The 72,089-nt window shown below is 41.7% G+C and overlaps 1 non-coding gene across 1 annotated transcript; it reads left to right on the top strand.

Moving 5' to 3' along the window:
- Window positions 1–44,717: 44,717 nt before the first annotated feature.
- On the top strand, window positions 44,718–44,789 carry TRNAC-ACA (transfer RNA cysteine (anticodon ACA)). Its single transcript has one exon. It is a non-coding gene; the product is annotated as a tRNA-Cys (tRNA).
- Window positions 44,790–72,089: the final 27,300 nt, after the last annotated feature.

Below are 72,089 nucleotides of genomic sequence, written 5' to 3'. Positions count from 1 at the left end.
ATCTCTTAAAGTTCTCTTAATATTTCAATATTTTTGGTTTCTTTTTAATTTCATGCATTATGTTTTAAGTACTGAAACTATCATTCTGACAAGGATTTTTAAACTTCAGCAGATTCCCAAAAGGGCCCATTGCACCAAAAAAAGGTAAAACTCTTTATCAGTGGATTCAAACCTATCTGGGGGTGTCAAGCAAAATCAACTACTTTGAAAAGTGCATCATCTCACCTATTCACCATTTACACCTCTGAAAAATCCTTGACATTTCTCATTAGTGGGCACTGTTTCTGAATCAAGTGAAAGAGGTTCAGGAAACCAAGTTCACTTACTGGGTTTTTATTTGATGTTTTGAGACATTTCTTATAAAACTAGCTTTCTCTCAAACAGCATTTGACCCCAAAACAGATCACTGGATGATCAAAACCTCTTTCATCAGCTTTATTACAAAGTGTTGATCATCCCATCATTTAAGAAAAAAACATTTCCAGCTTTTCTTCCCTCTCCATGTTTCCACTTTAAAGGGGTATGGATTAGGATGAATACTTGAAGGTACTAATTATTTGTTATTCCTTAATCCATCTATATCATTGGTAAAAATGAGGCAATATATTTTGTTAATGAAAACATGGCTTTAAAATATTTAACTGGAGAGAATAGATGCATTCATGCCTTATAAGGTTGCTCTCAGCTTGTCATTAAAAAGTCATTTTCAATCTCACACATATCTTAACAAATCACATTATTTGGATGTAGATGCAACCTATCTTTAAGCCCAAATTCAAGGGCTCCTCAACCATGCTGTCCTTATCACTGAATTAACCAATCACTTAACAACTGAGGTGTTTCATTCAATTCCCACAGAATAATGGGTATATCCATCGAACAACATGGTGATAGGGTGATTAAATACACAAATATATAAAGATACAAGACCAAATCCCTTGCATGGGTCATTGTGAATATTTAGAAAGATTATTCAACACCATGTGAAATTATCTTAGGTATTGTTTTTGTTTCTTCTCTTCATTACTTAATACACTTAATACAAGTGTACTTAATACACTTAAATACAAGCTATGTGAGAAATGGGAACGTATTATCTTGCTCATTCACTACTGTATCCCAAACATCTAAAACACCACCTAGCACACGCCGAACCTTTGTCTCTGCAACTAGGTGGGTCAAAGAGCCTCTTCTAATATAGATCATTTAAAGAAAGGGATAAAATATTTTTTAATCTGTTTTAAAGTACAGCTAAAGTTGCAATAAAGTTAGGGAAAGAGTTGGAAGTCAGAAATTAGAAGGCAGTGTAATTTTACTATGGAAAGCAGAGCTGTTGTCCTTTGCTCCATAAGCCTACATTTTTACACACTGCTTAGTATGGGGACCTGAGGACAAAGCCTGGGCCTGATCCTGGTCACTGACCAGATCAAACACCCCTTTCCAAAATGCCACAGTACTTACATGGAAATAAGATCAGATTGAGACACAGGAAAAAAACAAAAAAAAAAACTGTCCTTTAGAATAAGATATATCTATCCTGGCCTCAGCTCTTAGAGAGGCAGAAAAAAAAAGCCTCTCTTAAGAGTCTATATATAGCCAAAAGCCCACACTTACATAGGTTCAGGGCCAGAATTTACACTACCAAAGTGACCTGGAAGAATAACAACTATCTCTAACCAGGTGAAAATGTGATTAAAGCTGGCTGGAACAAATTCAGATCCTTTCTCTCTAGAGGACTCTTCAAACACAGGGCTCTAATAATTCCTGCAGAAAAAGTTTTGAGGAACATGAGCTCACAATGCAAAAAAAAAAATCACTAAAAATATGAGTGGGCAAGTCACTGTGAACGAAAGTGATCAGAAAACTGGAGATACTGCAATGATCAGATATAGAATATAAAATAAGTAATTTTAATATGTGTAAAGAAATAATAGAGGGGATTAAAGATATGACGATGACAACTGAGTTAACAATTTTTTTAAAGTCAAGTAAAATTTTTGAAATATAAAATATAATCATGAAAGCAAAACAAACAAATCAGGTAAGTAGCATACTGGACGTAGCCAAAGACAGAATTGATGAGCCTTCAGATGGACTTGAAGAAATTACACGGAATGCAGCACAGAGAGACAAAAGTTGAAATACATGGAAGAAGACAAGTGATAGGCAGCACAGAATGAAAAGGTTTAACATATATCTAATCAAATTTTCAGAAAGGAAAAAAAAAATAAGGAGAAAATGTTCAAAGAAATAGGGGCTAAGAATTTTTTTAAATTAATATGTCCTGAATTCTCAGGTTAAAAAGTGCACTAAATCCCAGGCAGAATCAATAAAAAGAATTCAATAGCTAGACATGAAAAATTTTCAACATTTAGTGAAACAGAAAAAAGAAAAACCAAGAAGAAAATAAAAGCAGACAGAGAGAAAAGAAAGATCACTGACAAAGACTGAGCTGATTTCTCAGCATCCAAAATGAAAATAAAATGGCACCTTCAAAGAGCTGAGGGAAAATAACTGTCAATACAGAAAAAGCAAAACTCTCTCTTCAGACATGCGTGAAGACATTTTTAGGCAAAAAAAAAATGGATAGAAGTCAGAGGATATATATATACACAGATAGCTGGTTATTTCATTGTACAGCAGAAACTAACACAACATTGTAAAGCAATTATACTCAAATAAAAAATGTATTTCAACACCAAAAAAGAAAAATGGATAGAGGTCAGTACTAACAGATTCTTAATAAAGAAATTTTAAACAATGTACTCAGAAAGATTTAAAAGCAAGTGATCTAAAAGGAAGACTTGAGATGTCAGAAGGAATATTTAAGCAGCTAAGCATCAATACTTACAGTTGGACAAGTCATCTCTCTTTGAGTCCACCCAGCTGAGTTTTGAGATGGGTCCAATCCATACCAGAAAGGGGAGGCCAGCGAGGGGCTTATTACTCACGAAAGTGATAAACTGGACAGACCAACCATGAATTGCTCAACTAAGGAATGTTGGACATAGCTTATTCTTTCATTTTCATATAAACTATAATTGCTATAACTTAATATAAACTCCACAGGGTAAGAGAATTCTGCATGTAATTGAAATCAAATTTTCCAGGGTAGAACACTGAAATTTAAGATTTTCAAGCGAATGGTAATTTTGCCAAATCCTTTGTGAGAGATTACCAATTATTAGCCTCCATTCGATAAATGACTTGTTCAGTAGTTTCTACCTTCTGAGTCTCTTCTATCTGAAACTGTTCTCTCAAAAATGAATGGCACATGATGGGTTGGATGTCCTAGGCCCACAGTCTAAATCATGAAGACTTTCCTTCTCAGGATTAGGGTCCATTTCAGATATGAGGAAGAGAAATCAAAAGAGTCAGAAACTGTCAGTTCAGAGGACTGCGTGGAGATTCTGTTCAGCCCTAAGTCACTAACCGACCAGAACATGGTCAGAAATGACCAGCATATGATGGATCTGATGGGACTGGACAAACAAGAATCTGAGTGCTCTAAGCGAAGTGAAGTGAAAGGCGCTCAGTTGTGTCCGACTCTTTGAGACCCTATGGACTATAGCCTGTTTGGTCCATTGGAATTCTCCAAGGAAGAATACTGAAGTGGGTTACCATTTCCTTCTCCAGGGGATCTTCTAGACTCAGGGATCACACCCCAGCCTCCTGCATTGCAGGCAGATTCTTCACCATCTGAGCCATCAAGGAAGCCAAGGTTACATCTTAAAGGACCTTCAGATCTCTACCCTTTGATCACAAAGGAGCTGAAAGGGGAAAAATTAACAGAAGAGCAACACTTCTGACCCCATAAATGATGATTTATGGAGTCCAAGTGAAGTACTGGCTGCCTTGACTCCAGGTGGAGATTCATGCACCTGGGGCCTGCAGTGATCTCTCTGGAACTGAATCCAGTGGAAAATTTCAAATGATAGAAAGTTACATGGAATCAAACGACTCATGTCACGGGTTCCACTTTCATAAACTACCTTTTTTTTGGCTTGGTAAATGGTGGTGGCCCCTGTACCTTGCTTTTTCTGGACCTGGGCACGCTGGCCAGCATGACCTCTGGTCCAGCACTCGGACCACCAGCCCTCTCTCACCTGTCACCCCCCAGCACCACTGAGATCCCTTCAGCCTTGGCTCCTGGAAACTGAAGCTCCCAGGTCCTTTCTAGTTCCAGCCAAAGCAAAGCAAAGATCGAGGCTCAGCAGAGTTCTGCTATTATACTCCAGGCACAAGGTAAGGTGAAACTGGGGTAAAAGTCAGGAGGAATGGGACATTATGCCTGTGCCTAATCTGGCCACCAACTTGACCATTTTGATTAAACAGACCACTCAGTTTAATGAAGACACCAACCAGTGGGGTCAGTAAGCCGCCAGATTAGTTAATTTTTTTTTTCCCCTAGAAATGACTTGGAACTTGACTCGATGAACCAAATATACTATCTCTCTTTAAATAGTGTAGCTCCTTCTAAAAAGATCCATGTGAAACAACTTTTTTTTTTTTAATTTTAAAATCTTAAATTCTTACATGTGTTCCCAAACATGAACCCCCCTCCCACCTCCCTCCCCATAACATCTCAGTGGGTCATCCCCATGCACCAACCCCAAGCATGACACAACAACTTTTTGTCCAAAAGAAAATTAAGAACGGAAAAGAACTCTGCCCAGTTTGACACTAATAGTTAGCCAAATGTGGTAAAACAGGGACTAAATCAGTTCTGGGGAAAGAGACCAGGACAGGGCTGGATGTGGGTAGGCAGGTAGTAGTGGGCCAGGCAGGCAGGCTGGGCTCGGAAGGGATGCAGAATGCAAACTGGGAACAAGGGAAGAGCCCCCTTTATCCAGTCTGAACACACACAACGGGTGTGAAGGACAGGCGATCTTAGCTACACCTGGCTAAAGCAGCAGGCTGACACCACAGCTGCCCACTGGCAGGTACTCAGATGTGGCCACTATAGATGGGAAAGAGCAGGCAGACTGAAGGTCTTCTCAGGGTGGATAAAGGTGGGCCTTACCAGTACAGATGGGGGGATTTGTAACAGCTCTCTATTTATTAAGGGCTTACTATGTGCCAGCTTCCCAGGTGGCTCAGTGGCAAAGAATCCACCTCTCAATCCATCTCTCGAGGAGATGCAGGAGACGCAAGTTCAATCCATGGGTTGGGAGGATCTCCTGGAGGAGGAAATGGCAACCCACTCCAGTATTCTTGCCTGGAAAATCCCATTGACAGAAAAGCCTGACGAGTTACCGCCCATGGGGTCATAAAGAGTTGGACAGGACTGAGTGACTGGAAAGTAAAAGAAAGTGAAGTAGCTCAAGTCTTATCCGACTCTTTGCTGGACCCCATGGACTGTATAGCCTACCAGGGTCCTCCATCTGGAATTTTCCAGGCAAGAGTACTGCAGTGGGTTGCCATTTCCTTCTTCAAGAGATCTTCCCAACCCAGGGAGCACACACATTATTATCTGCCATGCACAGAACAAGCACTTCTCATCCTTACAACCATCTGGTAAGGTAGAAAGCATCATTCCCATCCTACAAAGGAAGAAAGGTCCAGATAAGTGGCACGATGTGTAGGCAGCAGATCCAATATTTGAACCCAGAACTGTCTGGATTCAATGCCCATAGTTCCCGGTCCAGGGCTCTTCAATCTCCATCAGAGCTGCCTGCCAATGATCACGCTGCTTGAATAAACACTCTTTTCTCTTCCAGCATCTTCTCATAACTCATTTTTTTTTTCTAATCTTGGCTAAGGGGAAGTAAAAGCCTTTTCTCCATTCACATCTACAAAAGGCCATAACCCCAGAGTAAATCTATTTTGTCAAGCTAATCCATTTTTTAAATAATGTGTATACATGAGAGTACTCTAAAAAGTTTGAAGTGCTTTAAAATGGAAGTGTTTTAAACATAATTACCATACTCATCCATGTAGGCCAACTCATCTGAGGGCATTTTAGGACTGGAATATTATAGACACAAATTATAAAGCTGATAAGGTGAGCTAACTGGAACTACTGCACAAAATGCTTGAATTAACAATTCAGAGGTATAACTAAGTTAACTTTTTGCCTTTCACAAGCAAAATGTCCATTACACAGAGGGTACGCCATATTGAAGCTGAAGAACCTAGGGGCTGGGTCATGTGTCAGGAGACCTAGGTTCAAACTCCAGCCCTGCCTCTAACCAGTTGGCTGTGCTTCAGTATGTATGTACCTAATATGGACCTAGACCCCTTCCCTTCCCCCATTTCCATCCTTCTTTCCCCACTGCAGTTTCCTCTTCTGAAAGGTACTTTGTTGTACTAATTAAAGTGAGAATTTGAGGAGCCAGACTGCCTGAGTTTGTTCTGTCTCCACTATTAGCAGCCTGTGACCTTGGTCTAGTTACCTAACCATTCTGTACCTCCATCTCCTCACCACCACAAAGGGTGAAAACAGTACCTATCTGTGATGGTTAATTGTAGGTGTCAACTTGACTGGGCCACGGGGTGCCCAGATATTTGGCTAAACATTATTCTGAGTGTGACTTTTGAGGTGTTTCTGGATGATAGAACATTTGAAGTGACAGACTAGGTTAAGAAGATTGCCCTCTCCAATGTGGGTGTGCCTCATCCTGTTAGTTGAAGGCTTGAATAGTATGAAAGGCTGAGTAAGAAAGAACGCACTCTCTCTGCCCGACTGTCTGCCTGGAACATCGGTCTTCTCCTGCCTTCAGACTCAGACTCAGACTGGAACTTCTACCCTTAGCTCTTCTGGGCCTCCAGCTTGCCAATCTGCCAGATCTTGGACTTCTCGCAAGGAGATGTAAGAGATGCATTCAAGTTCATTCAAGCCTCCATAACTGGGTGGGCCATGTCCCTCCAGCTACAGAGATATAGGGGACTTGCCTGGTGGCTCAGGCTGTAAAGAATCTGCTCACAGTGCAGGAGACCTGGGTTTGATCCCTGGGTGGGGAAGGTCCCCTGGAGGAGGGCATAGCAACCCACTCCAGTATTCTTGCCTGGAGAATCCTCATAGACAGAGGAGACTGGAGGGCTGCAGAGGGCTGCAGTCCATGGGTTCGCAAAGAGTTGCACACACCTAAGCAACTAAGCATAGCACATAGAGATAGATTTAGATGGAACCTATACATAGAGGATAGATATAGTGTAGTATAGTATAGGTACACATCCTATTGGCTCTGTTCCTCTGGAGAGTCCAGACTAAGACACCACCCCAGGGCTACATTAGAATTAAGACAATAATCTTAGACAGAGACTGCCACATCGTAAGACCTCAATCAATATTATATTTTACCAGTAGACATTTACTATCCCAGTCCTCTAAGCCTTTTTTAAAGAACCATAAAATGTGTAAAAGCAAAAGGTTTTTTAAAAAGCTACAGCATTGTAAAGATTCAGGTTACTTCATCTGCAACCCTGAGTCTCTTCATTTTCCTTGTTGGAATATACATACGATTTCCAGAGACACTGTAACTATGGTGACATTTATGAAAAGCTATCAAAAAATAACTGATGCCAGGGCCTAAATCACAGTTCCATTGGCTTCCTCACCTTTGGTTTTATTGCTTCTTTCTAAAGCAAATGTCCATCCCATCCCTATTCAGATGGCCTTTGTATTTGCCGAACTTAATTAGAACAAGTTAAGACACTAATACTCAGACATTAGCACTCAGAGTTAATTAGCCAGACACAATGCAATTCTTCTTACTGTGCAAATCAGAGAATACCCTTGGCAAAGCTAAAAGGGAAGGGCATGTCATTCTGTGCCTAAGAGAGAAGGCTGAAAGACAAAAATCTTGGGCTTTTCCAAGTAACCTTTTATTTTTCCAATTTCCAGAAACAGTACAGCTTATTTGTTGACCATTTCTAAGAAATAAAGTACCAACCCACCATCTATATCGTGGGCTGACATCATTCCTTTTATCTTGTCAAAATCAAAAGATGACACGGGCAGTTCCTCAGAGCAACTTTCCTCTGAGAATGCCAATCGCACAAGCCTCTTTTTATATTATGGTGGCTTTCAAATTAAATACCCAAACATAATCTTTTTTTCAAATCTATTCACTAAAACTATTCAAATAACCTAGAGAATCTTTCTAAGAATGTCCATATTGCTGTGTTTGAGGTGAGATCACAGAACTAGGAGGGAAAAGTACTTGGATTTCCATTCAGAATCTCAGCAGTTTTACAGAGGACAAAATCCTCACTGTGCCCAGAAAGAATGACACAAAGTCTTTCTATTTATGAAACCCATAGGGATAGCATCCTTAAGCATATTTTCAAAGAAAATTCACTGAAGCTGAGTCCTAAAAATGAGTCACCATGAGGCCGGGTCAAGTGAATGTGCTACTTCAAAGGTTCATTCAGCAAATGCTAATTGGCCACCTATTATGAAAACAGCATGGTGTCAGGTATTAGAATCTACAGTGCAAACAAAACCGAAATACCCTCTGTCCTCTCAGAGCTGCTTCTGACAGGGTCAAGGTAATTCTGGTGCTAGAATATGACAGAGACCACCCAGGGGACTCTGTAGGATTCTGACATCCCAAGGGGCACAGCAGCGATCATCTGGGGAATTGAGACAGAAGCAGAGAAAGGACAAGTCTGAACTGGGTGAACAGCTCCAGGAGAAACTCCTTGCAAGTTACGCACACTTTGCTTATAAACACGAAACTGTGCAAAAACACGCAAAGGTAAAACCACTTTTCAAAATCAAAGAAGAAATAATTAGCCAGATCATACTTAATGAGTTATCAAAGCACACCCTCAGGATAAACTCGGGCCTTTTGGAAACACAGTTTTCCTACACACTATGAAGCTTTATTAGTCAAGGGAAAAATACTCAGGTTATATAACATTCACCCTACCTATATCGCCCCCAAACATGACCTAGCACAAAGAAGAGTCTGTTCCAGCATTTCCCAAAAATATTTTGCAAAAAATAGGCCCTATGAGTAAATAAATAAATAAGAAAGAAAGGAGGTAAGGATAATATTGCAAAAATATCCTCTCCTTGTTAATTTTAATTGTTAAAAATTAAATTGTAGATTGTTAATGAATATCAGCATATTACAAACTCAGAGAGGTCCCAGCTATCGATGTTGCTGTATTGGGCATAAACATTGGGACAAAAGCAGTGGATAAAAAACAAAGTCCTTAATTCCATGGAATTGACATTCTAATAAAGGCTATGGAGCAATAAATAAATGAAAAGGAGAAAAACAGAGCAGGGTAAGGAAGACCAGAAGAGGGAGAAGCCCATCAGGAGGCTTACACAAACCTCTCAGACTCATCCACTAGAAGGCCGACAGAAGATGCAAGGAGAACCACAATCCCACAGAAGCTAGCACAAAAATCACATTACAGAAAGTTAATCAGGATGAAAAAGCAGAGAGTTCTGCCCAGATGAAAGGACAAGATAAAACCCCAGAAAAGCAACTAAATGAAGTGGAGATGGACAACCTTCCAGAAAATGAAATCAGAATAATGATAGTGAAGATGATCCAGGATCTCAGAAACAGAATGGAGATAATGCAAGAAATGTTTACCAAAGACCTTGAAGAACTAAAGAACAAACAAACAGAGATAAACAATACACTAGAAGGAATCGACAGCAGAATAACTGAGGCAGAAGAATGGACAAGGGACCCGGAAGACAGAATGGTGGAAATCACTGCCACAGAACATAATATAGAAAAAAGAATGAAAAAAAATGAAGACAGACAGACCTCCGAAACAACATTAAATCCACCAACATTCACATTACAGGGGTCCCAGAAGGAGAAGAGAGAGAAAAAAGGGACCCGAGAAAATATTTGAAGAGATAATAGCTGAAAACTTCCCTAACATGGGAAAGAAAATAGTCAATCAAGTCCAGGAAGCACAGAGAGTCCCAGGCATGATGAACCCAAGGAGGAGCACACTGAGACACAAAGTAATCAAACTGACAAAAATAAAGACAAAGATAAAATATTAAAAACAACAAGGGAAAAACAACAAATAACATACAAGGGAACTCCCATATGGTTATCATCTGAGTTCTCAACAGAAACTCTACAAGCCAGAAGGGAATGGCATGACATATTTAAAATGATGAAAGGGAAGAACCTATTAATATAACTGAAAATATTCCACCCAGCAAAACTCTCATTCACATTTGATGGAGAAATAAAAGCTTTCCAGACAAGCAAATTTAAGAGAGTTTAGCACCACCAAGCGAAGGCGATGGCACCCCACTCCAGTACTCTTGCCTGGAAAATCCCATGGACGGAGGAGCCTGGTAGGCTGCAGTCCACAGGGTCGCAAAGAGTCGGACACAACTGAGCGACTTCACTTTCACTTTTCACTTTCATGCATTGGAGAAGGAAATGGCAACCCACTCCAGTGTTCTTGCCTGGAGAATCCCAGGGACGGGGGAGCCTGGTGGGCTGCCGTCTATGGGGTCACACAGAGTCGGAAGTGACTTAGCAGCAGCAGCAGCACCACCACCAAACCAGCTTTACAACAAATGCTAAAGGAACTTCTCTAGACCGGAAACACAAGAGAGGGAAAAGACCTACAGAAAATAAACCCAAAACAATTAAGAAAATGGTAATATGATCATACATGTTGATAATCACCTTAAATGTAAATAGATTAAATGCACTAACCAAAAGATGTAGATTGGTTAGGTGAATGAAAATATGTTCATGTATGCACTTCCACTTCCTATATCACTCTGCTTGACCCCCTACACTATATGTAATTACTTTATATTGTTAAGTAATATAATCATGTTTCCATTATGGCTTGCAATGTTAATTATCCTTTTTTTTTTCAGTCTGGCTATTGATTGTGAAAACTGATAAACATCTTTTACTATTGTAAAAAAACAGACAAATAATAAGGACCTACTACATAACGCAGGAAACTACATTCGATATCTTGTAATAACCTACAATGAAAAAGAATCTGAAAAAGAATATATGTATAAATAAAACTGAATCATGTGGCTGTATCCCTGATTTACACCAGCATTGTAAATCAACTATACCTCAGCTGAAAAAAATATGAAAGGGGAAAATTTTTTTTTAATTTTTTTTAAAGCCTAAGGTGTGCAGTGGTAAAGAATCCACCTGCCAATGCAGGAGATGCAAGAGACGCTCCCAAATTCATACGCCACAAATGAAGCCTCCTCCACTTCCTACAAAATGGCACATTTCACAAAAGCTGCCAGGGATCCCACTATCATGTTTTTAACTTCTGAAAAAAATGTTAGACTTACAGAAAATTACCAAAATAGTACAGAGAGCTCAATACCCTTCAGCCAGCTCCCTTTTATGTTACCTCTTACATAACCGTAATACAACTACCCAAACCTGGAAAATAACATTGATCAAAGTACTATTAGCTACTCCACAGACCTTATTTGAATGTTCTAGCTCTACCACTAATGTTTTTTTTTCTCCTGCAAGATTCAATCCTTGACTTTACATTGAATTTAGTTCTCAAGTCTCTTCAGCCTCCACTGACCTGTGATGGTTCCTCCGTTTCTGCCTTTCAGGACCTTGACATCTGCAAAGAGAACTGATCAGGTACTGTATTTTGTACAATGTCCTTTGATTTGGGTTTGTCTGCTGCTTTCTCCTGATTAGAGTGAGCTTGTACATTTTTTAGTAAAAAAGTCTCCCAGAAGGGCTGTTTTACCCATCGCAGTTCATCAAAAGAGGGGTGCATGTCCATATACCTCATTATCAGCACTATCACCTATGATCATTTCATTCAGGTGGTGTTGGCCTGGTTTCTCCACCCAGATCACCTTTGATTCAGGGAAAAACAGAATTCCAGCCTTTCCATGATCATAATGGAAATAAGTAGATGTTTCTAGTATCTGTTTATTTTTGTTTCTTCTAACCATATTCTAAATTTTTTATCCCCAGACATGCTTGGAAGAAGAAAATAATTTTAGTTACAGTTTTAGTTCAATCGCTTCAGTCATGTCTGACTCTTTGTGACCCCATGGACTATAGCCTGCCAGGCTCCTCTGTCCATAGGATTCTCCAGGCAAGAGTACTGGAGTGGGTTGCCATTTCCTCCTCCAAGGGATCTTCCCAACCCAGGGATCAAACCCACATCTCCTGCATCTCTTGCATTGGCCAGCAGATTCTTTACCACTGAGGCACCTGAGAAGCCCCTAGAGTTTACTTATTAATACATCCCCAGGTTACAACACCTGCCCCTTGCTCATTCAGTCCCATTCAGAATACCTCTACCACCTAAGTCCCATCTGAGAACTCACATATCAAAAGAACCAGTGACAAAGAGCATCAACCCTATGGTGACTGATGCTTTCAAGGCCCTTGACATACATCATCTCTATTCCTCACAACTTTGAAGATAAATGTTATTAATCCCATTGGAGAGAATGAGGAAAGCTCAGCGATTTTAAGTACTTTGGCCCATATCTTAAAACTAATAAATGGTAGAGCAGGAATTAACCCAACCATGGCCATCTGATGCTCAGCCTCCTGACACAGCAAAATTAAGTCTGATCAATGTGGGAGGAAAACAGCTTCCCTGGGGCTGAACCCCCTCCCCAGTACTAACAAAAAAGTGTAATCCTATTATAATATTAGCTACTTTTTACACAGCATGTATGTGGTCCTTCCCTGGATGTTCTCTTTTTAAATTTCACAATATCTATAAGATGGGTAGTACGTACCTCATTTCACAGAAAGATCAGAAGGAAACAACTACCATGCCCAAGACCACACATCCTGCAAATGAGGGGCAGAGTCACCACTTGAACTTGATCTGAGTTCAAATGCTCTCTTCTTTCCACTCTCACTGATAAACCTGCATGACTCTCCTACATACCTATCTCATTTTGAAGCTTATGTTCCAAAAGGAAAGACCACAACAAATCACTCTTCTAAGCCCAGAGTTTCTTCAGTGAAATCTATAGTACAAAGTACAAAACGTATCTGTCAGAGAAACAAGGGCTAGAAGAAGATTCCTTGATATACAGGATGACACAGAAACACTTGCAACGCCTGCCGTTTAGTGTCAGACTTTGTTTTTGGGGGCTCCAAAATCACTGCAGATGGTGACTGCAGCCATGAAACTAAAAGATGCTTACTCCTTGGAAGAAAAGTTATGACCAACCTAGATAGCATATTCAAAAGCAGAGACATTACTTTGCCGACTAAGGTCCGTCTAGTCAAGGCTATGGGTTTTCCTGTGGTCATGTATGGATGTGAGAGTTGGACTGTGATGAAGGCTGAGCGCCGAAGAATTGATGCTTTTGAACTGTGGTGTTGGAGGAGACTCTTGAGAGTCCCTTGGACTGCAAGGAGATCCAACCAATCTATTCTGAAGGAGATCAGCCCTGGGATTTCTTTGGAAGGAATGATGCTAAAGCTGAAACTCCAGTACTTTGGACACCTCATGCGAAGAGTTGACTCATTGGAAAAGACTCTGATGCTGGGAGGGATTGGGGGCAGGAGGAGAAGGGAACGACAGAGGATGAGATGGCTGGGTGGCATCACTGACTTGATGGATGTGAGTCTGAGTGAACTCCAGGAGTTGGTGATGGACAGGGAGGCCTGGCGTGCTGTGATTCATGGGGTCGCAAAGAGTCGGACACGACTGAGCGACTGAACTGAACTGAACTGATCAGAGAATGAGGTCTCCCTGGTGGCTCAGTGGTAAAGAATCCACCTGCCATGTAGGAGAGGTGGGTTCAACCCCTGGATCAGGAAGATCCCCTGGAGGAGGAAATGGCAACCCACCCCAGTATTCTTGCCCAGAGAATCCCATGGACAGAGGAGCCTGGTGGGCAACAGTAAATAGGGTCTCAAAGAGTCAGACATACCTAAGCATGCACGCACACATCAGAGGATGAGCCAACCAAGAAAACCAAGAGTCCTCTAGTTGACAAATTTTTAAAACAGACCTTGAGGACCAAGAAGAAGAGCTGTTCATAGAAGCAGAGAAGGTGAAGGTTCTCTTCTTTTCTAGGTAATAGCACATATGTAACTCTTTAAAAGTGCCCTCAGGTCAATTAATTCTTCCTGGACTCCCAAAAGTTCCTTGAGATAGAACTGAATCACATAGTAACATCCCTACTCCACAAATAAAGCAAATGAGGTCAACATTTGATGCCTGCCCAGAGACTCAAAGTGAAGATTTCATGAATTCTTTCATTCATTAAACAAGCTCTGATCCCCTGCCTGCTTTCTATTCTAAGAGCTGGGGATACAGAGACTGGAGGCCCATCTCTAGCCTGGAGGAGTTCCGGCTTTCCCCATGCCCTGCGTACATAGGGTCCAGAAGGGCAGCACTTACAGTGCCCAGTGGGGCATCCACTTCCCACCCAAGCCCCACAAACACACAGGGTTCTACAGAAGTATGCTGGCTCTGGGTAGTTCAGGGGAGGGAGGGACTGTGTATTTAAAGCCTGAATGAAGATCATCATTTAAATGCTGGAGAGGGTGTGGAGAAAAAGGAACCATCGTACACTGTTGGTAGGAATGGAAACTAGTACAGCCACTATGGACAACAGTGTGGAGATTCCTTAAAAAATTGGAAATAGAACTGCCATATGACCCAGAAATCCCACTGCTGGCCATACACACTGAGGAAACCAGAATTGAAAGAGACACGTGTACCCCAGTGTTCATCATAGCACTGTTTACAACAGCCAGGACATGGAAGCAACCTAGATGTCCATCAGCAGATGAATGGATAAGAAAGCTGTGGTATATATACACAATGGAGTATTACTCAGCCATTAAAAAGAATACATTTGAATCCATTCTAATGAGGTGGATGAAACTGGAGCCGATTATACAGAGTGAAGTAAGCCAGAAAGAAAACACCAATACAGTATACTAACGCATATATATGGAATTTAGAAAGATGGTAACGATAACCCTGTATGCAAGACAGCAAAAAAGACATAGATGTATAGAACAGTTTTTTGGACTCTGTGGGAGAGGGCGACGGTGGGATGATTTGGGAGAATGGCATTCAAACATGTATAATATCATATGTGAAATGAATCGCCAGTCCAGGTTCAATGCATGATACAGGATGCTCGGGGCTGGTGCACTGGGATGACCCAGAGGGATGGGATGGGGAGGGAGGTGGGAGGGGGGTTCAGGATGGGGAACACATGTACACCCGTGGCAGATTCATGTTGATGTATTGCAAAACCAATACAATATTGTAAAGTAATTAGCCTCCAATTAAAATAAATTTATATTAAAAAATAAAAGATCATCATTATCCCGGTTAAATCTCTTGTTTGACCTTCTCATCAGCATCCAGAGCAGAGGACATATTTCTACACAAAATAAAAGGCCAAACCATAAAAGGAAGTTGTCAACTTCACCCACAGATAAATGAATCACACTTCATTCACTAACATTCACTGCTGTTGTTCAGTCACTGAATCATATCTGACTCTTTGAGACCCCATGGACTGCTGCACATCAGGCTTCCCTGTCCTTCACTATCTCCCAGAGTTCATCCCAACTCATGGCCATTGTGTCGATGATACCACCCAACCATCTCATCCTCTGTTGCCCCCTTGTACTTTTGCCTTCAATCTTTCCCAGCATTGGAGTCGTCTTTAATGAGTTAGCTCTTCACATCAGGTGATCAAAGCATTTGAACTTCAGTTTCAGCATCAAAGCATCCAATGAATATTTAGGGTTGACTTCCTTTAGGATTGACTGGTTTGATCTCCTTGCAGTCCAAGGGGCTCTCAAGAGTCTTCTTCAGCACACAATTTGAAAGCATCTATTCTTCAGTGCTCAGCTTTCTTTATGGTGCAACTCTCACATCCGTACATATTCACTGAGCTCTTACTAAAAGTCGGGTATGTGGGTAACCAAATCAGTGAATACAATCCAGTTTCAGCTGTCCAGGAGCCTACAACTGGTAGGAACTATAATCATATACTTAACAGTCAGTGCTATTTTGTGTAATGTACCATTGGGTTTTTGACACTCAATTTTGAAAAGTCATAAGCTTTTTGTATTCTTTTCCTTGTTTTTCATGGTAACGTCCACTGACTTACACCTCACAATAAGCCACATGTGCCATATGTTAAAAGTTCAAGTCAAAAAAGAAGGGGGATATGGGGAGGGGTGAAAAGGGCATCTTACAATTGACCAAAATATGAAGATTGGCATCTGATTTTTAAAAGCTAATTTTAACGTCAGCTTTAAAGTTACACGTTCCGTGATGTAGGGATCACATCCAACTAGAAGGGTCATAACTCTCAAGGAGGATGTAGCTCCTGAGGAAGACCTGGAAGCAGGAGACAATCCCAGCAGGCAAGCAGGTGTCAGAGGCATTCCTCATGCAATGGTGGTCCAAGCAAAGTGACAAAAGGGCCAAGAAAAGGGCGAAACACACTTTAGAAACTAAGAATGTAATGCTTAGGGAAGGAACACACAGGGCCACTGTTTCTTATTGTATATGTGCCTATCAGTCACCCTGAGATGCTAATAAGCCATCCTGTGTTCCTCCAGGGATTCTGATTCAGAAGGTTCTGGGAGTCTGCAGGTACAGGTACATCATGATGACACTCTGAGAAGCAGTCACAAAGAGGCATGGTAAGAGGACTGGCAGGAGAGGAAGCCAAGCACAGCTCCAAAACACAGACTTCCTGGAAGAGGGATCACACAGACAAGCACCATGCAGTTGCCATGATCAGACTATACCTGAGGAGTGTGATTCTCAAATTGCAGACCCCAGACCAGAGGCAGCAGCGTCACCTGGAAACTTGTTAGAAACACAAATTCTCAAAGTCCACCTCAAATCTACCAAAGCAGAAACTTAAGGTGGATCCAGCAATGGATGTTTTCACAAGCCCTCCACTGATTGGAGTGCGTGCTCAAGTCTAAAGAGCTCTGCTCTGAGTTCATGGGAGCAATGATATGTTGCTGAAACCAAATCCCCACCACCTCCAGTCCAAGCCAAATTCATATTATTGCTGTTATTGCTATTATTGTTTGTTATTCAGCCCTTTCTTCCTCCATCACATTGGGGATGGGCTGCAAACCAGCATGTATTTGAAAAAGTCCTTCATCTGCTTTATAAGTCACTAACATCGACTGCTTGACCACAAACCTATAAAGGTGCTATAATGAAAGTGTTCAGTCAGTACTTCTCAAAGTTTAACGTGCATACAAATCACCTGGAGATCTTGTTAAATTGCAGAATCTGGAAGTCTAGATAGGGCCTAGGATTCTACATTTCAAGCAAGTGAAATATGGTGATCATATTGGTACTTGCTACTGGTCCATCACTTCATGGGAAATAGATGGGGAAACAGTGTCAGACTCTATTTTTGGGGGCTCCAAAATCACTGCAGATGGTGACTGCAGCCATGAAATTAAAAGACACTTACTCCTTGGAAGAAAAGTTATGGCCAACCTAGATAGCATATTCAAAAGCAGAGACATTACTTTGCCGACTAAGGTCCATCTAGTCAAGGCTGTGGTTTTTCCTGTGGTCATGTATGGATGTGAGAGTTGGACTGTGAAGAAAGCTGAGTGCCGAAGAATTGATGCTTTTGAACTGTGGTGTTGGAGAAGACTCTTGAGAGTCCCTTGGACTGTAAGGAGATCCAACCAGTCCATTCTGAAGGAGATCAGCCCTGGGATTTCTTTGGAAGGAATGATGCTAAAGCTGAAGCTCCAGTACTTTGGCCACCTCGTGCGAAGAGTTGACTCATTGGAAAAGACTTTGACGCTGGGAGGGATTGGGGGCAGGAGGAGAAGGGGACGACAGAGGATGAAATGGCTGATGGCATCACTGACTTGATGGACGTTAGTCTGAGTGAACTCTGGGAGTTGGTGATGGACAGGGAGGCCTGGCGTGCTGCGATTCATGGGGTTGCAAAGAATCGGACACAACTGAGCGACTGGACTGAACTGAACTGAACTGAACTGGTCCATAGTCCACATTGCGAGTAGTGAGAAATCTCATGATTCCAGAAATCTTAAAGCCTATAGAGGAAGACATCATGGACTTTGTGCTCAGACCCCATGATCCACTGCAGCAGCCCCCTGCTCAAGCTCCCCACACTCCCCGTGTCTTCCCTCCCTCCTAGTCAGCCAGTGGGTCAACACTTCCATACATTCATACAGTCTCCTGAGTGACAAGAGGGACTTTGGGCTCATAGAGCCAGTGCGGGGAGTGAATGCACCTCCCAAGCGCTTCCAGGCACCTCCAAAGGGCCTTGGCAGGGGACAGGGTCCGGCTCCATTAGCTCTCCATTATTTCAAATATAAGCCATCAGTTTTGGCTTCATTTGAGGCTCCAGACAACAGTCATTCCTCAGGGCCAGAGAGGCCCTTGTGGTCCTCCCATGAGCTCCATCAGTCAAGAGTCAAAACCCCAGCTGGGATCACTGCATTAACTCAGTGAACAGCATCATGCTTGCAGACAAGCACCTCCCTAACAAGAGGGAGCCTGGTTTCCTCTGCGTTCACTGCACCAGCTGCCTGCCCCACGAGCTCATCAAATATTCTGTGGTTATGGAACATTTATGCTAACAAAGCTGCAGAGCTGCAGCTCAAGACTTTGCTGTAAATATTTATTAACCACGACCATCAAGACATCACTTCTCTTTTACTTCAGGGTCCATTTTCTGGTTTTTCCTACTAGGTAGTTCCAACCCAACTCACTCCATCCCTCCCTGGAAAGGTACTTCTTATATAAAACTATTTTGTGAAAATTCACATGACTTCTTTAGAACAGCCCAACTAAAATTAATAAAAAGATTTCTGAGATTACGAAACCAGGATTCTTAACACTGGAGCTAGAGGAATGGGGAGTAAATAGCTTTGTGGATGCTCTTTCTGTGCACAGATCACAAAATGATGACTTAATCACTGGGGGATCTTTTCACAAATAGTGTCAGATGATGTACTGTAAAATTTATGTAGCTAAAATCTCATATATACCCAGTAAAGAGATTGCTCAGATGTTTTTGACTTATTGGCCCAGGTCTACTGTTTATTACATGAAGGCTTATTATTATAATAGATTCTCTTGAAAAAAAAAGAAAGCCTTGTAACAAATTATATTTAATGTGTATACTCAATAGAGGAGGAAAAAATGGCACCATCCTGATGACTCTCTTATAAAGAACAGTGGAAAAGACTAAGGAATAATAAATCTGACTATAAGGAAAAGATGAGGGAAAACAGACTGAGAATAGAAACACTTTGTGCCTTCAAAATGAATTCAAGAACCACCAGCATATCTGTAGTATAAGCAGAAACCATCAAGGATAAAGACTAGCTGATAAAAATTTCAAGGTATGATTATAATTAGATAGCTATCCACCAAGCCCATTACTCAGTTCTCATAAAGCTTGCCACGCAGCACTGAAGCAATAATAGTTTTTTTAGTCTGGCCATTTTTAATCCTATGTTGAGAGGAAAACATACGAGAAAACCATAAAGAGATGCAGGGAGAGCTTCTAGCAAAGAAGATAAGAGACATGAATTCTAGTCTCAGATTTTCAGAGTCCACAACATACTAAAACAGGGCACTTCACCAGGCCCCTGGTGTTTCCACGTAAAATTCTATTTGTGGTTAGTTTCCTAGACCTCCATGTACTGCCATCCCCATCTCTCAGAAGCCCTAGGGCTGCTTGTACTTTGAAAGATACAAAGTCTTTACTTGACTCCTCTGATTGCCCAGTGCATATCCAGACAACCTCCAGCGTAACATTCCTGGACCCATACACACCAAAGGCCCAAGAGCCAAACAAAATTTCCAAGAGGACAGAGACTTGTCTCCCTCCTTCTCCAGCATATCTATTCCCAGCACCCATAACACAAGCCAGCCCACTGGTGTGAACTCAATATTGCCAAAGGAATGAATGAATGATTCCATAAACCTCTGATCATATCAAGCCATAAGGAAAGTCTGAGTAAGATCACAGGGCCATGTCTGTTCATCTGTTCCACTAACAGCTTTTTTGAAAGCCTCTTTGGGATGCTGGGATACACCAGCAAACAAAACAATCCCTGCTTTTGTGGAGCTGATATTCTAGCTGGGAAGGAAGACAATAAACAAATGATGTACATGGCAGGTGATGAGCACTGTGACAGAGAAAAGCAGGTCAGCATAAGAGGGATGGGGAGTTTCCCAGAGTAGGGTGGTTATAAGAGGAAATCTCTAGTGAGCATCTGAGCAGAAATCTGAGGATGTAAGGCATGCAATCATGAGATGAAACAGAGAAAATCACACCAGGCAGAGGAAACAGCAAACACACAAAGACCCTGCAAGGGGGCCAGATGCAGAGACAGGAGTTGAGACAGAGGAAATGGCTAGAGGTAGGGGGTGGATAATGTAAGGCAATGTTCTTTGCACGGAGACTCACAATTCTCTTGTGAGTCACAAAGTCAATTGACGAAGTCATACCAGCACCTTTAAAATGAGATAGAACAGAATAAAACAGAAAATACCACTGTGCACTGCCTGTAGTACGGCCAAATTTCATCTGGTGAAATTTTGGTGATGGGAGCAGGGGCAGGGGGGCACCAGCAAGGGCCGTGTGTGTGTTCACACATGTGTTTGTGCTGCAGTACAATATAAAAGGTGCTTCTTATAGTGAATTACAAACAGTTTGAAAACCGTGAATATAGTATTTATAAATCTGTGCTGTCCAATACACTATCCACCAGCCATATGTGGCTATTTAAATTTAACAAAAATTATACAAAATTAAAATTCAGATCCTCAAACTAGCCACATTTCAAGCGCTCAGTAGACACAGGTGGCTCATGACTACTGTCCAGGACAGAGCAGAGATAAAACGTTTCCATCAGAACACAGGAAGTTCTCTTAGCAAGCAGAGTTCTAGATCATTCTGAGTTTGCATAACCCCTCTAATGTCACCTGATAGAATTACAAGTGTGTCCAGGGTGATCAGATGAATGCGTTTCCTGAATAGAAAGCTCTGATTTTATATTGTCTCATAATCCAGCTGGCATCAAGCTGGAGATAAAACCAAAATATCCTGAAAATCACCCTGACACCTTCCAGCCATATGCATGGCTGCCTCAATTTTCTTCTCCATAAAGTCACTATTAATAAATAACCACCCATTGTTTGTTTTGAATTACAAGGACTTTCGGGGTAGGGGGAAGTAAAAAGTCCCAAAGGAGAGCGCTTCAGGAATGGGCAGCTGACCAACTGTAACACAACAGTGTGATTTTTAAAAATTCATTTCCTGGCTCTGAGTGAGGGCTGAAACCAAATCCAATGAAGGCATAATATTCCCACGTGGGACTCTAATGATTATCAGTTAGTGTTATCATCGGAAGCCCTGCAGCCTGAGAGGACGGTGATATATCACATGAAGGGTTTTGGGGCACCTCATTCAGGAGTGGTCACCCCACCCCAGGACAGGTCCTCACCTTGTCGTATCTGGGGCTGGTTGCTGTGTAGGGGGCCTTTTACATGCTGGGGAATCATCAGTGTTTTCAGCTCCTTCACCTCGGCTCTCTCCATAGCAATGACGTTAAGAAAGAAGCCTAAGGATGTGAGAGCCCGTCCCAAGCTTTGACTTGCTCTGTAGCTTAGAAAGGCAAAACGACTGTGCCAGAAATGTGGGCCAAAAAGCGAGGACAGGATCTTGTCTGTTCCACTGGGTATCCCAGTGGAGGATACTCCCTCTGAGAACCAGAAGGAACAATACTCTCCTTGCGTACACACCTTCTACTGTAGCAGGACCTTGACCCCCTTCCAGTTGCAGCCTGGATGATATGCTTGCCTTCTGGGTCCAGGTGTAGGCAGACAAAGAAGGATCCCCAGTGAGCATGTTACTCAAGGACAGTATATCCATACATATGAAAGCCAAATTCAGAAATGACCTAAAACTGGCAGTAAGTTGAGATTGAGAATCCATAATGCATGGGCATCTATTCATGTAACCCAGTTGTATATTGTGCAATCTAGTGTCTAATACAGTGGCTAGAACATGGTAGGCACTCAATAAATATTTTTGAATGAGTGAATGAATAATTGAATATGAAATGTATGATGCCCTGCGCTAACCTAATATGGTTAGAACTTCATTTGTCTTTCTGAACTGGAGCAGGAAGCAGGGGAAAGTACACTTGCTTCACCTAATATTTCACCAGTCTTATCAATAATGTACAGAGGAAAGAAATCATAAAGGAAAAGATTCATTATTTGGCTATATTAAATATCAGGTGTTAAAATCACTATAAAATTTAAAAGAAATGATATAAAATTGGGTAGAATACCTGCAACATATGATAAAGACAATACCATGACTCTATAAAGAGATCTTAAAATACATAGGAAAAGATACACAGTACCATAATAGAAAAATGAACAAAAGATGTGAACAGACACACACACACATACACTAATAGCTTATAAACACATGAAAAAAAAAGTTCAACCTCTCTGCTGGTAATCAAAAATATGCATATTAAAACCACAATAGGATACCATTTTCAATTATCAAATTGGTAAAGGTATTCTGTTGTTTTGCTTTTTAATGACAATACTCAGCATTGGCAATGTGTGAAAAAATGGGATCCCTCCTCCACTGTTCAAACACTTATGAAAGATAATTGGATAACTTGTGCCAAAAACCTTAAAATGTACACCCAGTTTGATCCATAACTCTATTCCAGGAGCTTAAGGAAATAATCAGAGATGTAACTAATGATTTATGAGAAAGAGGTTTCAGTTTAGTTCAGTTCAGTTCAGTTCAGTCGCTCAGTCGTGTCTGACTCTTTGCGACCCCATGAATTGCAGCACACCAGGCCTCCCTGTCCATCACCAACTCCCAGAGTTCACCCAAACCCATGTCCATTGTGTTGGTGATGCCATCAAGCCATCTCATCCTCTGTCGTCCCCTTCTCCTCCTGCCCCCAATCCCTCCCAGCATCAGAGTCTTTTCCAATGAGTCAACTCTTCGCATGAGGTGGCCAAAGTACTGGAGTTTCAGCTTCAGCATCATTCCTTCCAAAGAAATCCCAGGGCTGATCTCCTTCAGAATGGACTGGTTGGATCTCCTTGCAGCCCAAGGGACTCTCAAGAGTCTTCTCCAACACCACAGTTCAAAAGCATCAATTCTTTGGCGCTCAGCTTTCTTCACAGTCCAACTCTCACATCCATACATGACTACTGGAAAAACCATAGTCTTGACTAGATGGACCTTTGTTGGCAAAGTAATATCTCTGCTTTTGAATATGCTATCTAGGTTGGTCATAACTTTCCTTATGGCAGGGCAAAACTGAAGTCACCTATAAATCCATCAATAGAAGGGTTATTAAGTGATTTTCCCAGCCTAGTATATAGAGACAATGCATAATTTTGAAAGTCCCTTTACAATATTCACAATAGTCAAGAATTAGAAGCAACCTAAACGTTCATCAACTGATGAATGAATAAAGAAAATGTCATATGTAGACTTCAATACAATGGAATGTCAGTCAGTCTTTAAAAGGAAAGAAATCCTGTTATATACTGCAACATAGATGAACCTTGAGGATATTATGCTAAGAGAAATGTAAGTCACAAGAAGACAACTATTGTAGAAACCCACTTATATGAGGTATCCAAAGCAGTCAAACTCATAGAAACAATAAGTAGAATAGTGTTTCACAGCCTGGAGCTATGAGCTGTGCTGTTCAGGGCCACCCAAGACAAACGGGTCATAGTGGAGAGTTCTAACAAAACGTGGTCCACTGGAGGAGGGAATGGCAAACCATTCCCGTATTCTTGCTGTGAGAACCCCATGAACAGTATGAAAAGGCAAAAAGATATGACACCAGAAGATGAGCCCCCCCGCTCCAGGTCAGAAGGTGTCCAATATGCTACCAGGGAAGAGCAGAGGGCAATTACTAATAGCACCAGAAAGAATGAAGCGGCTGGGCCAAAGGAGTAATGACACTCAGTTGAGGATGTGTCTGGTGGTGAAAGTAAAATCTGATGCTGTAAATAACAGTATTGCATAGGAACCTGAAATGTTAGGCCCACGAATCAAGGTAAGTTGAATGTGGTAAACCAGGAGATGAACATCAATGCCTTAGGAATCAGTGAACTAAAATGGACAGAAATGAGCGAATTTAATTCAGATGACCATTATATGTACTGTTGTGGGCAAGAATCCCTTAGAAGAAATGGAGTAGCCCTCACAGTGGACAAGAGAGTCTGAAAGCAGTTCTTGGATCCAATCTCAAAACAACAGAATGATCTGGTTCATTTCCAAGGCAAGCCATTCAACATCACAATAATCCGAGTCTATGCCCCAAACTGATACCTAAAAAGCTGAACTTGGCTGGTTCTATGAAGATCTACAAGACCTTCTAGAAATAACACCAAAAAAAGAAAAGATATCCTTTTCATCATAGGGGATTGGAATGCAAAAGTAGGAAGTCAAGAGATACTAACAAGCAAGTTTGGCCTTGGAGGACAAAATGAAGCAGGTCGAAGGCTAATAGAGTTTTGTCAAGAAAACACACTGGTCAGAGCAGTCTTTTCCTACAACACAAGAGACAGCTCTATGCATGGACATCACCAGATGGTCAATACCCAAATCAGACTGATTATATTCTTTGCAGCCGAAGATGGAGAAGCTCTACATGGTCAGCAAAAACAAGACCAGGAGCTGACTGTGGCTCAGATCATGAGCTTCTTCTTGCAAAATTTAGGCTTAAATTGAAGAAAGTAGGGAAAACCATCCAGGTATGACCTAAGTCAAATCCCTTATGATTATAGAGTGGAGGGAATCTATTTGATTCAAGGGATTAGATCTGGTAGACAGAGTGCCTGAAGAACATGACACTGCACAGGAAGCAGTGTCAAAACCATCTCAAAGAAAAAGAAATGCAAGAAGGCAGAGTGGTATCTGCAGAAGCTTTACAAATGGCTGAAAAAGAAGAGAAGCAAAAAGCAAGGGAGAAAGGGAACGATATACCCAACTGAATGCACAGTTCCAGAGAACAGCAAGGAAAGATTAAAAAAAGGCTAAATGAACAATGCAAAGAAATAGAAAAGAATAGAAAAGAATAGAGATCTCTTCAACAAAATTGGAGGTATCAAGGGAACATTTCATGCAAAGATGGGCAAGAAAAGGACAGAAATGGAATGGACCTAACAGAAGCAGAAGAGATTAAGAAAAGCTGGTAAGAATACACAGAAGAAATATACGAAAAAAGGTCTTAATGACCACGATAATCATGATGCTGTGGTCACTCATCTAAGCCAGACATCCTGGAGTGTGAAGTCAAGTGGGCCTTAGGAAGCATTTCTACAAACAAAGCTAGTGGAGGTGATGGAATTTCAGCTGAACTATTTCAAATCCTAAAAGATGATGCTGTTGAAGGGCTACACTCAACATGCCAGCAAATTTGGAAAACTCAGCAGTGGCCACAGCACTGGAAAAGGTCAGTTTTCATTCCAATCCCAAAGAAGGGCAATGCCAATGAATGTTCAAGGTACAAACAATGGCATTCATTTCGTATGCTATGTTCAAAAGGTTATACTCAAAATCCTTCAACCTAGGCTTCAGCAGTACATGAACCAAGAATTTCCAGATAACAGCTGGGTTTAGAAAAGGAAGAGGAACCAGAGATCAAATTGCCAACATTCACTGGATCATAGAGAAAGAAAGGGAATTCTAGAAAAACATCTATTTTGCTTCATTGACTATGCTAAAGCCTTTGACTGTGTGGATCACAAAAAAAAAACTGGAAAATTCTTTTTTTTTTTAATTTTACTTTACAATATTGTATTGGTTTTGCCATACATTGACATGAATCCACCACGGGTGTACCAGATCATCATACTGTCTCCTGAAAATCCTGTTGTGGGTCAAAAACCACAGTTAAAACTGGATTTAAAACTGGTTCTAACTGTTGTTTCTTGATCCATAAGATCAAGTGGCTCTGGTTTTAGACTGGTTCAAAATTGGGAAAGGAGTACATGAAGGCTGTACATTCTCACCCTGTTTATTTAATTTATATGCAGAGCACCTCATGTGAAATGCTGGGCTTGATGAATCACAAGCTGCAATCAAGAATACTGGGAGAAATACCAACAACCTCAGATATGCAGACGATATCACTCTAACGGCAGAAAGCAAAGAGCCTCTTGATGAGGGTGAAAGAGGAGAATGAAAAAGCTTGCTTAAAACTCAACATTCCTTTTTATGGCTGAGTAATATTTCATTGTATATATGTACCACAGCTTCTTTATCCATTCAACCGTCAATGGACATCTAGGTTGAGTCAGTCCTAATGAGATGGGTGAATCTAGAGCCTATTATCAGAGAAGGCAATGGCACTCCACTCCAGTACTCTTGCCTAGAAAATCCCATGGATGGAGGAGCCGGGTAGACTGTAGTCCGTAGGGTTGCAAAGAGTCAGACACGACTGAGCAACTTCACTTTCACTTTTCACTTTTTACTTTCATGCATTGGAGAAGGAAATGGCAACCCACTCCAGTGTTCTTGCCTGGAGAATCCCAGGGACGGGGGAGCCTGGTGGGCTGCCGTCTATGGGGTTGCACAGAGTCGGACACGACTGAAGTGACTTAGCAGCAGCAGCAGAGCCTATTACATAGAGTGAAGTAAATCAGAAAGAGAAAAACAAATATTGTATACTAACACATACATATAGAATCTAAAAGACAGTACTGATGAAGCTATTTGCAGGGCAACAATGGAGATACAGACATAGAGAACAGACTGGTGGACATGGTGAGTGGGGAGGAAGGAGACGGTGGGATGTATGGAGACAATAATACAGAAACATACATTACCATATGTAAAATAGATAGCCAATGGGGATTTGATGTATGACTCAGAGAATTCAAACCGTGGCTCTGGAACAACCTAGAGGGGTGGGATGGGAAGGGAAGTGGGAAGGATGTTCAAGAAGGAGGAGACAAAGGTATACCTATGGCTGATTCATCTCGAGTTTGGCAGAAACCAACACAATACTGTAAAGCAATCACCCTTCAATTAAAAACAGATGAATTTAATTTAAAAAATTAACACTCAAAAAATTAAGATAATACCATTCAGTCCCATCACTTCACGGCAAAAAGAAGGGGGACATGTAGAAGTAGTGACAGATTTTATTTTCTTGGGTTCTAAAATCACTGCAGACAGTAACTGCAGCTATGAAATTAAAAGACGCTTGCTCCTTGGAAGGAAGGCTGTGACAAACCTGGACAGCATGCTAAAAAGCAGAGACATCACTTTGCCAACAAAGGTCTGTATAGTTAAAGCTGTGGTTTTCCCAGTAGTCATGTATGGTTGTGAGAGTTGGACCATAAAAAAGGCTGAGCACCACATAATTGATGCTTTTGAATTGCAGTACTGGAGAAGACTCTGGAAAGTCCCTTAGACTGCAAGGAGATCAAACCTGTCAACCCTCAAGGAAATCAACCCTGAATGTTCATTGGAAGGACTGATGCTGAGGTCCAATACTTTGGCCACCTTATGGGAAGAACTGACTTATTAGAAAAGACCGTGATGCTGGGAAAGATTGAAGGCAAAAGGAGAAAGGGGTGGCCTTAGACTTCCCTGTCCTTCATTATCTCCCGTTGAGTCAGTGATGCTAACCATCTCATCCTCTGCTGCCCCATTCTGAATACCGACACTAATATGTTTTTTATAATCTCTCAATAAGTTAAGAAATCCCAACAAAAAGTTGAACAGACATCAACAGATTTGGGAATAAACACAACTGTTCCTCTCCTGGTGGTAGAAGGTACCGACTTTCTAACCATCAGCATGCTACACCATCAGTCACAGAGCAAGTGACCAGCTGGTTAAGTGGAAGGCCTTTAAGACATTCTACTTTAAGACTCTTATGTACTTCAGTACTAATATTAGGGCAAGGCAGCACCCAGAAACACCATTTCTTGCCCCCAGGGTAGAATTCAGCCACTCTTCTCAGCACAGCACTGCCCACACAGTCTTATTTATAGCAAGTCTGTAAGGGTGTTAGTAATTCAGGGAATGCCTATATTAGCAAAATTTAGCCCATATATTTAGTCTGAAAAACAAGTCCTACAAACAATACATGTAATTTTGTTTACAATTTGGAGATATATATATATATACACATACATATATATATAACAGGAGCTATTCATATAATAACCCTAGAAGACAAGCTGCCAATACCCACGGGACATAACGTGAGATAAACATACAGATTCTTCTGTCTCTGAAGTTCACCTAAGAAATAGAACATTAGCTGATTGAAACATCATCATTTTTATTGGCTATAACACATGCTTAAGAAACCTTTAATGGAAATTGAATGCTTTGTATTTAAGATGTTTCCTACTCTGACCTTTAAAACACTGAAATAACTAGAAGCAGAAATGAGAATGTTTCACTTATCTGCTACCACATTTCAGAGCTGCAGTTTTACATTAAAAGACATTTCACCTTCAAGGTCAGAAAGGACATAATGTCCTACATGCAGCTAGAAGAGAAGGTGCAGCTGAAACACAAGAAGAACCCTCCCCCCAGTAAGAGAGGCAAGAGAAGACTCAAGTGGAGAATGTCCTGCCTGCCTTGCATCCATCAAATCTAAGTCTCTGTCGTGTTTCTCCATAATCTTCAGTGATACTCAGTCTGTGCTTGAGAATAAAAGTGAGCCTTACTTCATACAAATGCAATGATCTTGAACATGCGAATACACTGAAGGACCATCAAAAGCACTAGGAGAGATAACTCTTTAAAAGGACAGCTATAGCTCTCCCTTGTCATTTGGGTCCCTGCCATTTTAACTTCACAAGTCAGCAGAACTATTAAATCTAAGTACAAATGAAAACAAAACAAACAAGGTTGGGCAATGCACCATGAAAATGAATAAAGGAAACCTCATTTACAATGGAGTCAAGGACTTCCCTGATGAGTCAGTGGTTAAGACTCTGCACTCCCAATGCAGGGCGAGGGGATTCAATCCCCGGTCAGGGCACTAAGATACCACATGCCAGCCTGTATGGCCAAAATAAATTTTAAAAAATAAATAAACAAGATTCTAACAGATGAACAAGGTCAACTTTTAGAAATAAAATAAATACAAAATGGAGTCAGGACATCCTGAAAGGGGAGCTCACAAGCACTACCACTCACCACCACACCATATATTTTCCCAACAGGAAGACACTTACTTTACACACCTGGCAGGAGGAAGGAAGATTTTCTCCTTGCCCAGCAACAGTCCAGCCAATAAGAAGTCATGACAACTCCACCAATAAGGAGCCACCAAAACCCTGAACTCTCATTCCCTCCAATGGACTTTTGTTCAAAACCAGCCCCTCCCAACTCCTCCCTTTCCTCTACAAAAGGACACTCTTCCTTTGTTCTCCAGACTTGCCTATTGTCCACCATAGTTTGCATGTCCCCTATTGTAATTCTTCTGCTATTCCCAAATAAACTTAATTTTGCTGGCTAAACCGCCTACCTTTTTGTTTTAAACAGCTGACAGAACAAAAGGCTTCCAATTTTTTATTTTGGCTAATAAGAACATTTAAAAGTCCAGGCAAAACACCAACAAAAATCCTACCATCCACTAGCAGATTCACAATCCTGACTGCACAACAGAATCACCTGGGAAGCTTCAAACCCACACAGGCACCAGGCCTATCCTACAGCATTCTGATCCAACTGTCTTAGGTGAAGCTAGAACTCCATCATTTCTAAAATCCCCCCAAGTGGTTCTAAAGTGTTGCCAGGGTTGAGAACCACCATCATTCCATTAAAAAAGGGGCATTTTAAAGCCAAAAGAGTGAGGCTATAATCTTGGATTATAGGATGGCTATTAAAAGTAAGTAAAACTAGGCTTATGAAAAACACACTACGTTAACTCTGTATTTTTTCGTTTCACTTCTAACAACCTACACTGAAAAGCTTAATGGACCAGCATTCAGGGATATCCTGTCCACACTAACACGCTGCACTTCTCCATCCCTCACTCTGTAATCTCTTACACTCTGGCTTGCACCTTCTCCACTCAAGTAGCCCTTTCATAGCTCACAAAGGAATCCTGCATAGCCAAATCCAATCACGTTTCCTCATTTCTCCTTCCTCCACATCTTTGCAGCATTTCACAGAATGGGCTGGTCCCCTCTTCTTGGAACTCTTCCTCCTGGCCTGCCAAACAATTCACTATTTCCCAAATATGTCCCGCAGTTCCTTGCTTCTAGCTCTGTTCATGCGTCTCCCTTTTCTTGGAACTCCCTTCTGCCTTATCTACAGACCCAAATTCCACATCAATCCTAAATCAAGGACGTAGTCAATTGCTACCCACGCCCTACGCCCATCCGTGTTCCACGCGTGGGTCAGCTGGGCAAGAAACCTAGTAGAGTTTAAACTGCAGTATTCATTTCAAGGAGTGAGATGAAGTCACAAACAGAAAAGCCAACCTCAAAGTCAAAAGCCAAGAAGACTGAATACCTAGAAAAGCGGAGTGCAAGATGGACTGAGACATGCCTTGGTTCAGAACCAAGACATTAACAATGTCCATGACAGTAAGAGACCTGAAATAAGAATAAATCCAGGGACTTCCCTGGTGGTCCAGTGATTAAGAACCTGCTTTCCAATGCAGGGGACACGGGTTCGATCACTGGTCCAGGAAGATCCCACATGCTGCAGGGCAACTAAGCCTGTGCACCACGAGTACTAAGCCCTCGTGCCTCAGCTACTGAAGCCCACACGCCCTAGTACTCAGGCTTGGCAACAACAGAAGCCGCCACAGTGAGAAGCCCAAGCACTGCAGCTAGAAAGTACTCCCCACTCAACACAGCTAGAGACAGTCCACACACAGCAACAAAGACCCTGAGCAGCAAAAAATAAATAAATAAAGTTTACCTTTAAAAAATAATTTTTTTAAAAAAAGAACAAATCCAGGTACTCACTCTAATGAGTTTGTGATAATAATTAATATATTGGAGATGATTTCCTAGGCATTGCCTAGGAACACTAAATTCATTATCTCATCTAACCCTCATAACTCTATAAGGAGCCTATTACTGTCCCCATTTTGCAAATGCGGTATACACCAGCAATGCAGTTAAAACACTTGCCCCAGAGCACTCAGCAGTGAATGACTGAGCCAGCGACTGAACCTACCCTTTAACAATTCCAAAGCTTTTAAGAAATCTCTCTGTTACAACCCACTGCCTCCTTTATTGGTAACTCCTCTAAGCCTCAGCTTCCTTTTCCAAAAAACGAGGAGGTTGCTCTTAGTGATTCCGGTGATCCACATTTCAAATCTAATATCCCACAGTTCTGTGAAAAAGGAGAGGGAGACAGAAGCAGATGCAGCAGAGGGTCACGAACAAAGAGAAATAACAGACAGAAAGGTAGTGATAACAAACAGAGGCACGTGAAAAAGACAAAATGGCCTTTGTGGCCCCTACCACCCCAGGCTCCCTTGGGTTTTTTCTGGGCTGTTTTAAGTCTCTTACCTACTCTGAGATGGGTGTAAGGTAACTTTATACTGTATTGAGTTTTTCTTCCAAATCTTATCCCAAAATACCCTGAGGGCTTACAGAAAACCACCATGGAAATAAAAGTACAGGGAAGGAAAAATAAAAAAAGAGGTGAGAACGCACTAAGAAAGCAAGCTTTTGGGTTTTCATTTTAAATTAAGAGGATTATGATAATGATCAAATGAAGTCATTCAAAAGGGGTGTTTTCCAAAGAAAGAGAATAAGTGAGTAAGGAGAACAGAGAGGAAAGAGCAAGTAGAATGACCTTGACTTAGCAACTGATCTTTATTGATTTTCTTTCACCTTCTTATTTGATTCTGGGAAAAGTCACAATGCAAAATGTGTAATATTAGAATCTATCCTTAATGAAATTAATGGATTAACAAAAATGTCAGTGAAGCACAAAGGAGAAGGGAAATATCTTGGGGGAAAAAATGCTACTTTCTTGTATCACCAGGAAAACCAGCAAGAAAAAAAGAGAATGGAAGTTTTCAGAATGGGAAATGTCATCCATTTTCCTTTCCTACAAAAAGACCTTTAGAGAACAATCAATTATAAATCACCACCTTCACCTCTGATAAAGGCTTTTGCAAAACCATCAAACCAATGCTTTAGTACCCCATGACCTAAGAAAGTCTGGGGCTTCACAAATGTTGGAGTTGACATGATTTAGTTTCAGTGTTGGAGGCATAGTTCAGAGGCTCTTTCCAATGTTCACAAATACCTCCCCCCACCCTGAAGAAACAAACACAGATACTACAACATCTGGCCCCTCAATCTCCCAGCATCAGTTACACTTCATTTAACCTTTGATTGTTGTGCTGTTTTAAAGGGGAAAATGTTTCCCACACAAGCAATTTCTGGCCTTTTTGAAGAGTCTAGTTTAAGAGCAGGACATCTAATCTCAAGGAGAGAGGTGAGGCAACCAACCCTCGAACAAAGGGAAATCTGTGTCACATGGATGTGAAGAGCTGGGACACAGAGACGCCTAAGAACTTGCTCACACAAGGCATCTGTGTGTAGAAAGTTTCTCTTCTAGCTCCAGAACAGATCAGTACAGTCATTGTCTGTTTCAGAAAAGAAGGTGCTACAAGAGACACTTTGCAATCTTTACTTTTTATATACAACAAATATCTATCCCTTATTTCAGAAGAATAGAATTCTTTGAAATTATTTTTCCCACTAGAAAGTAGATGATTGAGTGTCAGGGTGAATTCTGAGGGCATTTGCTAAGTAAAATAAGTCAGAGAAACAAATACCATAGGATCTCACTTATATGTGGAATTTTAATAAGCTGAACTCACAGAAACAGAGAAGACATTGGTAGTTGTCAGAGTAAGGGATTGGATAGTGGGCAGGGAATGGAGGGTAGAGGAACTAATAGGTGGTGTTCCTAGGACTCAGTCGTGTCCAACTATTCGTGACCCCATGGACTGCAGCACACCAGGCTTCCTTGGCCATCACCATCTTCCGGAGTTTGCTCAAACTCATGTTCATTGAGTCAGTGGCACCATCCAACCATCTCATCCTCTGTCCTCCCCTTCTCCTCTTGCCTTCAATCTTTCCCAGCATCAGGGTCCTTTCCAATGAGTCAGCTCTTGGCATCAGGTGGTCAAAGTATTGAAGCTCCAGCTTCAGCATCAGTCCTTCCAATGACTATTCAGGGTTGAAGTAGGGGAAGGCAGTCCAAAGGTACAAACTGGCAGTTGTAAGATAAATTCTGGGCATGTAATGTTTTAAAACTTTTAAATAAAGTCTTCTGCGTACTGTTTGGAGAAACTAAGGATGCACGTGTGAAGAACAAGGATACCGAGCCCCTAATCTGAGCACATTTCGGAGAAGGCAATGACACCCCACTCCAGTACTTTTGCCTGGAAAATCCCATGGACGGAGGAGCGTGGTGGGCTGCAGCCCATGAGGTCACTAAGAGTCGGACACGACTGAGCGACTTCACTTTCACTTTTCACTTTCATGCATTGGAGAAGGAAATGGCAACCCACTCCAGTGTTCTTGCCTGGAGAATCCCAGGGACGGGGGAGCCTGGTGGGCTGCCGTCTATGGGGTCACACAGAGTCGAACACGACTGAAGTGACTTAGCAGCAGCAGCAATCTGAGCACATTTACTAGAAGCAGAAGCCGAGAGGCAAAAGTAAGGGTAAGAACATCACCCCTTAGGAACCTGGAGGAACCTTAGAGCACTGTACTTCCACCAGCGGCCACAGGGGGTGCTAGAGTTCACCCAAGTAGGGCTTAAAGAGCAAGAAGACCTCTTCTGATAACTGGGTACCAGAAAGCGAAGGTTACCCCAAGATGAATAGAAGGGGGAGAGAAGGGGAGGAAGAAAAGGTGGAGGAAAGGAGGATGCGGAAGAGGAGGTGGAAGCGGAGGCAAAAGGGGAAAAGGAGAAGAAGAAAAAGAGGCAGCCCCAGCAAGGGAACTGCTCCCTGAAAAGTGCCCGATGCTTTTCAATTAGACTTGTGAAGAAAGTGGGAGCTAACTCTGCCCGTGCACGAAGGAGGGGATCTTCAGAAAGAAGCAAGCGTGCAGGGCAGAGGGCAAATGTCAGGGCTCCTGGAATTTCTAGGTTCTGGGAGCTCTGCTGCGATTTCCCTGCCAGATGACAACACAGCGTCAGCCAGGGTACGTGTGGCTTCCAGCGCCCCCCGCCACCGCCCCCCTACTAAATCCACCTGTCTGAGAGACACACGAGGTCACAGGATTTGGACCAAAGATCATTTGAAAGACAGAGACACCAAATGGAAAGCCAGGGTGTCCCGGCAGCCGCCCCCTCCCTGCACACGCACAGTCGCGTCGCCATATGGCCTGTGCAAGGGTGAAGCCTAAGCGGGACCCGCGGGGGCCCCCTGCCCTCCCAGCCATGCTAAAAGCCAGCCAAGTGCATTAAGGCAGCACTCAGTTACCAACAGAAAAGCCAGCAGCGGGGTGTGCCGGGGGTCCATGGGGTTTTGGATTCTGTTCCTCCCTCTTCTCCGCAGGCAACTTGGGTGGGGGGGAGCAACATGGTTTTGTTATATTCGCACCAAAAATTACAATAAGACCGTAATCGTGTTACTAAAGTAAAAAAAAAAAAAAAAGGAACACTTATCACAGTGGTCATTTTTCATTCTTTGACTGTTGCAGTAATAAGTTAGTTTCGTTGCAACTGTCGGAATCACTCAGAGAAGTGGTACACACGGGTCATAAAAAATAACCCGACTTCAGAAACATTAAGCTTCCCTATAGCAAGTCAGGTCCATAACCTACTGACATATAGGCTTTCTCGTCTAAAAACTGGGCCAATGACACCTAGGACACAGATAAGATGCTACTACCAATGCTGATTTTGGTTCTTTTGAAAACAAAAACACATAGAGAGATAGCAGAAAAGACATTACTAGGGGAAATTTAATCTGGAATTTTTTTTAACTTATTATGGCAGTTTCATTTAAATTGCTACTCAGAACCACTGTTTAAATATTAATTTTGTAGCTCAAAATAATTTTGGTCATCTTGTAATGTCTTTTCTGTTACCTCGCTACAAACTTAGGTTTTTCTATCATTTATTTTGGCATCAATGCATTTATGATATTTATTCTACGTATGCTTTATTGATATCCCATTTTTATTTCTCATTCATGTTTTCTGGATTGAAAGATCCATGAGAGCAAGAATATTTACTCTGTTCACTACTGTTTTCTTCATTTTCATTGCCAAGGGCAGCTGTTGATTTGATATCAGCCCCCCAAAAAAATTTCTGGGTTGTTATTAAGTATTTTAGCTAACTTTAAACTATGGTTTTATTAAACTTCCTTCATCAAGGAATTTTATGGTGCCTTGCCCAGCTTTTCACCTTCCCATGTGTATAAGAGATTTAAAGGACCCATTCTGCCCTCCCTGAGAGTCTGCAAATAGCTTCATTTAACAAGGAACAATACAGGACATGTCAGAAAGCTAACACGAAGGGCCCACATTCAGAATACAGATCACTAACTTCTATGCTTGGGTATATGAAAGTGGCAATGTCTAGTCCCATTGAAAATAAAATATCTAAATCAGCAGTTATGAAATGTTTCCTCAGGCCCCTTGGAAAGCTGAGTGCTAAGGCAGTTCCCCTCTCTTCCAGAAAAACAAAGGTAATTTTAAACATATAATTTTAAGGATTTATAGACATCACCCCCCACAAGGCGGTGTTTTTCAACGTATAGGTTGTGAACCATTGGTGGAATATAAAATCAGCTTAGTGGGACATGACCAGCTTGGAAGGAAAAGGAAGAAAAGGAGAAGGAAGGGAAATGACAGAAGGAAAAGGGAAAGGAAGAAGAAAGATAATGGGAGGTATTTCCTGGCACTGTTCTTTTAGTGTAGTGTGTGTGTGTGTGTGTGTGTGTGTGTGTGTGTGAATTTAGAAAACACTCTAGGGGTTTATAGATTCATGGACCGCTGTCCAAATGATCAAGGGTGAAACTGTCATCTTACTTGGTTGCCAAGAACCTCGGAAAAGATTTTTACCTCTCATGTGATTTTTTAACCAGAAGAGCAATGCATGCAAAGACAGAGGTATGAAACAAAATTCCAAGTTTAAGGTGATGGACAGGGAGGCCTGGCATGCTGCAATTCGTGGGGTCGCAAAGAGTCGGACACGACTGAGCGACTGAACTGAACTGAACTGAAGGTACTCCAAGAAATAAAGCTCCATGGGTGCAGATGACAAGGACTGCAATGGGGCTCTTACAGCTAGAGGAGACCCTGCTTCGTTCCACAAACCGAAGACCACCAGCTCAGGGATGCAGAAGCCAGGTGGGCGACATGAGTGAGTGAAACACACCTGGAAAGGTGAGTCTGTGATTAATGGATGAGGGCACACCCCCATCTAAGAGGCATGGTTGTCCTGCTGTCCAGCCATTGGGCCCTTGGGAAATGTAGGAACCAGAATGCCAGGGCTTTTGGTTTTCAAAGATAAGCCAGAAACCTGGAGATCTCTGGGGAAATTTTCTGATATTTCATATAGACAGGAGAAGCCAAAAGAAAATTCTTTTTAAATATGGTGCAGGCTTACTTTCAGTCAAATAAAACAGATCTGTGGGCTGTTTTCAGCCTTAGGCTGAGGAAGGAGATATGATTTGTTCTATGATTTAAAAGATCTATGGAAGATGGATTGAGGTGGGAGAGGGGAGGGACACCAGATAGGAGGCTGCAGAAATCATCCAGATGGGAGGTCATAGGGGCTTGAGTAAAGGTTGTAGGAGAAGAGGGTGGACCCAGGAAATATTAAGGAGACAGAAGTAACAGGAACCTAAGATGTCCAAGCTGAGAGAAAAGAGTCTAGGGTGACTGGCTTCCAGCTTGTGTGGCTAAGCAGAGGCTCCATTCAGCAGGACTGGCAACACAGCAGAAGGATCAGCTTAGCAGATCAGGCTGGGAGACAGCTGAGTGCAAGGTGTCTGGAGAGCATCTAACCAGAAGTATCCATGGGTGAGAAGAGGGCTGGTGTGCTGCAAAAACTATGCTGGAGGTGTGTCACGTGAGTGGTCTCCACCTAGACGCTGGCAAAGCTGGAAGATAGGGAGGCTAGAGCAGAACCTTGGGCAACCTACGTTTAAGGGATGAACAAATGTAGAGGGTACCACAAAAGTCATCTATGGAGAAGGTGGATTGAGGCTGGAAGCAGGTTACAAGGTTCCAGGAGAATTGTGGGGAATGAGAAATGGAATTGATGAGGAATCCAAGAAGGGACTGCAAGTGGGGTGGAAGACCTTGCTGAGATGAACCGTGTTGGACCAGCTGACTACAGGGATACGGGAAACAAATCCAGCAGCCTGTGGGTTGAAGCAGAGGCAGTGAATGCCTGAACTATCCCAAGGCAGAGGGCATGCAAGTTGAAGAAGACAGAACGACAAGGGGGCTGAGACATGCATGGGGCTTGGCGGGGGATGGATAAGAAAAAGAAGCATGATGAGGGAGGTGGACTAAGATGAAAGTCAGAGGCGGCAGGGGTTGAAATCTCAGAGAGAATGGGAACGAGAGAGTGCGCACCAGAACATTAAGAGGTGGTAGACAGGTGAAAACTAGAGTCTGAGGCACAAGCTCCTGTGGGCGGGCCAGGGTATGTTTATAGGGGAGGGTGGCTGAACCAAAATGAAAATAAAAATGGTTCCAATTGAGACATCCATAACGTGGGTTATTCTTATGGATCCTGATGTTGTGGGCACTGACGGCAGGATTTAGAATGCTAAGGCTCTGAGAAGCTTGAAATCCTCAATAAATGAGGAGCCAGGTGCCCATAAAGTCAGAAGGTGACAGCAACAAGGAGGAGGAAGGCAGGAATCTCAACACAAGAGGAAGCTTTGTATGAGGGTGAAAAAAAATAAAGGTAAAAGAAAAACGCATAGCAATTCAAGACAGCCTCCCACCCACAGATGCAGGTAGTGCCAGAGAACAAGCAACTTCTTTGCAGAACAGAAAATACCTAGCTTGCCCAGCCTGGATCTTCCTCCCATTCACTCACTCTATTCTGCCCCTTCCGCTTCCCCTCTGCCTATGCAGTGGGCCTCCCAGTGCACAGGCCTCTCCAGCCAGGGCCCCCGGGCTCTGGGTCTGACTCTGCATTAACCAGCTGAGTGACCACAAGCAGGTCACTTAGTCTCTGTGTGCCTGACGTTTTGTTGATGTTCAGTTGCCAAGTCGTGTCTGACTCTTTGTGACCCCATGGATTGTCGCCCACCAGGCTCCTCTGTCCATTGGATTTCCCAGGCAAGAATACTGGAGTGGGTTGCTATTTCCTTCTTCAAGGGATCGAACCAATGTCTTCTACTTGGAGGCAGATTCTTTATCACTGAGCCACCTGGGAAGCCCATGCCTGACATTACTCATCTAAAAAACGGATATTCATCATGATGATCGTTCCCTTCACCCTGGCTGGCTTTTTAGAAAACATGAGAGTCAAAGCAGGAATATGGTGTTTAATATTCATTTATTCGGCTGCACCAGGTCTTAGTTGAGGCACTTAGTTGAGGCACTTAGTTGAGGCACTTAGTTGAGGCACTTAGTTGAGGCACCTTTGATCTTTGTTTCGGCATGTAGGATCTATTTCTCTGACCAAGGATTAAACTTGGGTACCCTGCATTGGGAGCACAGAGTCTTAGCCACTGGACCATCAGGGAAGTCCCTGGAAAATGTTTTAAAGGACAATTCTATTCCTTAATCCTACTTGGGGAGTTTAAAGCTAAGGAGGTTGCAAATCCTAAAATGAAACTGCAATATTACTGGTTACTTAATTTGACCACATGACTCTTCTCTGGGTTCAATATCTATCTATAAAGTGAGAGAGATGGATGAAACGATTGTTACCTGTCTACCTAGCATTTATTTATTTTATGTATTTCCAAAGATTTCCCCTGTGCTCCAGTTCCTAATGGCATTTCTTTAACTGAGATTCCCTCAGCATCAGCCTACTATATCACAGGCATTTATGGTCATACCCAACAGTCTCTACAGCTAACTGGTTTTCAACAAATGTTTGGTGAACAGGTGAGTGCTGAAGGTCACTCAGATGTAGTTAGCAGCTACTGTGAGAGATGAGATGAGCTGAACAAGGGCAATGGTGAGACTTCAAGGTCAAGGAGAGCACAGAATATGGCATGCAGTATGGCACCCCACTCCAGTCCTCTTGCCTGGAAAATCCCATGGATGGAGGAGCCTGGTAGGCTGCAGTCCATGGGGTCGCTAAGAGTTGGACACGACTGAGCAACTTCACTTTCACTTTTCACTTTCATGCATTGGAGAAGGCAATGGCAACCCACTCCAGTGTTCTTGCCTGGAGAATCCCAGGGATGGTGGAGCCTGATGGGCTGCCGGCTATGGGGTCGCACAGAGTCGGACACGACTGAAGCGACTTAGCAGCAGCAGGCACTCAATAGTTACTGTTGAATAGATGGATGATACAAGAAAACTATTGGAACACTTTTGGCGAGGGGGTTTCCCTGGTGGCTCAGTGAGTAAAGAATCCGCCTGCAATGCAGGAGACCACCTGCAGTGCTGGAGACGTGGGTTCGGTTCCTGGGTCAAGAAAATCCCTTGGAGAAGGAAATTGCAGCCCACTCCAGTATTCTTGCTTGGGAAAGGTCATGGACAGAGGAACCTGTGGGCTATAGCTCACGGGGCTGCAAAGAGTCAAACATGACTAAGCCACCACTACCATTTGAATATTTTTAACTGAGTATACAGATGCAGGAAATTCTCAATATCCGTTTCAGATCCAGTTGTCTAGGACAAATGTATGTGAATTCCACAAAAAGTAGCTGGAAATATAAACATTCTTTTCAATATTGCTGGCAGGAGAAATGCAGCAGCACCGAGGGCAGGGAAAAGGGTAAGTCTCCAAGATAAATCCACAATTCACCAAACTCAAAGGGCAAATGCAGAACCATGTGCCATGGCATCTAAATTTTATTTAGATGTAACCACAGTGTTACTCAGACTTGTGCATTTCTTAAGGGTTCAAACAAGACCAAAATCTACCTGTGATTTAATCTACCTGTGTGAGTTTTTAAGATTTCTATAAAGTTCTTTAGAATTCTTGCCAGCATACTTGAATTTCAAGCACTGTGGGGGTCAGAACACAATCTAGTCAATGCTCATTATCTCCAATAATAAGAGCCTGGAGATAAATATCATTTAGTGTGTATCTGAAATCGGAAAGGAAGGGCCGCAAACCCTCTTTGTGGCAGAGAGGGCAGATGTGAAAGGCCTCTGAAAGCATACAGGATCTGCCTATCAACTAAAACTGCTTTATCTCATCCTCAGGATTGGGGTATAGCTCACTGGGCAGAGGAGAGCAAAGTGCCAAAGCACAGACATGGGTTCGGAGGGATAGATCCAACATCATCATGCTCTGTGGTCCTGGGCAAGTTACCTCATCTTTCTCAGCTTCAGCTTCCCCATCTGTAAAATGGGAATAATTACAGTTTACATCTCATAAAATGACCGTGAAGATTAAATGCCACAATAAGCATGTCAGGTACCCAGCACAGCGTCAGGAACACGGTAAGTGCGAACAGTATAAGTGAAAACTATGACTTTCACTGTAACTTACACATCACAGGGTTGTTCAGTTAAGATAGTCTGCATTTAAAGGTAATTCAAGTGTGAACATTATAGAGACAATTTTATTCCACAATTCCCACTGTCTATGGTAAGAATATATTTCAGAAGCAAAGCGCCAGCTTCTCTTTTAAAGGTTCTGTTACTCTGTGTGATTCTCTAAGATTTGCTCTGGTAAAAATCAACACTTTGGAAGTTCCCAGAGGACCTCCAGCACCATCCCAGACCACAGACACTGAGCAACCACTGCTGCAAAGTAGGTGCCGAGATCAACAGCACAGTCCTTGAGGAATGAAAATGGTTACGTTCTTTTAACATTTATTCCTTGCACTACTTATTTCACACCCAGATACTTTACCTTCCATATTCAATTACCTATTTTCATGCAATTGTGTCCTTGTGAATATTCCTTAAAATCACTCTCAGTACCACTTTGGAAACCTCCCCAAGCACTTGATAATACCTGATTGGTTGATTTCTATTTGTAAATATTTCATATTTGAAAATAGCTTTGGCTCATAAAGGTCAGCAATAAGACTGTCAGAATTATTGTTAAAATATATGGTATCATGTCTAAGTCACAGAAGTTAATTTCCTATTAATATCAAATTCAGAATAGATTATTAAGCGTCCTTCTTCAAGACGGCTTGAGAGAGGAGTCAGATGTCAGTTTCCAATCAGTGTGAGTGGGGCTGGCTCTTTTAGCAGCGCCAGCTTTATGATGCCGTGAGCCAAAAAGTGAGTCCACAGGCACATAAGTCATAAGAGGAGCTAAGATACCACAGCCCATGGCCAAAACATGGCCACATCCTCCTTGCTTCTTTATCTTTGTCACTCTGAATTCACAAAACCAAGTGAATACAACCTGGAACCATTTCCAGGGTTTAGGAAGAGATTTTAAAGAATCATAATAAGACCAAGGTGGGCACAGGTGACTCAGAAGAGATCTCATATGACAGCATGCAAAGCCAAAATAAACCCTGGGGTGGGGGAGAACAGATGGCCGGTGGGCAGTGGATGGAGCCAGGGGGATTCGGAACGATGGCCCTCTGGATGGCATTCCTCCATGGGAGATGCCTATTTGTAGGAGGTGATGTCCATTTCACCAGATGGTCAGCTCACCACCTGGAGTCTCAACCACCAAGTAAGCTTGGTGACTTGAGAGAATTTTGCCTCACCTGAACAGAGAAAACCATCAGAGGTTAAAAAGTGCATCTTCTATACCCTTGGGATGGATGAGAATAGAATAATAGAAAGGTAAAGACATTTGAATTATTTTCTAGCAGTTCTTTGCATGACAAGAAATCAATAATATTTAGAAGAAAATCCCCCCTCCCTGCCTTCTCTCACACACACAAAAAAAAAACAAAAAGCCTCTTAGGATATTATAAACACTAACTGGAGCTAAAGGAGCTGAAAATTTCTTTTAAAAAAGTGACAGGAGACAAAACCGATTAATAAATGTTTAATTCAGACTATAGATAAACAAAAATTGCCCGTAATAAGGCAACTAGGAGCCTGATTCTAAAGATGTAGAAACCATGATGGATTGCAGTTACAATTATATTTGTAAAAGGCACGCACACACAAACACAAAGGGTGAAAGGAAAAACACTCATCCTAAGAAGAGTTGTGTCAGATTGTTGTGATTATGGGTGACTTTTTCTTCTTCGTCTCCCTTGGCTATGATTGGAAGAAGAATGAATGATAACCGCAAGCAGCGTAGAGTGTTATCCACAGCCACGGACTAGCTCTTTGTTTCTTTGTTTTGACCTTCCAATCCATCCCCTACCAATTTGTGGTTCTCCAGCTTAAGCCATCTGGGTCTCACCATATTGGTTCAATTTCACTCAAACTGGCCTACTTCCTGTTTTATGGCACAAGTCCCCTGGATGTCCCAACGGTGTCTAATTGCTATAAAAGTCTCTATACTTTTAGTGCCTGTACATATCTTGCCACAGACTGGTGAAAAGCAATGTGGACCAATAACACAGGTGCAGAGAGGATGCAGGCCTGGCAGTTACTAATGAATAACACACCACCCTATTGGAACTTTGAATGTTCCAACCAGATAAAAATCTATATGCCTGAGGCATTAACAGAGAGACTTTGTGAGTGATTTCTCCTCCTTTCCAAATTTTCCTTTCTTGTTTTAAGATTGCCTTTCAATATATTTTTTTAAATAGGAGGGAAATGTTTTTTAACTTTTAAAGAAATCATGATGAAATTTAGGAAAAGGGAGAAGACCTAAAACAAATGTTAATTCATTATTTGAAGTCTTCTAAAGAAAAAAGAAAGTGCGTAATACTGATATGTTAAAGAGAGCAAAAGAATGGGTGCATTTAACTGAGTCACCTTCGTCCACTCTCACGCACCTGAGGGGCCCAGTGGGACGATGAATCAGCAAAACTCCTCCTTGCAACATTCATTCAAGGTCCTCCATAAGATTAACCTATCTCAGATACTCCACCACATTAACTCTCTCACATTAATCTTCTCTTCTCACAGCACTTCTGTAAATGTAGTATCTTTTTTTCAACTTTTTATTAGGTTGGTGCAAACATAATTGCAATTTCAGACTGTGAATTTTAAATCATTATAACTTGGCTCAAATACATCTTTATTAATCAAAATAGGAACATTACAATCAACACTTTTTTGCCAATGAGAAATAAGCTTATTTATTCCTGTAGTGGAAAAATCCATGCTTCTGGATTTGATGAACTCTTGGAAAGCATCTTCTGCCTTCTGATGGTTGTGGAAGCATTTTCCCTGCAAAAAGCTGTTGAAATGCTTGAAGAAGCGGTAGTTGGTTAGCGAGAGGTCAGGTGGATGTGGCGGATGAGGCAAAACTTTTTAGCCCAATTCATTCAGCTTTTGAAGCGTTGGGTTTGTGTGGCGTGCAGCTGGGTGTTGCCATGGAGAACTGGGCCCTTTCTGTTGACCAGTGCCAGCTGCAAGGCATTGGACCTTTCAGTGCACTACATCAATTTGCTGAGCATACTTCTCAGATGTAACGGTGTTGCTGGGATTCAGAAACCTGTAGTGGATTAGACAGGCAGCAGACCACCAAGCAGTGACCATGACCTCTATTTTGGTGCAAGTTTGGCTTTGGGAGGTGCTTTGGAGCTTCTTCTCAGTCCAACCACTGAGCTGGTTGCCGCCGGTTGTCATATAAAATCTACCTTTCTTCACACATCACACCCAATCAAGAAATATTTCATTGTTGCATAGAATAAGAAAAGATGACACTCCAGAATAACAATTTTTTGATTTTCAGTCAGCTCATAAAGCACCCACTTATCAAGGTTTTTCACCTTTCCAATTCGCTTCAGATGCCAAATGACCATATTGAAGGATCAACGTTGAGTTCTTCAGCAACTTCTCATGCAGTTGTAAAAGGATCAGCTTCAGTGATTGCTCTCAATTAGTCAATGTCAACTTCCAATGGCCAGCCACTGCAATCCTCATCTTCAAGACTTTCATCTCCTTTGCAAAACTTCTTGAACCACCACTGCACTGTATGTTGATTAGCAGTTCCTGGGCCAAATGCGTTGTTGATGTTGCAAGTTGTCTCCACTGCTTTACAACCCATTTTGAATTTGAATTAAAAAAAATTGCTTGAATTTGCTTTTTGTCTAACATCATTTCTATAGTCTAAAATAAATATAAAATAAACAGCAAGTAATGTCATTAGAAAAAAATCATAAAGCAAGAAATGTACATTAAAATGATGTATAACGTTTACTTAAGAGTGTATTCCAATATCAAACAGCAAAGTTCAACAATGCAAAACTGCAATTACTTTTGCACCAACCTAATATATTGGAGTACGGTTGATTAACCATGTTGCGTCAGTTTCAGTTGTACAACAAAGTGATTCGGTTATACATGTACATGCGTCTACTTTTTTCCAATTCTTTTCACAATAGGTTGTTGTAGAATATTGAGTAGAGTTCCCTGTGCTACACACTGCTATATTTGAAATGGATAACCAACAAGGACCTACTGTAAACACAGTATCTTGACAATCTATTTCTTTTGGTTACGTGTTTATACATCTCTGTTTATTTCATCCTTCCATCCTCTCGACTTCCCTAGTGGCTCAGATGGTAAAGCGTCTGCCTACAATGCGGGAGACCCAGGTTCAATTCCTGGGTTGGGAAGATCCTCTGGAGAAGGAAATGGCAACCCACTCCAGTACTTTTGCCTGGAAAATCCCATGGACAGAGGAGCCTGGTAGGCTACAGTTCATGGGGTCACAAAGAGTGGGACACGACTGAGTGACCTCACTTACACATCTCTGTTTATTTCATCCTTCCATCTTCTTATGGATAGTTTTCTAACAAAAGACTAGAGTCTGGGGAAATAGAGACTTGAAGCTAAGCTGCTGGACCATTGGCAGCTCCCTTCAATGAGTGGAATGGTGGGTTTCTAATGCCCTGATGGTCACAGGATAGGGTATTCTTCACACAAGGGTAGTTACACCTCCTGCTGTCCAGAATGCTGGGTTACCACCTTCAATTGCTCTAGCTGAGGTCTTCAGCCTGTATAGTCCCATAGTAACTAGCAAAGATGCAGTGCCAGGGGTAATAAGATATAGAAAAAGTATTGTATTCCTATGGAAAAAGAAAAAAATACAATCAATTCCTTCCAGTTACCCTCAAACCTGCTGCTGCTGCTAAGTCCGACTCTGTGTGACCCCATAGACGGCAGCCCACCAGGCTCCCCCATCCCTGGGATTCTCCAGGCAAGAACACTGGAGTGGGTTGCCATTTCATTCTCCAGTGCATGAAAGTGAAAAGTGAAAGTGAAGTTGCTTAGTCTTGTCTGACTCTTAGCGACCCCATGGACTGCAGCCCACCAGGCTCCTCCATCCATGGGATTTTCCAGGCAAAGTACTAGAGTGGGGTGCCACTGCCTTCTCCAAACACACATATGCTACTTCTACCCATTTCCCTTGTTTTCTACAGAACCAGTCTAATTGTAAAACAGAATTATACTTAAGAGACCCTCCAACTGGCCACTGTTCGCCATCCTCCAATGGATACTGTGGCCATGCAGTATCACATAGGAAGACCAGGTATGTCTTCTTTAAGCCCTGGGGATCAAATCTATCCCAGTTTTTCAGGATACAGTTCAAAGGAGTGAGGCTGGAATTGTTAGCTCCCATCTGTAAGAGAGGAAATAGCGACCAGAGCCATCTTTCTACCGGAGGCATCCCTTCTTGCTCTAGATGGGGGTGTGGACAGACTTTACACCAAAGCTTTCCTTCCCTGGTCAGACTTAGTCTGTCCCTTACCGATGCAGGTGACCTACTCGTCCCTCCCGGTTCTACCACCGAGATGGGGTGGGGATGCACCAGGGGTAGACCTGATGGCATCCCTGACTGACGTCCAGCTCTTCACCATTACCTCTGATGCCACCCAGGGTGCAATCAGAGTAATCTTCCAGAATGCCTCCCAGGCTAAACTGCTGGGAGAAACATTCGTCACCTGAGTGCCTGTGCACGACTAAACATTCATCACCTGAGTACCTGTGCACAACTAAACGTTCGTCACCTGAGTGCCTGTGCACGACTAAACATTCATCACCTGAGTACCTGTGCACAACTAAACATTCGTCACCTGAGTGCCTGTGCACGACTAAACATTTGTCACCTGAGTGCCTGTGCACGACCCTGAGTGTATTCCTGACCACAATAAGACTGATACGAACATAAAACTGAGATGTTTCTTCTAAGCATCACCACACCAGAATGAGTCTACTCTGGTCCACTAAGAGCCAGCGCTACCAAAGGAAAAAAACCCCATTGCAGTTCCAATCCGAGTAACCTTTAACCTCAGAGATGCTCTTGTAGCTGGAGCTCCATCTAGCTTCCAAACTTTCGATTCCTAGCGAGGCTAGGAACTTCCTGACTACCAATCTAAGTTTGGGACCTAAGTCATAGTACACAGTAACAGCATAGATCACTAGTCCCTTGAAAGTCTATGATCTGACAGATTAGGTTAGTCCTTCTCATAGGCTACCTACCCTCAAAGAAATGAGTCACAACAATAACAACAAAAAATTACTTTAAAGGTGCCACAATCAAAAACTCAAACCATAGGAAAACTATCAGAGCTTCTGGCCTCCATGCTGTATTCTGCTAAAAGACATCAGGATGACTTTGAAAACCACACAAACTTTTTTGACAAACAAAAGACAGTTGATCACCCTCCATCTGAAGTACAAATGAGTACAATATAATCAGAAGTTGTTTTACACACAGGAAGGAAAAATCTCACTTTAAGGAGCAACCATCTGTCTTCCAAAACTACAGAGGTTGAAAATAGCTGATTTTTTTTTACCCTAGCAGTGAGCCAATAAGAAAATACATTAAATTTCCTCATCAATATATAGATGAAAGGGAGCTCCAATATTTTCAGAAAAATACGGAAAGTGGGAGACAAGAGAAAAAGAAATTTAGACATTTACTCTTCTTTCTAATCCTGTGGCCACCATCCATGTCCAAGTCTTAGCACCTTTTTTCTGAGACAATTCCCAGCCTACCACCAGAAGTACATGATAAACACTAAGTAAACAGTGGCTATTATCATTGCCCAGGACAGAAGGGGAATTCATTCATCTAATCAAAAAAGATTTGTTTTTTGTTTGTTTTGTTTGCAAAGGGGTATATTTTTTATTATCAAAAAACTTATATACCATTAATCTATAAGGATATATCATAGTCTGTTTATCAATTTACATGATGAAGGACATCTGGGTTGCTAACTTTGAGTGATTATGAATAATGCTGTTATAAATATTAATATTTTTACATGAACATAAGTTTTCATTTATTTCATTATTATTAGGATAAATGCCTGGGAGTGGAATTGCTGAGTAACAGAGTAAATGTATATTTAACTTGAAAAGAAATCATTTCTTAGATGGCTATACACATCTCATTCTGATCAGCAATATATGAGTTCGACTGCTCCAAATCCTCAACAGCAATTGGCACTGGTAATTTTAAATTTTTACAAAATATTACTCATTATTTTAGTATGAAGTGGTATCTTGTGGTAATAATTTACATTTCCCTAATGACTAATGATGTTGAGCATCTTTTCATGTACTTACTTTTAATTTATTCTTTGGTGAAGAATATTCAAGCCTTCCCAGGTAGCTTGGCAGTAAGGAATTTGCCTGCCAATTCAGGAGACTCAGGAGACATGGGTTCGATCCCTGGGTCAGGAAGACTCTCTGAAGAAGGAAATGGCAACCCACTCCAGTATTCTTGCCTGGAAAATCCCATCGACAGAGGAGCCTGGCAGGCTACAATCCATGGGGTTGCACAGAGTTGGACACGACTGAGCAACTCAGCACGCACGCACATTCAGGTCTTTTACCCATTTTATGTTTATTGATTTCCTTATTATTGAATTTTGAGAATTCTGTACATAAGCTCAACAAAAGCTTATTGAACACCTACTGTATACCAGGCACTGAGTACACAGCAGTGACCAAAACAGATTAAGCCCCCGTCCTGCTGGAACTGATGTTACAGTGATTTGAACCCAGGTTTCCTCATCTCCAAATCCCATAGCTGTTAAATCAGTTTTAAGCACACTCAAATGCCTAAAGAGGCCATGCAGGTAAAATGAATGTGTTGGATCAGATTACTGACTGGCTGTTCATCAACCCTGTTCTCTTTTCTTCTGGGTTCATCCCATGTTTCCCAGCTTCTTTCTGCAGGCAGACACAGCCAAGCTACTGAGCCCTAATCCATGTAAAGTGGGCAGGATGGTGCATAGCCCTTCCAGATCTGTTCCCCGCTCTCTTTCCACTTCTATCTGCTGAACGCAGATAAGCACAGCTGCTTTGGAAGCCACAGATTGACTGTGGAGAGACTACAAAGACAGGACCCTGGGTCCTCGAAATCACCACATGGTAGCAAGCTCCCGGGCAGTTAGGAGCACTGGTTGGTCTCTATGTGAGTGAGAAATAAAATTCCAGGGCTTTAAGCCATTACAGACTTGGAGGTTAGGTTGTCACCACAGTAAATCCATCTCAGCCAAGACGTGACTGAAGTGGGACGGGTAGGGGTTGTGACAGATGGCCCCTCCCTGCCTAAAGGAGCTGCCACTGCTCAGCCTTAGCCAGTTGTTGCCACACGAGAATACTGGACCAGTCTTCCCTGATCATTGTCGTCCTCACTCACCAAGCCTCCCCCAGCACCCTGCGCTCCCTCTTCAGCTCTCACCTCTGCTGGTAATGGCATACTCGTTCCTGTGATGAGCTAATTAACGTCTCTCTCTCCACGTGAGCCAATGTCTTTCTCCTCCCCTCCTGTTCTCCCCGCACCCAGCACTGTGCCTGCCACATACCTCAATAAATACTGCCTTGAATTAATAACACAAGGAAAAGTCAATCTGAAAACAATCAGTTCAGCTCAGTTCAGTAGCTCAGTCGTGTCCAACTCTTTGCGACCCCATGAATCGCAGCACGCCAGGCCTCCCTGTCCATCACCAACTCCCAGACTTCACTCAGACTCACGTCCATCAAGTCAGTGATGCCATCCAGCCATCTCATCCTCAGTTGTCCCCTTCTCCTCCTGCCCCCAATCCCTCCCAGAATCAGAGTCTTTTCCAATGAGTCAACTCTTTGCATGAGGTGGCCAAAGTACTGGAGTTTCAGCTTAGCATCAGTCCGTCCAAAGAAATCCCAGGGCTGATCTCCTTCAGAATGGTTGGTTGGATAGGCAACATTATTTAAGACTGCATGATATAGAAACTAAAGTCAAAGTGAAAGTCACTCAGTCCTGTCCAACTCTTTGTGACCCCGTAGACTATACAGTCCATGGAATTCTCCAGGCCAGAATACTGGGGTGGGTAGCCTTTCCCTTCTCCAGGGGATCTTCCCAACTCAGGGATCAAACCCAGGTCTCCCACACTGCAGGTGGATTCTTTACCAGCCAAGCCACCGGGGAAGCAAGAAATCAAATCATGATGCCTGGAGAGGTATGTCTGGAGAGGGGCAAGAGGGGATATGCTTCCTAAGGTGATGATCATGTTCTATGTCTTGACAAGGATTTAGGTTACACAGATGTGTGCATGTGTCAAGACTTGGGATTTCTGTATTTCTCTGTAGGTAAAGTTTACCTCAAAAAAAAAAAAAACCCATAAACATGAACTCTAATCTGGTATGTACGCTGAAACATTTAGGGCTGAACTGTACTAATGTCTGCAACTTACTTTGAACACATCAAGAAATGAATTGAGGGGTTGCGATAAAGATGGCGGAGGAATAGGACGGGAAGACCACTTTCTCCCTCACAAATTCCTCAAAAGAACATTTCAACGCTGAGCAAACTCCACAAAACAACTTCTGTAGGCTGGCAGAGGACATCAGGCAACCAGAAAAGCAGACCATTGTCTTCAAAAACAGATTTTTAATCTTTGCTCTTAGGGTTTTTGTTGTCAATTTTGTACATTTAAAAACCCAAACTTCACTACCCAAGTTTACCTGAGAGCGAGATTACTGGCTTGACCACTCTCTTCTCCTTTGGACTCTCCTTTTTCTCTACCAGGTGGCCTCTGTCTCTTTCCTCCCCCATCTCTTCTCTATCCAACTCTGTGAATCTCTGTGTGTTCCAGACGGTGGAGAACACCTAAGGAACTGGTTACTGGCAGGATTTGTCTCTCTCCTTCTTATTCCTCTCTCTTATCCTCCTGGTCACCTCTGTCTACTTCCTCCCTCTCCTCTTCCCCGTATAACTCCGTAAATACCTCTGAGCAGTCCAGACTATAGAGCGCACATTAGGAACTGACTACTGGCTAGCTTGCTCTCTCCTCTTTTGATCTCACCGCATCTCATTCCAGTTACCTCTAACTACCCCCTCCATCTTCTCTTCTCCTTGTAACTCAGTGAACCTCTCTGAGTGTCCCTCAATGCGGAGAAACTTTTCATCTTTAACCTAGATGTTTTATCATCGGTGCTGTATAGATGGAGAAGTCTAGAGGCTACTGTAAAAATAAAACTGAAAACCAGAAGCAGGAGGCTTAAATCCAAAGCCTGAAAACATTAGAGAACTCTTGAATTCAGGGAACATTAAGCAATAGGAGCCCATCAAATGCCTTCATACCTACACTGAAACCAAGCTCCACCCAAGGGCCAACAAGTTCCAAAACAAGACATACCACTCAAATTCTCCAGCAACACAGGAACACTCCCCTGAGCTTCAATATACAGGCAGCTCAAAATTATTCCAAAACCTTTGATGTCTCATAACCCATTACTGGTCACTCCACTGCACTCCAGAGAGAAGAAACCCAGCTCCACCCACCAGAACTCCAACAGAAGCCTCCCTAACCAGGAAACCTTGACAAGCCACTGATAGAACCCCACCCACAGTGAGGAAGCTCCATAATAAAGGGAACTCCACAAATTACCAGAATATAAAAAGGCCACCCCAAACGCAGCAATATAACCAAGATGAAGAGACAGAGGAATACTCAGCAGGTAAAGGAACAGGAGAGTTGCCCACCAAACCAAACAAAAGAGGAAGAAGTAGGGAATCTACCTGAGAAGGAATTCCGAATATTGATAGTGAAAATGATCCAAAATCTTGAAATCAAAATGGAATCACAGATAAATAGCCTAGAGACAAGGATTGAGAAGATGCAAGAAAGGTTTAACAAGGACCTAGAAGAAATAAAAAAAGAGTCAAAATATAATGAATAATGCAATAAATGAGATCAGATACACTCTGGAGGCAACAAATAGTAGAATAATGGAGGCAGAAGATAGGATTAGTGAAATAGAAGATAGAATGGTAGAAATAAATGAATCAGAGAGGAAACAAGAAAAACGAATTAAAAGAAATGAGGACAATCTCAGAGACCTCCAGGACAATAGGAAACGCTCCAACATTCGAATTATAGGAGTCCCAGAAGAAGAAGACAGAAAGAAAGATCATGAGAAAATCCTTGAGGAAATAATAGTTGAAAACTTCCCTAAAATGGGGAAGGAAATAATCAACCAAGTCCAAGAAACACAGAGAGTTCCAAATAGGATAAACCCAAGGCGAAACACCCCAAGACACATATTAATCAAATTAACAAAGATCAAACACAAAGAACAAATATTAAAAGCAGCAAGGGAAAAACAACAAATAACACACAAGGGGATTCCCATAAGGATAACAGCTGATCTTTCAATAGAAACTCTTCAGGCCAGGAGGGAATGGCAAGACATACTTAAAGTGATGAAAGACAATAACCTACAGCCCAGATTACTGTACCCAGCAAGGATCTCATTCAAATACGAAGGAGAAATCAAAAGCTTTACAGACAAGCAAAAGCTGAGAGAATTCAGCACCACCAAACCAGCTCTCCAACAAATTCTAAAGGATATTCTCTAGACAGGAAACACGAAAAGGGTGTATAAAGCCGAACCCAAAACAATAAAGTAAATGGTAACTGGATCATACTTATCAATAATTACCTTAAACGTAAATGGGTTGAATGCCCCAACTAAAAGGCAAAGGCTGGCTGAATGGATACAAAAACAAGACCCCTCTATATGCTGCTTACAAGAGACCCACCTCAAAACAAGGGACACATACAGACTGAAAGTGAAGGGCTGGAAAAAGATATACCACGCAAATAGAGACCAAAAGAAAGCAGGAGTGGCAATACTCATATCCGATAAAATAGACTTTAAAACAAAGGCTGTGAAAAGAGACAAAGAAGGCCACTACATAATGATCAAAGGATCAATCCAAGAAGAAGATATAACAATTATAAATATATATGCACCCAATATAGGAGCACCGCAATATGTAAGACAAATGCTAACAAGTATGAAAGGGGAAATCAACAATAACACAATAATAGTGGGAGACTTTAATACCCCACTCACACCTATGGACAGATCAACTAAACAGAAAATTAACAAAGAAATGCAAACTTTAAATGATACATTAGATCAGTTAGACCTAATTGATATCTATAGGACATTTCACCCCAAAACAATGAATTTCACCTTTTTCTCAAGTGCTCATGGAACCTTCTCCAGGATAGATCACATCCTGGGCCATAAATCTAAACTTGATAAATTCAAAAAAATCGAAATCATTCCAAGCATCTTTTCTGACCATAATGCATTAAGATTAGATCTCAATTACAGGAGGAAAAACTACTAAAAATTCCAACATATGGAGGTTGAACAACACACTTCTGAATAACCAACAAATCACAGAAGAAATCAAAAAAGAAATCAAAATATGCATAGAAACTAATGAAAATGAAAACACAGCAACCCAAAACCTGTGGGACACTATAAAAGCAGTGCTAAGAGGAAAGTTCATAGCAATACAGGCATACCTCAAGAAACAAGAAAAAAGTCAAATAAATAACCTAACTCTACAACTAAAGCAACTAGAAAAGGAAGAATTGGAGAACCCCAGAGTTAGTAGAAGGAAAGAAATCTTAAAAATTAGGGCAGAAATAAATGCTAAAGAAACAAAAGAGACCATAGCAAAAAATCAACAAAGCCAAAAGCTGGTTCTTTGAAAGGATAAATAAAATTGACAAACCACTAGCCAGACTCATCAAGAAGCAAAGAGAGAAAAATCAAATCAATAAAATTAGAAATGAAAATGGAGAGATCACAACAGACAACACAGAAATACAAAGGATCATAAGAGACTACTATCAGCAGTTGTATGCCAATAAAATGGACAACGTGGAAGAAATGGACAAATTCTTAGAAAAGTACAATTTTCCAAAACTGAACCAGGAAGAAATAGAAAATCTTAACAGACCCATCACAAGCACAGAAATTGAAACTGTAATCAGAAATCTTCCAGCAAACAAAAGCCCAGGTCCAGACGGCTTCACAGCTGAATTCTACCAAAAATTTCGAGAAGAGCTAACACCTATCCTACTCAAACTCTTCCAGAAAATTGCAGAGGAAGGTAAACTTCCAAACTCATTCTATGAGGCCACCATCACCCTAATACCAAAACCTGACAAAGATGTCACAAAAAAAGAAAACTACAGGCCAATATCACTGATGAACATAGATGCAAAAATCCTCAACAAAATTCTAGCAATCAGAATCCAACAACACATTAAAAAGATCATACACCATGACCAAGTGGGCTTTATCCCAGGGATGCAAGGATTCTTCAATATCCGCAAATCAATCAATGTAATTCACCACATTAACAAATTGAAAAATAAAAACCATATGATTATCTCAATAGATGCAGAGAAGGCCTTTGACAAAATTCAACATCCATTTATGATAAAAACTCTCCAGAAAGCAGGAATAGAAGGAACATACCTCAACATAATAAAAGCTATATATGACAAACCCACAGCAAACATTATCCTCAATGGTGAAAAATTGAAAGCATTTCCCCTAAAGTCAGGAACAAGACAAGGGTGCCCACTTTCACCGCTACTATTCAACATAGTTCTGGAAGTTTTGGCCACAGCAATCAGAGCAGAAAAAGAAATAAAAGGAATCCAAATTGGAAAAGAAGAAGTAAAACTCTCACTGTTTGCAGACGACATGATCCTCTACACGGAAAACCCTAAAGACTCCACCAGAAAATTACTAGAGCTCATCAATGAATATAGTAAAGTTGCAGGATATAAAATCAACACACAGAAATCCCTTGCATTCCTATACACTAATAATGAGAAAGTAGAAAAAGAAACTAAGGAAACAATTCCATTCACCATTGCAACAAAAAGAATAAAATACTTAGGAATATATCTACCCAAAGAAACTAAAGACCTATATATAGAAAACTATAAAACACTGATGAAAGAAATCAAAGAGGACACTAATAGATAGAGAAATATACCATGTTCATGGATCAGAAGAATCAATATAGTGAAAATGAGTATACTACCCAAAGCAATTTACAAATTCAATGCAATCCCTATCAAGCTACCAGCCATATTTTTCACAGAACTAGAACAAATAATTTCAAGATTTGTATGGAAATACAAAAAACCTCGAATTGCCAAAGCAATCTTGAGAAAGAAGAATGGAACTGGAGGAATCAACTTGCCTGACTTCAGGCTCTACTACAAAGCCACAGTCATCAAAACAGTATGGTACTGGCACAAAGACAGACATATAGATCAATGGAACAAAAACAAAAGCCCAGAGATAAATCCACACACATATGCACACCTTATCTTTGACAAAGGAGGCAAGAATATACAATGGAGTAAAGACAATCTCTTTAACAAGTGGTGCTGGGAAAACTGGTTAACCACTTGTAAAAGAATGAAACTAGATCACTTTCTAACACCGCACACAAAAATAAACTCAAAATGGATTAAAGATCTAAATGTAAGACCAGAAACTATAAAACTCCTAGAGGAGAACATAGGCAAAACACTCTCAGACATAAATCACAGCAGGATCCTCTATGATCCACCTCCCAGAATTCTGGAAATAAAAGCAAAAATAAACAAATGGGATCTAATTAAAATTAAAAGCTTCTGCACAACAAAGGAAACTATAAGCAAGGTGAAAAGACAGCCTTCTGAATGGGAGAAAATAATAGCAAATGAAGCAACTGACAAACAACTCATCTCAAAAATATACAAGCAACTTATGCAGCTCAATTCCAGAAAAATAAACGACCCAATCAAAAAATGGGCCAAAGAACTAAATAGACATTTCTCCAAAGAAGACATACGGATAGCTAACAAACACATGAAAAGATGCTCAACATCACTCATTATCAGAGAAATGCAAATCAAAACCACAATGAGGTACCACTTCACACCAGTCAGAATGGCTGCGATCCAAAAATCTGCAAGCAATAAATGCTGGAGAGGGTGTGGAGAAAAGGGAATCCTCCTACACTGTTGGTGGGAATGCAAACTAGTACAGCCACTATGGAGAACAGTGTGGAGATTCCTTAAAAAATTGCAAATAGAACTACCTTACGACCCAGCAATCCCACTGCTGGGCATACACACCGAGGAAACCAGAATTGAAAGAGACACATGTACCCCAATGTTCATCGCAGCACTGTTTATAATAGCCAGGACATGGAAACAACCTAGATGTCCATCAGCAGATGAATGGATAAGAAAGCTGTGGTATATATACACAATGGAGTATTACTCAGCCGTTAAAAAGAATTCATTTGAATCAGTTCTGATGAGATGGATGAAACTGGAGCCGATTATACAGAGTGAAGTAAGCCAGAAAGAAAAACATCAATACAGTATACTAACACATATATATGGAATTTAGAAAGATGGCAATGACGACCCTGTATGCAAGACAGGAAAAAAGACACAGCTGTGTATAATGGACTTTTGGACTCAGAGGGAGAGGGAGAGGGTGGGATGATTTTGGAGAATGGCATTCTATCATGTATACTATCATGTAAGAATTGAATCGCCAGTCTGTCTGACGCAGGATACAGCATGCTTGGGGTTGGTGCGTGGGGATGAAAAAAAAAAAAAAGAAATGAATTGATAGAGGGACTGATAGAATAAACACATATATATATGATAAAGCATATATAGCAAAATGTTCATAGTACCGTCTAAGTGGTAGGTACATGGCTGTTCACTGTACAGTACTTTCAACTCTTTTGTATGCTTGCAAATTTAATAAAATGGGGCAGGGCAGGAGGTGGGGGGGGGGGGGGAAGCCTGCAGAGTAAAGCTAAAAATATATTGACATTGTAGTCAAATCTGGTTTTAAATCCCATTCCCAAAACTTCCAAGCAACAGTGCCCTTAGGCAAGTCAGGTTCATAAATGTCTTCTCAGTCTTTAGTTTCCTGAAAGCAAAATGGACAGGAACTGTCTCTTAGTGTCACTGTAGGGTTCAATTCTACAAAACTCTTTTGATCTAGCAACTAACAAGTAGTAGCTGTTTCATAAATGTTTGTCCTCTTATTCAGAAGTCAACATACCCACAAACTAGGACAAACCTCCAATGAGACATAAAAGAAGTGAGATTTGTAAAATTTCTCCCTTGCTACATCCCCAGGGAAATTAAAATAAATTAATTGTACTATTTTTATCGGTAAAGATGCTGACCTTCCATCAATCAGTAGGACACTTAGAACTCCATGTCTGAGGACAGATCTACGCTGTCCACACCCCATCACTCGTTTCCCAAGGGTCACCACCATCCTTTGTGAGAGCCGGTTAGGGTTAACAACAAAGCCGCATCAGGCGGAAGGATGGAGGAATTGTAAGTAAGGCACCGAAGCCAAGGCTCCCAACCCCCTCTCCAGATGTGCAAGGGCGGGCCCTGAAATCATGATGGCGTTTGACATGCTCTCAGAGGTTGTAGTCACCAGACGGTCTTGGCTTTTAGCATAATTACATGACCTGAGAAATGGCCTTTTGGTCATAAATAAAAGCCTCCAATCAAAACTAATGGTGTGTGTGCAGCAGAAAGATGTCTAAGAGGCCACTGCATGGACCCAGCATCTCTGGGTTAGGAAGGTGGAAGAAAGGAGTTCCTTAACAACAGCAGCAGAGGGGGAAGTGCTGACTGTGAGAAGCAAGGAAAAACTATCCCCTTGAGACTTCCTTGGTGGTCCAGCGGTTGGGAATCCGCCTGCCAATGCAGGGGACACGGGTTCAATCCCTGGTTCAGGAGAATCCCACATGGTGTGGGGCAACTAAGCCTGTGCTCTAGAGCCCACGCTCCAGAGCGAGAAGCCACCACCGTGAAGCCCAAGCACAGCAACTAGGGAGCAATCCCACTCGCTGAACTAGAGAAAGCGCAGGCACAGCAACGAAGACCCAGCACAGCCCGAAAGTAAAACACATTAAAAAAAAAAAAAAAAACTAGGCCAATGCCCCTCCAAGAAAATGAGGTCTGGCATCTTAAAATCAGTGAAAGGGTTAATTACGTGTCACAAGTGAGGTACTACAGGCAAAGGAAGTTGCATTTTATTTTTTTTTTAGAAAGCATTTCCACCTGCCCGTAGGATGGCACAGTTAGGACAAGCTATTTAAGGCTGCTTGAGCCAAATCTAACTTCCACCCTCTCTTCCTTGAACTCTTCTTCCCTTTTACATAATTACAAGCCCACCTACTGGTTAGGCTAGACTTCAAACTCCTTGGAGACATCCTGCACTAAGCGTGTAAGCGGCCCTGCATCCAGTCGGAAGATGGATAGGATCATCTTGGTACTCAGCCAAACGTGTGCATCTCTTCCCAATTCCACTGTCACATCGGTAGCTTCAAATCAGCCACGGTGACAGTATTTATACCATGGAAATCGGCCAAGTCTATAAATCAGGCTATTGGTTGTCATCATTTTTCACAAAATGAGCACATGAGCTTGTTTTTACTGTGATGAGGGAGGAGACACATTTGGGGAAGTCTGCCTGATCCATACCACCTCATTTAAAACTGCACTCTGCCCGTGGCTATAGCTGAAGGAGGGGTCAGCCTAGGAAGGCATTTTTAAACCACATGCCCCTTCACCTCTGGCCTCTGCTGATCAGATGAGGGGTCAAATCCTTACTTTTTTGGCCAGACTATGACAGCCTGATGCTCCCTCTTGGGAAATACAGGACTAGGACTGAGACTGGAGGGCGGACACATAAATGGAAAAGTCCTGCCAACTCTGGCTGCAGTGAGCACCACAGCAAGCAAGGCCCCCTTGTTAGAGGAGAACCCAGAAGCTACAGGCAAGCAGAGAAAGCCAGTCTGCAGAAAGAGGCAGATGGACAGACCCAGCCTGCAGGAAAAGACAGACAGGAGGCCCCCTGGTCCGTGAGACACAAATCCAGTAACCTCAGCCTTTCAGTGTCAAGAAAGGCACCATAAAAAGTCAACTGAGAGCTATATAATCGAACTGCCTGGGTTCAAATCCCAGCCTTGACACTTACCTGTGTGACAACTGAATACATTACTGTTAAACTGCTCTTTGCCTTGGTTCCCACACCTGAAACCTGGGGGTCATAACAGAACCTATGTCACAGGGCTGTTGTGAAAATCAAATGAGTTGATACAGGAGTAAATGCTCAAAAATGGTAGCTATGATTTCTATCTTAGTTATACTGTCTACGTGGCCCCATTATATTTCATTGTCATTCCAAATCTGTCACATGAGATTTCCCTGTGGCTTGGGGCCCCCTGCTTGAGCTAGTTTTAGTTGAGTAGTAGGTAATCTGTTCCTTGAATCACAGAATAATGTAAAACTCCCAGGACCACTGTGTGACTTTTAGCCAATTACTTTCTCAATCCCCTCCTAGGAGTGATATGAGATTCAAACAAGACCATGAAAACTTCTACAACTGTGAAGTGCTCTACCAAACTCTGAGGACAAGTATCCCCACAGGGAAAAGTAAATATATCACATTAACCATAACAGTGGGAAAACCCTCATTTCAAATGTCATTATATTGCTGGACTAGAGCAAGAACTCATACTCCATACCACTCGAAAAAAAAGCTTTAGTTTCCCTGGTATTCATCAGGTTGATTCATGTATTCACCTCCAGTATTAATAAGATAATAAGAGGAAACTGCCAAAGATTGCTCTATGGCAGTGATTTTTTAATATACTTCCATCCAGTTTAATTATATTCCAAAAATGCTCATAACCCTGGTCCTCCTATTCTTTTCAAAACAAAGACTCATAATTGATAATGCCATCTGTAGGTGTAGAGATATTTTGGCTCAGCTCTTTTCAATAAGGACTTAGAAGCTGTACTATTCATTTCAACACGTTTTCTTCTCAGGCACATTTTTCTTCAGGCTCACTTGGTTCACTCTTGACATTTGGTAAATAAAAGACAAGTGACAGAGGAGCAGCATTCATTACCACGGACAGAAGTAGAGGGGTCGGTCTGGGAGCCCTGGTTCCATTCTAGCACTTAATTCCATATTTCGCGTTGGAAGAGTAAAGTGAGAAATATCCTAGGCCTTCCTATTTACCGGCACTGCATAAATACCAAAGTCATTCTGTGTTTCTGACGTCAGGAGGTTTTCTTTCAACCTAAGAATAGATTTAACATATATAAATCAAAATTAAATTCCCCTCTCGTGGTTAGGATGCATTAGGCAAAGTCTCGTCTGAGTAGACAGATGGCAGGTACAGCAATGACCTTGGGCTAAAGCTTGAGGCAGCTCCTTGGCCCTATTTACATCTGCATTAGTTGGTTTATAAACAACATTTGTCCCTGTTCTATTTGGTGTTTAAAAGGGCCCATGATTTTTCTCAAACATGTGTGGAAATATTTTCCAGGGAAGAAGTCAAAGAATAGAGAAAAGAGGAAGAATGGTCTAAGGAGGATATTTTAACTCTGTAGGTTTGAATTCAATGGTTTTAAATGTGTTACCTTTTATAATAAAGGCTTTTCTATATTTCAGGGAGAAGTTCAAATTCTCTTATGACACAATTTACTTTTTCATATGGAAAGAGGGCAACAATACAATGGTAAATGAAAAAAGAAAGGTAAATATTACCCCCTTTATATCTTAGAAAAATTACATGAGAATACGTATATAAATTTTTGTATGAAAAAAAGATTGGAAGGACCTATTATACTTGCTTAACAACAGAACTCTAGCATATAGCAACTGAGCCACTCGGGCCTTTCTCATTTTGCTGCATATATTGTGCATTACTTGAATTTAATAAAGTACTGTATGTATTACTTTAACAATTTTTAGAAGCCAATGAAGATGAAAGATAAGCCAACATTTGTCTGGGCTTCAGGTTGGAACCATGACAGAAAACCATGGGAAATCTCTTCCCTGTTTAGAATGAGAGTCCTAGACTGGGCTTGCCACTAATGTGGCAAGAAGGTAAGAGGAAGAGGTAAGAAATGAATTGGTCTAACCCACAAAAACATCTGCTTAGGGCTCATAAACACACAGCAAGGGCAATGAAGGAAGAAGTGAAGATCCTGAGGCTTTTGTTCACAGGTGGTATAACTAAGGCCCCCAAAAGTGACTTGATAAACAGCAAACAATCAGCTAAAGGTGACCCATTTACTGAACTCATTCAACACAATTTCCCCCCACTCAGATCATTCTAGACCTGAAACCAAACCCTGTCCTAATGTCTAAGGGTCCACTGGCAGCCCTGAAAATGAGCAAATATACTAGAGATACCTGATCCTTTTTATTTTATTACAGAAATCCTTGAGGGATCTTCTCATTTTTAAGACCATAGGCCTAAAGAGAAAAATAATACTAATTCTACACAAACACTTTGATAAAAGAGAACAGAAAATACTTTCCTACTATTTTATAGAACAGCATTATCCTTATTCCAAAACCAGACAAACATTTCAGGAAAACAAAGCTACAGACCAATATCCTTCAAGAACATAACGCTTTAACAATTCTTAATGAAAAGATTAGCAAATTAGACCCAACTGGAACAAACATCATGACTAAGCTGGAGTTTATCCCAGGAATGCAAGATTGGTTCAATATCTTAAAATCAGACTAAAAAGAAAAACAGGCTAAAAAATAAAAACTTTGTGGTGATTATAAGAGAGAAAAAATTTGAGAAAATTTAATATTCATTCATGATAAAAAAAAAATTTCATAGCAAACTAGGAATAGAAGTAAGCTTCCTCAACCTGATAAAGGGCCTCTACAAAAAAACAAAAACCAAACTACAGTTAATACCATTGTAGTGAAAGACTGAATGTTTTCCCTCCAAGACTGAGGTCAGTGCAAGGATGTCCACTCTCCCCATTCCAATTCAACAATGTACTTGACATTCTAGCAAGTGTAATAAAGCAAGAAAAAGAAATAAAAGGCACATAGATTTGATAGAAGGAAATAAGACTATCTATTCATAGATAACATGATTTTGTATTTAGAAAAATCACAGTCTGTAAAAAGCTACTAGAACTAAAGTGAGTTTAGAAGGGTCACGTGATATAGATTATTTTTTTTTTTCTTTTTGGCCATGCTGCACGGTTTGTGGGATCTCAGTTCCCTGACCAGAAACAGAACCTAGGCTCTTGGTAGTGAGAGTGCAGAGTCCTAATCACTGGCCAAGGAATTCCCACAAGATTAATATTTTAAAATCATATTTCTATATACTAACAAAGAAATTTTAAAATACTATTTGCCAAAGCATTGAAAAACATGAAATACCTATACAAAATGCATATGCTGAAAGCTATAAAACACTGATGAAAGAAAGAATACCTAAATAAAAAGAGAGAGACATTCATGGATCAAAAAATTCAATATTGTTGAGATACCAATCTTCTCCAGTTGATCTAGATTCAATGAAATCCCAATCAAAATTCACACAAACTCTTTTTTATGGAGATTGACAAGAAGATACTAAAATCTATATGGAAAAGCATAAACCCTAGAACATCCAAGAAGATTTTGAAAATGAAGAAAGTTAGACAATCCATACTACCTGATTTCAAGATTTATCACAAAGCTTGAGCTGTAGAACTCAATGAGGGGAAATTTTACCCTGAAGGGGACATTTAGCAATGTCTGAAATGTTCAAAATTCTCCAAGCCAGTCTTCAGCAATATGTGAACCATGAACTTCCAGATGTTCAAGCTGGTTTTAGAAAAGGTAGAGGAACCAGAGATCAAATTGCCAACATCTGCTGGATCATGGAAAAAGCAAGAGAGTTCTAGAAAAATATCTATTTCTGCTTTATTGACTAAGCCAAAGCCTTTGACTGTGTGGATCACAATAAACTGTGGAAAATTCTGAAAGAGATGGGAATACCAGACCACCTGCCCTGCCTCTTGAGAAATCTGTATGCAGCTCAGGAAGCAACAGTTAGAACTGGACATGGAACAACAGACTGGTTGCAAATAGGAAAAGGAGTACGTCAAGGCTGTATATTGTCACCCTGCTTATTTAACTTCTATGCAGAGTACATCATAAGAAATGTTGGGCTGGAGGAAGCACAAGCTGGAATCAAAATTGCCGGAAGAAATATCAATAACCTCAGATATGCAGATAACACCACCTTTATGGCAGAAAGCAAAGAAGAACTAAAGAGCCTCTTGATGAAAGTGAAAGAGGAGAGTGAAAAAGTTGGCTTAAACCTCAATATTTAGAAAACTAAGATCATGGCATCCAGTGCCATCACTTCATGGCAGATAGATGGGGAAACAGTAGAAACAGTGACAGACTTTATTTTGAGGGGCTCCAAAATCACTGCAGATGGTGACTGCAGCCATGAAATTAAAAGACTTTTACTCCTTAGAAGGAAAGTTATGACCAACCTAGACAGCATATTAAAAAGCAGAGACATTACTTTCTCAACAAATGTCAGTCTAGTCAAGGCTATGGTTTTTCCAGTAGTCATGTATGGATGTGAGAGTTGGACTATAAAGAAAGCTGAGCACCAAAGAATTGATGCCTTTGAACTGTGGTGTTGGAGAAGACTCTTGAGAGTCCCTTGGGACTGCAAGGAGATCCAACCAGTCCATCCTAAAGGAGATCAGTCCTAGGTGTTCATTGGAAGGACTGATGTTGAAGCTGAAACTCCAATACTTTGGCCACCTGATGTGAAGAGCTGACTCATTTGAAAAGACCCTGATGCTGGGAAAGATTGAGGGCAGGACGAGAAGGGGATGACAGAGGATGAGATGGTTGGATGGCATCACTGACTCATGGACATGAGTTTGGGGAGACTCCAGGAGTTGGTGATGGACAGGGAGGCCTGGCGTGTTGCGGTTCATGGGGTTGCAAAGAATCAGACACGACTAAGCAACTGAACTGAACTGAAGACATTTTGGTTGTCACACTGAGGTGGAGGGTGGGGGTAGTTATCAGAGACCAGAAATGCTGCAAATATCCTACACTGCACAGGACAGTCCCACAGCAAAGAATTATCCAATCCAAAATGTCAATAGTGCCAAGGTTAAGAAACTCTGAGCTACAGAAAGCAAGACAGTGTTGTATTGGAATAAACAGACAAGTACAGATCAGTGGAACAGACTAGAATCCAGAAATAAACCCACAACATATGGTACCAAGGCAATTCAATGGAGCAAGTATAATCTTTTCAATAAATGGTGTTGGAACAATAAAATATCCATATGAATAAAAGATTAACCTCAACTCGTTCCTTGTACCATATACAAAAATTAATATGAAACAGACCATAGATTGAAAAGTATAAAACTTCTAGAAGAAATCATGACAGTTTGTAAACTTGGGTAAGGCAAATACTTCTATCCTAGCACACACAAAAAACACAAACATTAAATTTAAAAGTTGATAAACTGGAACTATTCAAAATTTAAAACTTCTGTTCTTTGGAAAACACTGTTGATAAAATGAAAAGAAAAACCACACAGACTGGAAGAAAGTATTTGCAAAAACCCATATCTGGTAAAGGACTTAAAACACACAGTTGATTTTTTTAAATAGGCAAAAGACTTCACCAGGTGCTTCAAAGTAGATATATAAACGGCATGTAAAAGATGTTAAGATATGCAACAATAACATCATTAGTAATTAGAGAAGTTCAAACTAAAATTATCATGCTGCTGCTGCTGCTGCTGCTAACTCGCTTCAGTCGTGTCCGACTCTGTGCGACCCCATAGACGGCAGCCCACCAGGCTCCCCCGTCCCTGGGATTCTCCAGGCAAGAACACTGGAGTGGGTTGCCATTTCCTTCCCCAATGCATGAAAATGAAAAGTGAAAGTTAAGTCGCTCAATTGTGTCCGACTCTTCGCGACCCCATGGACTGCAGCCTACCAGGCTCCTCTGTCTATGGGATTTTCCAGGCAAGAGTACTGGAGTGGGGTGCCATTGCCTTCTCCAAAATTATCATGAGGTGCCACTAAAAAACTATTGGAATAGCTGAAATTTAAATTTTTAAAAAGTTAAAATCGAGTGCTAGTAAAGATGCAGAGGCTCAACTAAAACTCACATAGACAGGAATACAAAATTATACAGTCATTGTGGGAAAAGATTTGGCAGTTTCTTATAAGGGTAAATGCATACCTCACACATGGCCAGAAACCTCACTCCTAGGTATTTACCCAAAAGAGTGAAAACTGCCCACACAAAGCCTTTTATGCCCCAAACTGGAAACAACTCAAATGTCTATCAACTGGTGAATGGATAGCCAACTGTGGTACAGTGAAATACTATATGACGATAAAAAGGGTAGGACTAGAGGTGCAATGACATACGATTCTCAGGAGTATTATATTCAATGAAAGAAGCCAGACACAAAGCACTACATACTGTATGATTCCATTAATATGACTCTCAGTTAAAGGCAAAACCATACATACAGAGAATAGATCTGCCTAACAGGAATGGGGTGTGTGGGGTGGGGAGAAAATTGCCAAGGGACAGGAGGGAATTTTTGGAGCATACAGAAATGGCCTATAACTGGACTGTGGTTGTAGATCCATGAGGGTATGTTTCTGCCAAACCCCACCATGCAGAATGTCTGAAAAGGGTGAATTTTACTGTATGTAAATTACACCTTAGTTAAACTTGACTTTAAAAACTAAGAGTGGTGGCTCATGGGCATGCTTTCTGTACAGCATGACATTTCAAAACTCTGAACTTGTTGGTGACATTTGAAAACAAGAGTTGAAATAAAGATCCAGCTTTTCTCCAGAAGTCAGAACTCTGGCACCCTGAGCCTCATTGCAGCTGGTCAAAGACAACCTCTTTGAACAAGGCGGGTACTTTCTGTCTTGCCATACCCTTTCTCCTGATCCACTCATAGACGTACTTTACCCATCTGCCACTCCACCCACTAAGTAAGAGTTTCTTGTCCTGGGCTACAGGGTTGGGGCCAGGTCTGGCTTGGTCTCCACTCGACCTCCAGTATTTAGGGAGGAGTTTGACATGGCATATGCCTGGTGCTTGATAAATATCACCAAATCAATGTGACTCACATGCCACCATCCCATCAGTGACAATAACTGACATTTCTAATACCCTGGTTGCTAGCTGTTTCTTTGGTCCTGGAATCCCCACAGGGAGCCATCATCCAAAGCAGCCATCCCGTGATCTAGAATAATGTGTCCCTCTGTGTGTTTAGAAATCCCCTGTAATGTGTTGTCAAGCAACGAAAATGTTTTAGGGTCATTCCAACTATTCATTTTTGTCTGGAGAAGAGTGGAGTTGTTGTTTGTTTAAAAAAAAAACAGAAGAGGAGGAAGAAAAGAAAGAAAACCACAATGCAGGCTGGAAGGCTGATGAAAATGAAAAAGGAAGCATGCACATTCATTGTGAATATTCTCAGATCACATTCTAGTAATTTAAGACTTGCGATAAGTAGGCTTCTGAGAGGTTCTCTTGGAAGGATTTCAGTATCTCAGTTTCTAAAGTGATGTTCGTCTTTAGGAAGAGTATGGAGCAGGGAAGGGACACTTCCGTTTGATGTCAATATTAAAAGCACAGACTCATTGGTTCTCAACTCTTCTTCTTTACATTTTTGAGATGGGGGAGAAAGGGGAGGCAAGTTTGGGATACTTTACAAGTATCCTTGAAGCACTAATAATTAATACTGAGAGTGAAAAAGTCCAAATATATTTTATTGGATTATCTAAAAAGTGAAAAAAGTACAAGTATAATGTAATTATATCCTAACTAAACCCTCTTTTGACCCACCTCCCTTGTGACTCTGCCTTTCTTTATAGAAAAGACTAAAAGAGTTCTTTTTCACTGTCTGATTTCCCTTCTTCATTTCCTTTTCTTTACATTTTGTTATTGTTTAATTATTGGGAGAATGTCTGTATACTAATGCATCTTTGCAATCATCAGTGCTGAACAATTATGTGCACTTAATGAAATGATACTTACCGAAATTTGAAGTTCAGCAAAACCAAAGATATGAAGTGTATACTGAATGACTTTTTATTTTTGAGAACTGCCTTGCGGACACAGTGGGGAGAAGGATAAGGTGGGATGAATTGAGAGAGTAGCATTGACACACATAGACTGCCATGTGTGAAAGAGCGAGCTAGTCGGAAGCCACTGTATCCTGTATCACACAGGGAGCTAAGTTCAGTGATCTGCGATGACCTCGAGGCGTGGGATGCGAGGCAGGAGGGAGGTTCAAGAGGGAGGAGATATATGTATACATAGAGTTGATTCACACTGTTGTCGAGCAGAAACTAACACAACGTTGTAAACCAACTGTACTCCAATCCTTCCTTTCTTTCTTGAACCTGTTGCAGTAAGACTTTTGTCCCCTCCGCTCTCAGGGCCAACAAACAGCTCCATGTCTCCAAGCCCAACATCCATCGCTGTCCCTATTTAGCCACCTTCAGTTTCTCTGGTTGGTCCCCCCTTCTCCCTGAACCCCTAAATGCTGAAGTATCCTAGGGCTCATTGCTGACATCTCCCCCCTTCTCTATACTTTCTTACTTAGTTCCATACTGATGACTCCTGAATATATATCTCTGGACCCAATATCTGCCTGGAATTCCAGACTACTTTGTTCAATGAGCTATTTGTCATCTCCCTTGGATGTTCAATAAACATTTCAAGCTTAACATACTCAAACCCAACTCTTTATTTACTATCCCAAACCTAAGCCTCCTGTAACCTTCCCGATCTCAATGGCAACTTCACCCTCTGAGTTGCTTGAGCCAAAAACCCTGGAGCCATATTGGTTCCTCTCTTCCTTTCCCGCTCCACCTCTAATCCATGAGAAAACTTTATTAGCTTCATCTTCAAAAGATGTCAGGACTTCACTGGCAGTCTAGTGGTTAAGACTCCAAGCTTCCTCTGCAAGGGGCGCAGGTTCAATCCCTAGGTGAGGAACTAAGATCTCACATGCCATTCAGGATGATCAAAATATTTGTTTTTTAATCTGTCCAAAATCTAACCACTTCTCCCCACTGTCTAAGCCTTCCTACCTGGTCTCCCCATTTCCACCCTTGACCTTAAAGTCTTTTGTCTCCAAAATAGCCTGGGATTTTTTTCTAAAACTTGAGTCAGATTATCTCATCCCTTGCTTAATCTCATCCAAAGTAAAACACGAAGTCTTTACTTTGCCAAAATGTTTTACGTGATCTGGCATGTAAAACATTTCCCCTTCAACACCATTTCTTACCACCCTCCCCCTATTCAGTCAATTCCATGGGGCCTCCCTGCTGTTCCCTGCCTTGAGGAGAATCTCTCCTCAAGGCCTTTGCAGTCACCTAAATATCTTTTCCCAGATATTCACATTTAGGTATCTACTCAAATGTCACCTCATCACAGGGCCTTCCCCCATCACTCTGGGTAACTGAGCACATGCCTGAGGGCACGCATGCATGTGGGCATTAAGCTCTTATTATCCTCTTACCCTGGTTTATTTTTCTCACCACCATCCAACCTACATTTATTTGTTTATATTTATTTGCTGCCTTCGGTGGGGTCAACAAACCATCAGCATCAATATCACCTTGGTGCTTGTTAAAAATGTAGAACCAGGCTTCCCTGATGGCTCAGAGGGTAAAGAATCCTCCTGCAATGCAGAAGACACAGGAGACACAGGTTCAATCCCTGAATTGGGAAGACCCCCTGGAGAATGAAATGGCAACCCACTCCAGTATTCTTGCCTGAAAAATCCCCTGGACGGAGGAGCCTGGCAGGCTACAGTCCATGGTGTCATAAAAAGTCAGATACGACTGAGGGACTAAGCACAGCACATAAGCCTTATCCCAGACCTACTGTGTCAGAAGCTGCAACAGGATGTTCAAGTGATTCAAATGCACAGTAAAATCTGGAAAGCACTGGGCTACTTCCTAATCGCCAATGAGAATGGGAGTTTGATTTCATTCATTATTGTAACCTCAGAAAGCTGAGGCACTTGAGATACACTGAATGAACGAATGAACTGTTGCACTTGTTTCAAATGGGACGCCAAGCTGATGATGTGCAAAAGGCTGCAGAGGGGCAAAAAAGACCTCCTAGGTCAAAATTATCCCCCCATGTATTGCACTCAATTAGAGATTCCCTGGTATCAGCAAACCCTTCTTTCAAAATCCAAATACATTCCCTGAATAAAGCAGTCACTCACAACTTGCTGTGGATTACTTAAATAAGATAATTATTCTAACATTTAACAGAATCAGCCAAACTGAGGGAATAGGAGTGAAAGAATGCTGAAACTTCCACAAGTGCCTAGTCTGTGCTACACATTGTAACAGGCCAGAGGGAAACAGAGATAAATCAGGAACTTATAAGCTGGTGGGAGAAGCAGAGGACCCTTCAGGGGAGGGGCAGGAGGGTGGAATGCCTGTGAAGGGGACTTGGGAAGGCTCTAGGGCAGGGAGAGTCCAGGGTATTCCTCCCTATAGCATCCTCTGCTCTGGTCACAAAGAACCCTTCTCCTCTGCCTGAAATACCATCATCAACTCTGTCAACATCTACTCATTCTCCAAAGCTCCCAGCCTTTCAGAATTAACTGTACCTTCATTTCATCAGCTCTGACCACACCGTATCACATTTCAAGGACTCAGAGCACCCTGTTCAAGAGGGACTTCTATAAACTCTATTACCCTTATTCATGTCTGTATCCCCTGCCCCAGTGTAGCACCTGGACAGAGTGAATATTCAGTCGGTTTCTGTTGTTTTATAAGAATAGTTGGCATTCACTGAGCATTTACTGTGTACCAAGCACTATTTTAAATACTTCAGCTCTATTAACTCATTGAATCTTCACAACAACCCAGTGAGATTGGAGCTATTCTTACCCCCATTTTATAGACAAGAGAGCTGAGCCCAAAGAAGCCAGGTAAAGGAATGACCACAGTACCTGCACCTAAAAGACACACAGGAAATGTTTACTAACATCAGTTCAATGGAAGATCAGCAGTTAAGAAGATCGGGGAGTCAAATTTGAACGTTACCAATCTTCCTAGCGCATTGGAGGGCAAAAGAGAATGGGGAGGTGTCAGAGGTCACTGCTGTAAAGAACCATCTTTCCCACACCAGCCTCCCACAGGCAAAACAGAAGTCACTGCCTAAGAGCAAGGGTTCCCTGGGGATGGAAGTTAGGAGAGAAAGTCAGAGAGAAGAAACTCCAGACAACAGTCTGGAGACGGTACCCCAATTCCTCAGGGATATTAAGGCAAAAGACTTTGGGGCCGAGTGGGTGGAGATGGGCTGGAACACACAGGGGCTCCAGGACACAAAGGGCCTGTAGCACTGTCCAGAAACAGATCTACTTTTACCCACTTGTCAGCCAAGACAAAGGTCTGGCTAGCCTTGCTTAGAAACAAGGTGCAGCAACCGTGCAAATAGCATGACTGTAGCAAGCCAGCACCCTCAGGAGGACCCAAGCATCATGGGTTTGGCCTCTCAGGCAACTCGGTCTCAGACCCACTCTGCAGTCAGTGACAGTACCAAGCCACAGCTCCACCTGAGAAAAAGTTCAAAACCAGGGAGTCCGGTGAAAGCGGAAGGTCTCAGGAAACTGTCATTGGTTCTCCTGCCTCCCTCCTGACACTACTTCCTCCGCAAATCCCACAGGACTCCCTGCCTTGGGTCCAAGACTCACTCACCCTGCAGTAAAGCTCCTCAGGTAGAAATCAGAAAACAAACGAAAGCAAGCAGGAGGCAAAACAGGGAGCCCAGTGCTTAACTCCTCCACTGAGAGAGAAACAAGTCCTGACGTTGAATGAGCGGCAAACACACAGAAAACCCTCAAGCCTGGCAGTAGACTTTGGATCCACAGGTAAGCTGGACCACGGGGAACTGGTCATCAAGGATGACAGAAGAAAGGACACCCAGAAAACACAGACGAAGCAACGAGTCACTCCAGTGAGAAAAGACAGAGAACTATGGGGAACAACACCAACTTTACTGATTTTTGTTGTTGTTGTTTAGTCACTAAGTCCTGTCTGACTCTCTTTGGGACCCCATGGACTGTAGCCCACCAGGCTTCTCTGTCCATGGGATTTCCCAGGCAAGAATACTGGAGTGAGTTGCCATTTCCTTCTCCAGGGGATCTTCTCAATCCCAGGATCTAACTCATGTCTCCTGCACTAGCAGGAGGATTCTTTACCACAGAACCACTTAGGAAGCCTTTACTGATTTTTACCATCATTTAAATCAAAGCATCTTTCCTAGTGATCCCCAGAATCACCCTACTATGAGAATAAAGGAAAAGGATTCCCAGGCTAAAGCCGAAAGATACAGATTCGAAGTTCCCTAAGTCAGGCTCTGGCAGTCAGAAGGGGCAATGTACAAAGGTCAGAATAGAGATGAGAAATTCCAAACTGATCAAAGGAAATCATCTGACATATCAGGGCAAATAGGATCAATACACAAAAGTCTAAATTTCAAATATTACAAATGGTTGAACAGTTTTTGATATCTGCATTCAAATGAAGAACATCCACAAGTTGGCATATCATAAACTGTTCACAAAACTATTAAAACTTTGATTCACTTAAAATGAAACTCAAAGCATGTTTCTGATCCAATGAATACTAAGGTATTTACATGTGTCTGACTCAGAACTTACCTTTTAATTATTATACCAAATACACATCATTGAAAACTGAGAGAGGTGTAAAAACTGGGGGCTGAAGTTCTTCAGAAGCTTTTCCCAGGTCTTGGGCACACAGCCAAAGATTACTGAACTTTCTAACCACTATAATCACAACAGACAATTCCTAGACAGCAACTTGCACACAGAGACACCTCATGTCAGTGACCCTTTAAGTGAATCAAAGGAAAATGGGCTTTGAATTAAGCTTTGTAGACAGGAAATATTTTTAACCTAAAACAGTGTGAGCTCCTTTATAATAAGGAGATTTAATTTAACTTGGGGGATGGGGCACACTGAGGGATAAAAAACAGTCCTCATTAATCGCTTCTAAAAACCACAGAACTACAGGGTCATATTGGCTGAAACGAAGACTAAATTCCTTAATAAATGAAATGTACGAAGAGCCCAGAAGTTTATCACAAAAGCCTGCCCTTTACAAGTGCCATAGTAATCATTCTTATTTCAAAGGCAATTGCTGACAGCAGACTAAGTTTTGAAGAACATTAGCAGAATAATCTCCCCTTAACAGTTAGAACAGATTTTTTAAAACAGTCCAAGAAATTACAGAAATCTACTTCCGGAGGATTCTTGGGAGTCAAAGAGTCAAGTGTGGTTACTTTTAACTAACGTTCCTGCAAACAGTGAATTATATACTCGAACCCTTTCCAAGATGAAATTATTTTAGGTACCTCTATCGCCAAAGTAAAGGAGTCTCCTGTCAAAATAGAGAGGAAAACGCCGACATGGGAATTAACTCTCTGGGCCATTCCATGCAGTCAAAACACAGTGGCCACCCACCAGAGAGCCCAAGTCATAGTGGAGGTCCCCACCCTGAAATGTGTCCTACTAAAACACATCCCTTTTCAGGTGTCCCAAGCACAGCGTGTCTTTATCTAAATGAAGCATGCCTGTGGGACCACTAGGAAGGATCTGCAACTTGTCCAGAAGGAACACGCGAATGCACTTCTTTTTACTTCCCCGCCCAAC

This window comes from Capricornis sumatraensis, chromosome 16, assembly GCF_032405125.1.
Source record: "Capricornis sumatraensis isolate serow.1 chromosome 16, serow.2, whole genome shotgun sequence".
Classification (NCBI taxonomy): Eukaryota; Metazoa; Chordata; class Mammalia; order Artiodactyla; family Bovidae; genus Capricornis; species Capricornis sumatraensis.
Note: the sequence above shows the minus strand (reverse complement) of the source record. Positions and strands in the feature narration are given on the sequence as shown.